General features: G+C 40.2%; 1 protein-coding gene across 13 annotated transcripts; it reads left to right on the top strand.

Moving 5' to 3' along the window:
- Positions 1 to 12,036: 12,036 nt before the first annotated feature.
- Zfp442 (zinc finger protein 442) lies at positions 12,037 to 35,416 on the top strand. 13 transcript variants are annotated; one of them, XR_010064951.1, is made up of 6 exons: positions 12,037 to 14,264; positions 27,182 to 27,308; positions 27,636 to 27,696; positions 29,043 to 31,918; positions 32,874 to 33,015; positions 34,869 to 35,416. XR_010064951.1 is itself a non-coding variant. In XM_063285042.1 (5 exons), exons 1-5 carry the CDS (start codon positions 14,262 to 14,264, stop codon positions 34,894 to 34,896), a joined length of 315 nt encoding a protein of 104 aa, XP_063141112.1. In that variant the 5' UTR covers positions 12,037 to 14,261; the 3' UTR covers positions 34,897 to 35,416. The 13 variants fall into 13 exon arrangements, 4 of the variants coding, with proteins under 4 accessions (XP_063141112.1, XP_063141111.1, XP_017447734.2 ...); XR_010064958.1 differs by adding an exon at positions 24,819 to 25,029 and having other exon boundaries at positions 31,806 to 31,918; positions 32,874 to 35,416; XR_010064954.1 differs by adding an exon at positions 24,819 to 25,029 and having other exon boundaries at positions 31,823 to 35,416.
- The last annotated feature ends 25,532 nt before the right edge of the window (positions 35,417 to 60,948 follow it).

The following is a 60,948-nucleotide window of genomic DNA, read 5'->3' as shown; positions in this document are numbered from 1 at the left end:
AAAAATATTTCTTAGTTTTCAAATGTCCTGAAAAATTGACTGAGACCAAATTAAAAACCAATGGGATGATTTCTTTGACAAAATGTTGATTCTGTTGTTTGGCTCTTACTGATTCATTAAGGTCCTCAGAGAAAAGGAGCAACAAGTAGGACAAAAATAATGATACGACTGTAATTTGTAGAAAAAACAGCACTAGATGGTTTTAGGTGACAGTCAATTGCTGAAACAGATAGGAATTTTCAAGGGGATTATTAGCATTAAAGAAAAGGATCTTGGCCAGAGAGATGGATCAGAGGTTAAGAGCCCTGAATGCTCTTCCAGAAGACTTGAGTTCAATTCCTAGCAACCACGTGGTGGCACATGACCATCTGTAATGGCATCTGATGCTCTCTTCTGGTTTGTCAGAAGTGTTGTCAGTGTACACACATAAAATAAATAAATAATTCTTAAAAAAATAAGATTGAAAAGGCCCCTGCTCTGCATTGGAAGCTTAGGAAGACACTCTAAAAATAAGATGCCATCCAGTTAAGACTTCACCTTTTGGAAAGAGTATGCAAAGTAATTTCTAAGCCCAGGAAACAACTTCCTATAGAACCTGCTACAAATGCGGTCCACCCTGTCAGTTTTCATGCCAATTTAGAAGCCAAACTTGAAACAAGAAAGGTATAAATTACAGATCATAGATTCTTCTTTTTTGTTTCAGTTCAGCACCGTTACACCCATTCATATTTGGCAGAGTCAGAGTCGCAGTGGGGACTGTGGGTTCAATAAGATTAGGCACAAACATTAATGACTAGGCTGAAAGAGGCAAGCTGGTGGGAGGAAAATACCAAGAGCAGGTATGAGAGTCTGAGACACCTCCCAATTTCACTGCTATGAGTCCCACAATAACACCAAGCTACTTAACCATAACATATATGGAGAGGACCTAGTCCACACTCCCGAAAGCTTTGTGGTTGTCACTTCAGTATCCGTGAGCCCCTAGGTGCCTTGTTTAGTTGATTTTATGGGCCATGTTCTCCTGGTTAATCAAACTCTTGGGCTCCCATATGCTTACTTACTCCCTGTTCTTGGTAAGTTCTTCAAGCTCTGCCCAGTGTTTGGCTGTGAGTCCCTGCATTCATACCTATTAGCTGCTGGAGGATGCCTCTTTGATGAAAACTGGGCTAGGCTCTAATCTATGAGTATTGCAGAATATCGTTAGGAAACATTTCGTTTACTTTTTTTTTTCTTTTCTTTTTTTCGGAGCTGGGGACCGAACCCAGGGCCTTACGCTTGCTAGGCAAGTGTTCTACTGCTGAGCTAAATCCCCAACCCCTCGTTTACTTTTTTGACCAGTTGTGTTTGATTCTATTCTGGGTCCCTGAGCTATCCAACTTCTGATTGCAGCCCATCCAAACAGTGTTGTTGTGCATGAGCATGGGCTCTCACCAAGGCTTTGTGCCCCAATCCCACTACTGGAAGGATTGCCTGGTTACAGAAGATGCCTGGTTCTGGCTCTATATCCTCCATTACTTTGGATTTTCACTAGGATCGCCCTCAGAGGTTCCACAAAGTTCTACTCCATGAGGTTTAAACATTGCCCCTCATATGACCCCAAATTTTAGTTCATTCTCCATACTATTGCCCTCTGTCCCTACGTCTCCTTCCTGATCCACCCTGTTCCCATTCCCACCTACCACCTGTCCACCAGCAAAATCTATTTCCCCTTCTCTGGGAGATCCATGAGTCCCCCACCTACTTGATCCCTTCTAGTTACTTGGTCTCTCTGGGTGTGTTGATGATAGCATCATTATTCCTTACTTCATAACTAATATCCACTTAGAAATGATTACATATCATTTGTGCCTATATGGGTCTGAGTTACCTCGATCTGATTGATTTACTTTTCTGCTTCCATGCCTGCAAGATTCATGATGTCATTTGTTTAAACAGCTGAGTATTAATCCATTATTTAAATGTCCTACATTTCCTTTGTCCATTCTTCAGCTGCGGGTTATCTGAGTTGTCTCTTGTTTGTGGATATAGTAAAATAAGTGTGAACATCGTGGAACAAAGATCCATGTGGTAGGATAGAGCATCCCTCCAAGATCATCCTTTTCATTTTTTATTTGCTGTAAAATAAATACACTATGGAAAGAATACTCTAACAGCATTCCTTTCTGCATTTTTTTATATATTTTGTTCTTTCTGTATAATATATTCTTGGATCCATGGAGATTTAAGCTAATATATAATAAAGTATACTATTAACTTTTCTAACCCAGGCAGCCAGACTTGTAGACAGCTGTCTGTAAGATGGGCAGTTGAGTCTGAGTGCCATCATGCTTGACTACTCTCTAGAGTGAGAAGTGTAACTGGGATTAACAGATTATACATGTAAAGAATATGTTTAAGGGATTGTTTAAAAACATTAGAGTTTATCCCACAAGACAGCCAAAATTCTTGCAAGCCAAAAGTCATTAAGAATTTACTATTTTCTTTAGCATGTGAGTTTCAATATGGACATTCCAGAAGATTTGCTGTATGAAGATCCTGGACAGACAAGCTAAAATCAGACACACAAAATTTAAAGGTCACATGTATTCCTGAGTCAAATGTTTAGGAATGGAGAATTCATACAGGCTATGTCTTCTGGTTCATTAATGAAGAATAGGAGGATGTGGGTATCCAGGTATAAATCAGTAAACCAGATAACATGAGAAGTAAATACTTTTATTTATGTCTTACGGTTTTATTGCTGTGAAGAGACACCATGACTAAGCCAACCTTCATGAAGGAAATCATGTAACTGGTGCTGGGTTACCATTTCAGTGGTTTACTCTATTATCATCATGGCAAAAAACATGGTGGCAGGCAGATATGGTGTGGGGAGAGGAACTGAGAGTTCTACAACTTAATCCACAGGCACCAGAAGGAGATTGCTATACTCAGCTTAGTTTGAGCATGTGAGTGAGACCTCAAAGCCCACCTCCACAGTAGCATCCTTCCTCTAACAAGGCCACACCTACTCCAACAAAACCATCTTCCTAATAATGCCACTCTATGGGGCAAGCATTCAAACACATGAGACTATGGTGGCCATTCCTATTAAAAACACCACAGTAACCATGAGGGGAAAAAATACTAGCAAAGAACTCCACTGGGGATGTTCTGCAGAAGTAGGCAAAGAAGATCTAGATTTTTCAGGTTATTTTCAGTTTTCTTAAAAGATGAATAGGGTAGCTGTCAGTAAAGGCTCCCCTCAGTGTATATTTACCCTTTTGAATCTCTTCCAGCTCTCGGCCTTAAGAACAAAGTGTCAATAGTTTTTTGTGCACAGACCTGTCATGAATATAAATTGTGGGATAAAGGGTACCTCACACAGAAAAATGCCAGAGTATTGTATTTTTCTACAATTTGATCTTTTTAGAGAATGAGGATACAGACTAAATATTTCAGGTTGTCTGCATTTATTTGTAATGCATCTAAACTTTTTGCATTTATTGGTCACACCAAGTTTACCCAGGAATGTCCAGACTGGGTCTCTATAAATATCTCCAAAGACATCCTAAAGTTCATTATAGAATGTACATTCAGAAATTCTTGAAGATACCAGAGAAATTTCACCTCTGAGTGTGGCAACCTGCTTTGCAGAGCTATATTCAAAGATCATTGCACGGGGATTGTGAATGAGAAGGCTATGTCAAGGCACAGACTCTATCCCCCATGCTCTATGGAGCTCTGTTTGCTGGGCAAAGTCATTCACACGCTAGTGCCCTAACCCACGGAGTTGCAAGGATGACTCCTAGCCCAGCTGGATACTGTTTGTCCTTCAGTTTCCACCCAGAAATGTGGAGCATCCACCATACCTTCTTGAGCAGCTCAGCTGGCTGTTGCTTTCTATCTATTGAAAGCAGGTCTTAGCTTACCACGTGAGGTCTTCTGAGCTCAATGTAGTATACCCATAGCTCCTGTAAGTAGTTTCACAGTGCTGCAAAAACACCTACATGAGTGGTGTAGAAGGCCTACAACTTGGAGGTGGAAGAGTATCCAACCTTATAGGCTGGTGGGTCTAATTGGAGGCCCTGGTTGGCTGGTGAGCCCTCAGTGACAAGTGTAGATTTTTTAAGAAGGCAGGGTGCTGATTGGACATAACACCGTCTTTACTTGCTTTGGCTTCCACCCGGATACAGACTAGTCCCAGTTCTGTAGAGATTTGTAATTCAGAAGCATTCATGTCTGACCTCCAAAAGTCGTACCTCACTTAAACAAGAATCCAGTAGTTTTTCAGTCCTCTAGGCCAAATTTCTCAGCTAGTCTTCAGTACAAACAGGAAATCCAAGAAGTGGACTCTAATACCACTAAAGGAATGAACTTGCTAGAGAGAGCTAGGCTCATCCAGCTTTTTATATAGGCTGCCAAACAATATTCCCAAATTAAAGATGGATCTTGTCACCTCAGAGGCATCAGATTCATCATGTGTTTCCCATTTCACATGATGTAATTTTAAAAAAATCCTCATAAGTATACCCAACTGTGTAGATTTTAGATAATTTCAGACAGACTTAAGTTGACAACCAAGACTTGCCACACAAGAGCCAATTTAGAAAGAGCTGAGAAACATTTCTTACCCATACCATCAAGAAAAGCTTAGAATCTCTTCTGAGTCATAACTGCAAATCAAGTAAATGATATTGTAAAGGTAGGTTGCTTAGGAGGCAATAATACTGTTACTCCAGAAACAGATATGTCAATTATATTTTCACATATATATAGGACTGAGAACAGAAACAAAAAAAAAACCTTGAAGGAAAAGCCATCTATCTGCACTGTGCACACTATTCTTAGATGGACACCTTTGCTGAGTTCTTCTAACCTCAGAACAAGGCTGCTTTTGCCCCCTGAGCAGACTGCCTGAGAGAAAGACCACAGGTGTTTCCATGAAGGATCAGAAAGAAGAATTTTTAACTATCCCCTGGCCACTGTTAGTCTCAGAACTGTAACATCACTATAGATAATTTCATTCTTCTTTATATAGTATTTTTATTATATGTATACATGTGTTTGCCTGCACGTGTCTGTGTACAGTATCTGCAGAGGCCAGAAGACTGCATCAGATCGTCTGGGAATGGAGTTATACAGCAAATTGTTAGCTGATATGTGGATTGCTGAGAATGGAACCTGGATACTCTGGAACAGCATTCAGTGGTCTTAACCACCGAGCCATGAGTCTAGCCCTTCCTTTTTATTTACACTTTATTTTCATTCGTTTTTAATTAAAATATAATTGCATCACTTCTACTCTACCTTGCCATTCTTCCAATCCGCCTCAGTTTCTCTCCTACACTTTTTCTTGTTAATTATGTATATACGTATATGTATGTACAAGTATACATAAGCACGTGAAGATATCATACTCATTGTCTTGTTTCTGGGCTGACCCAAGTGTTTTCTACAAACAGTTAAGGAATCCATTCTTCACTGGGGCTAATTCTCCCACCTGAAGGAGAATTCCACTCATAAATAATGAAGAGGAGTCTGATTTTTTTAATCCCAACCCAGGGTATCTACCTCGGCTTTGACCCTTTAATTCCTAGATAAAAGACACACACAACGTATAAGCTATTAGAATCTACTTTCCTATCAATAACCCAAAATTATTACTTATTACTTACTATGTACTATGTTTCGTCTGGGCTGCTTTCAACTCTAATTGGCCACACCTCGAGAGCCTCACTTCTTTGTCTCACCTAACACAAGGCAGCTACACCTTCCCCCTCTACCATCTATCTTCTCCTCCTTGTGGTTCTCCTCGGACCCTAAGCTCAAGAAACCTGAACCCTACCTATGTCTCTTCTGCCTAGCTACCAGCTGTTGACATCGTTATTTACCAGTCAGGATTAACTTGGGGGTAGGGTCACTAATCTACGTGCAGACTCCAGGTCTTGGGGGCTCATACTTAGCATTACAATAGACAGCAAGACCAAACCTTAACAGACCTAGGCTGAGTCAGACAGGAAAAATTGTCAAGAATAAAACACTTTGGCTGAGCAGTCAGCATTCACTCGAGGAACACATATAGTGGCTAGAATCTATCCACATCCCCAGTTTGCAACAGTAGCAACAGAATTCAGTATGAATTTATTACTGTGAATATCATATAGGTCAACATATGCTATTACTAATAATAGAATTTTCAGTTTCTGTATAAATTAAACTGAATATACGTGTCTCAGTATTTAATGTTCACAAATACAACCCTTTAGATACTGTGAAAAAGTAGATAAAGCTGGAAGAGCTGTGTTATGCCATAAGTTAATTAAAAATTTATATACAGATACTCATAAATTGTGGCTATGACTTAAAACCTTTTTCATTATTATTTACTTCAAAGATTGTCTCTGACAAATGTCTAACTTCAAAAAAATAAAATTAACATGTTTTCGTAAGAGAGAGAGAGAGAAGCCAGATGTCCCTTCTCACCATGCAAGAATGAAATACAGAGACATAAAAAAGAGGCAAAACACCCAAACACATTAAATAATGAATGAAAAATTAAAAAGAAAAAGAAGAGGAAAGTTGCAGTACAAATCTCAAATTTTAAGGCTGGCATGTTAGTGTATACCTTCATCTCAGGATACAGAAGGCAGAGGCAGGAAGATCACTGTCAGTCTGAGGAAATCCAGTGTTTCACACACACACACTAAGAAAAGGAAAAACAGGAAAAGAATCCCTGGAGACTTCGGACAATGCCTCTTAAAATCACTTGTAATGCAGATTTCCAGTCATTCTAATGCTCATCCAGCCCTGTTCTTCCCCACACCCTACCCTGAAACCCTTACTCCCCTCCCAATCCCCATTCCCATCCAGTTCCCTCCCTCCATCTGCCTTCCATGACCATTCCACTCCACCTTCCAAGTAAGGCTCAAGCATCCTATCGTGTGTCCTCTTTACTGCCTAGCCTCCTTGGGTCTATGAAGTGTAGCATGGGCATTCTGTATTTTATAGCTATTATTCCCTTATAAGTAAATCTGTACATGGTTCCCTCACTCAGGATAATATTCTCAAGATATATCCATTTGCCAACAAAATACATTATGCCTTGTTCTTTCATAGCTGAATGGTGTTCCATCACATATTTTCTCTTTCTGTTCTTCAGTTGAAAGACATCTAAAGAGGGGGCAGTAAGTGGGATGTAAAGTGAATAAGGAAAAACATAAATAAATTAAAATGATTTAAGCCAAATTATTGTATTCTCAACAATTACTATTTTAATACTGAGAGAAATCACATGTTCAAATTCAGTTATGCTACTAAGGAAGTTATCTGTCCAACTTATCATTAAAGTAGCTGAGACAAGGAGAACTACACCCCAGCATCAGATTATTGACGACACAGACAGTGTCGTCAATAATTATTTGTTGAATGAATTAAAGACATTATCTTGGGCTACATAATTTCATTTCTGTAGAAATGGGTCGCAAATACCCCAGGGTAGGCACAAGCTCACTATGTAGAGACAAAGATAACTCCAAGCTTCTGATCACCCTGCCTCTACTGAAAGACCCACCCCATGAGTCTTAACTCAGAGTTGCAACAGGCTTGAACGAGCCCAGGCACGCCCAGATACCTAGGGCCAAGTCACCGTGAAAACTAACAGACCATAAAAGGAAAGGAATGCAGAACAGACCAGGAGTACCACTCACAGGCCACCTGGCAGGAAGAGATAAGCCCCCAGCCCCCGACATCCAGGACGCCCCAAACCTGCCAATGTGTGTAGCTATACCTTATTACCTCATCATGTGAAATAGCCAATCATATGTGAACATGTCTATGTGCCTCGTTTGAATCCACCAATCCCCGTAACTATGCATCTGCTTCTGTACGCCCGCTTCTGCTTCCCCAATCCCTATAAAAGCCCCATGCTGGAGCTGCTAGGCGTGCAAGTCCTCCGAAGAGACTGTGTGCCCGCAGGTACCTGTGTTTTCCAATAAACCCTCTTGCTGATTGCATCCGAGTGGACTCGGCTCGGTCATTGGGCGCTTGGGACTCCTCCCGAGGGAAAGGTCCTCTCTGGGGGTCTTTCATTACCTCCTGGAGCACTAAGGAAGTTCCTACTGATGCCCTCTGTTGTAATCCTAAACACTCAGAACATGCCACAACTCATTCAAAGCTTCGAATTCTGAGTCACTCCTAATTCACTCTGGCCTCCATTTATATTTTGAATTTATTTGCACAATCTTGGACTCATTCAAACTCCAAATTCAAGTCAATTTTTCTTCCCTTAATTGATTTAAATAACCTAGAAATATGGCAGCTAAGTGGTACATAGACCAATGTCCCCCAAAAATCACAATAAAGCATACCTTTGTATCTCCTGATGCCTACCAATCAGTCAGGAATACTGAATAAGCATTCGCTGCATGTGTATATTGTATAAGGTTCTAAGGATACAGGAAGAAATGCATCTTTGTGTTGATTAAGCTCACAGCAGCATGGGCAGTAAGGATTTTGTCAATCTGACAATGTAAACTCCTATGAAAATTTTCTAGGTACAAGGTATAATTTGAACAGCACTATTCAATTATAGCCTTCAATGTTCATAAAAGAAAAAAAAATCATTTGTGGTTTAGCCAATGCCACTTGTACAATCTATCATTTTGAAAAATAAGGATTGCCCAACACATTCTTAATGACAGCACCCGGAAAACAGACTCAGGTGATGATTTTGAGACCTTACCTGACTACACAGTTTCATAGTAAGACCCATGTCAAAAACAAACACAAAACATGAATATAATTTTTCCTTATTGTCTTTTTTTTGAGGCAGGATCTCATTAGCAATTACAGGTGAGCTTGATTCACTACATACAGTAAAATGTAATATATACAATAAACACAGGCATATAATTCTGTGCCTTTGGCTCTTAATTGCTAGCAGGATAGACTTCTACATACAGGAGGGACAGTTTCCAAAGATTGTTCTCAACATGGTTGCCTCTTCATAGCATTTTACTTGCAAATCTTGGATTCTCTCCTACCCTAAAAGGCATGGCACTTATGATATCTGTACTAGAGCCAAAGTTATAGCAAACTCCTCTCTGGTTTGGGTAGTTGGAAAAGGAGCTGTTTTCAACCTTCTGGTCTCCCACAGGGCATGTCTGTATTACTTAACACTCTATTGTTCTGAAAACAGCATAATCATGGTGACTTGTAAATAAAAGCGTTGCATTACACAATCTTCCTGCGCTGTCACCATGGTGTGCATGAATGTCTTGGCCAATGCTCTCAGGAGCATCAGCAGTGATGAGAAAAGAGGCAAATGCTGGGTCCAGATTAGATGTGCAACTCAAAAACCTAGGAAAATGTCAGAACAATCTGCTCTCATCTTGTCAGTTTGGTTTCATTTTATTCTTAACCTCAGCTGTCATGGACAATGAAGAAACAAGATGGAAACACACAGGAGGGAAAATCCTGGGATTCTTTTTCTAGAGATGTAAAACATAAATAACCTTCAAAACAACGACAACAACAACAACAACAACAACAACAACAACAACAACAACAACAAAAATTTGTGGTGTTGGCCAGTGACACTTTGTGGACTGTGAAAAAGATAGATAAAGGAAAGCATCAAAGTAGCTTGATGGTTTAAGAGGATTGGGGTTGATGACATCTGAGTAAATTTAATGGAGCAAGAACAGCTAAGAGCTTATATCCCAAACTACAGCAGGGAGTTAGAGAACAAACAGGGGATGGTGGGAGACTTTGGAATCCTCAAAACCCACTCCTGTAACATGGCTCCTTCAAATAGAACATATTTCTAATGCCTCGTAAATGATCCAACAAATGTGAAACAAGTTTTCAAACAGGGGATTCTATGGGAGCTCTTCTGATTCAAACTCTACATGTTTTTGTTCAGTGTTCTACACTGACAACTACTTTTCATCTGACCATTTTCTACTGTATCCATATGTGAGCCTGTCATGTTTCTAACATACAATACCTCAGAATAAACATTCCTATTCCATTAGGAAGGGATCAGAGTACAGTGAGGAGTAAACATGCCAAACTAAGACCTAATTCCATCAGCACAAACTCCAAATCTTGCAGCTCCATGTACAGCATCTTGACCTAATGGGGAAATTACCTGGACTACAGAGGGTTTAGTTAGTCCCACCCCTCCAGCTCTGTCACCTTAAGCATGCATAAGCTTTTTTCTGGCCAGTTCCATGACTGTCTGTAGCTTTCCCCAAAGGATGTCCCATGGTCCTCCTATCTGCTGTCCCCTATATACATTATCCTCTAACATTATTGAAAGTGCATTAGAGAGGACTAAGAGATCACCTAGTGGATAAGAACATTATCTTCTCCTCCAGAGGACCCAGGATAAGTTATCTTCATCCACATGTCAGCTCACAACTAGCTGTAACTACCGTCTCATGAGAACCATAAAGCTAAATAGTTGGGTATACATACATTGTTATCTGGCACCAATTTCAATGACTGGCACCAGTGAGAGAGGTTCTTCTGTGAGTCCCAGTTATGAATGCCTAGCATGAAAGACGAATTTCTCCCAGGTGTCTCTTTCACTTCTGCTTCCAGATTCCTTCTCTATTTTAGTCCCTACCATGCTGTCCCCAATAGGGACTGTAATATGAAAATGTAAGTTAAATCAACCCTCTCCTCCCTTAGGTGCTTTTCATCATGGTCATTATTACAGTAATAGATATCAAACGATGATAATAGTTGATACCAGCATCAGGGGTCTTGCTGGGTCAAGTCTTATACTGGTTTTTTTTTTTTTTTTTGGTTCTTTTTTTCGGAGCTGGGGACCGAACCCAGGGCCTTGCGCTTCCTAGGCAAGCGCTCTACCACTGAGCTAAATCCCCAAGCCCCTTATACTGTTGATTATGTAAAGATTCTGGAAACCTTCCTTTCCCAGTTGAATCCCTTTGATCTCCTTTATTTGTGCTAATTGTTCTACCTAGAACTTCAAGTACTGTGTTGAACAGACAGGGAGAAAGTACAGATCCTTTTCTTCTCTCTGCTTTTAGTGGAATTGTTTTAGTTTCACTCCACTTAATTTGATGTTAGCTATTGGCTTGCTTTATATTGCTTTTATTATGTTAAGGCATGCACCTTGTTTTCCTAAACATTTAAACATGAAAGGGTGTTTAATTTTTGACAAAGGCTATTTCAGCATCTAATAAGATGATAACATGACTTGTTTTAGTCAGTTTATATAGTAGATTCCATGGATAGATTTCATATACTGAATCATCCCTATATCCCTGGAAGGAAGCCTATTTGAACATAGTGGACAATGTTTTTGGTGTGTTTGTGAATGTTTTATTGAGTATTTTTACATCAGTGTTCATAAGTAAAATAGAAAAAAAAGAAATTCTCTTTCCTTTCTGAATCATTGGGTTACCAAGGTATCAGGGAGACTCTTCGATGGATTCAGTTTTCATATCTGGCTACAGGATTTCTTTTTTAAATTTTTTTTGTTATTTTGTTTATTTTCATTTCAAATATAATCCCTCTTCCCAGCTTCCCCTCCAAAAACCTCCCATCCCAACCCACCCTTGCCTCCACAAGTGTGCTCTCCCACCCACCTACCCACTCCCACCTCACTACCCTTGCATTCCCCTACACTGGGGTATTGAGCCTTCAAAGGACCAAAGGCCTCTCCTCCCATTGATTCCAGATAAGGCCATCATCATGGCCTTATCTCATCATCGTCGTCGTCGTCGTCGTCGTCGTCGTCGTCGTCGTCGTCGTCGTCGTCATCATCATCATCATCATCATTTGCTTTCTGATTTTAATAACCGAATAATTACTTTTAGAAGTTTTCTTTTTGGCTTGACCAGTAGATCCAATTGGCCAGTAGATCCAAGAATTCTTATAGAAAACCCGTGAACTATCCAGCGAACTTTTAGAATTTAAAAAGAAAATTAGAATTATTTGTTATATGTATACAAGTACACTGTAGCTGTCTTCAGACACATCAGATCTCATTACAGATGGTTGTAAGCCACCATGTGGTTGCTGGGATTGGAACTCAGGACCTCTGGAAGAGCAGTCAGTGCTCTTAACCACTGAGCCATCTCTCCAGCCTTAGGACTCTTAACTAGCAGGGAGAGAGCTTTCTCAAGCAGAAAGCTACCTATCTCAACAAGAGAGTTTTTCGAATAGCAAGAAAAAGCTAGAGCAGAGCAGAACTACCCCTGCATGCATGCTCGCACACACACACGAGAGAGAGAGAGAGAGACAGAGAGAGAGAGAGAGACAGAGAGACAGAGAGACAGAGAGACAGACAGAGACAAAGACAGAAAAAGAGAGACACAGAAAGAGACAGAGACAGAGAGAGACAGAGAGAGACAGAGAGAGACAGAGAGAACTAGCTAGAAGTCTGAAGAGCTATTTCATGTGGAAAGCCAACTCAGCAGAGCGTAAGCCACCAGCTTGGACCCATGATTTGACTTCAAGTTGTTGTTTGTTTCCCTGCTGCTCTCAAACACCCCTTCTCTTAGGAACCCAGACCTATTCGAATTTAGTCTTTGGCATCTGTGTTTTTTTTTTCTTTCTATATGTGAGAATTGTGACATCGATACATTGATTGGTTAGATCACAGGTAATGATTAGCAGGTAGCATTGGCTCCTGAGCAATCTACCTTCACAGTGTCATCTTGATCTTCAGCTAAGACCTTGTAGTACAAGACGAACATCCCAGAGGCATTCCTGTCCATCGTTTTAATATTTTACATGTTTCTGCCTCACTTTGAGCTAAGCATGCCCTTAGAAAAAAATCTCTGCTTTTACCTTGTGACCCAGTTCAGAAGAAGACTTAACTTAGCATGCTGAGGAGTAGGCAAACCTCTGTGTGAGCGTATCCATATTCCCTGGTAAAGCCTCAATGCTTCCTTTTATAGAGGAAAATTATTGTTTTGGAAATGGCTCCCGTGCTCTCCTTGCCTGACACAGGGGGGAAAAAGATTCTTAGCTCTCCTAACTAGATAGTTGTACTGGCTATCCTTGGTAGTTAATTTAAATATATCTGCAATTAGCTGAAACTTAAGTAGTTGGCTATTGTGGGGGATTTTCATAAATCAAAGCTTTTGAAATAGAAAAATCCTTATAAAATCTGAATCTTCTGAGTTGATAAGATCCATCTTTAAACAGGGACACAGATTACATATATAAAGGACACTGAAGATGATAGATACCTCTCTTTCTCTTTGTTTGTCTTGCCTCTGGCTAGCTAGTTCATTTTAAAAAAACAAACAAAACTGGTGTTAGAGCTTATTTCTTTCTTCAGAATTCGGATGTATACTGAAGACCAGCTGAGGCATGCAGTCACATGGGCTAAACCATTACTGGATTCTCCAACTTTCCACATGTAGACAGCCACTGTTGGCCTAGTAGAATGACACGGCTCTTGAGGCGTTCTAATAAATCTGTTTCCAACATGATAGAGAGATGGAGTCTGTCGGTTCTGTATATCTAGAGAATCTTTACTAATGCAGCTGTGGGTTTTGTTGTTCTTTGTTTGCTTTACCAACCCACTGAGGAAGATATGCTGGTTAACAACAGTGCTCCAGGGTTTGTCACGTCTGAACCCCGAAGAAAACACAAAACAAAAGTCTCGTTTCCTAATATCTCTCTTTAATTGTTAATATTCTGGGCACCTTTCCACTTGTGGGACAGACTGATAACTGCACTGGCTATGCCAGTTATGTACCTTGATTGTAGAAGGAAGAAGGGGAAGTGCCTACTGAGTGCTGTAATTGGAGCTCAGGCCAGCTCCAAAGTTGCAACAAGGTAGCACAGCGTCACTTCTCAGAAAGGAAAGAGCAGTGCATCCAGAAGCTGAGCATCCAGAAGCTGGAGTTGTGGATCCTCCCCGGACTTGGGTGGGAAAACAGACGCAAGTTGTACTAAAATGCAAAGCTCTGGAGATCTGCAAAACGTCTAGCCTCTGACTGGAAGCCTGTGCCTAGAATTACTCCTCCACTTTTGTCCCTTCAGCACACTCTAACCTTAAGGGTGGTGCTTATGTCACTCAAGACTCATTAGCCAATCAGCACATCTACGCGGCCCTACCAATCAGAGGAGAAGGCGGGCTTTTCCGGGAGCATTCCAGCGAGTTCCCGTCGGGAGCTTTCTTGCAAGTTTCCCTCTGAAGCCGAACAGTCAGGAGTATTTCCGTTTGACGTGTTCTGTCTGCTGCTGCTGGGTGCTGTGAGGAGAGCTCCGGCAAGCTCAGAAGTCCCGACATGGTACGTGCAGGGCCATCTTCCACGAAGGGATGGAGCAAGCGGCTGAGCAGAGGGACCTGGTGTGGTGGGTCATCCCGGGGGCTCGGTGGTAAACAGCAGCTAGACAGAAGCAGCGACTTCTGAGTTCCCTGTGGTCCTATTCTCTCCACGGACCCGAAGTGGCCTCTGAATAACTACACGAGGATGGCTTTATCTGCACAAAGCATTTGGGGAAAGGGCTTCTATGTAGAAACATCCTTAGCAAGATGCCAGACTCGGAGAGCCCTAGTTTCTCTGGTATCTTCAGTAAGTTCTGGCCTTAGCATTTAGCTCTTTAATATGTAGGTGTAAGATCCATTTGGAGTTAATTCTGTGGAAGCTGCAAAAGGCATCTCGTGTGTTGAATATGTAGCACTCCAATATTTAGCTGTGGTGTAGAAGAGTAAAATTGATCATGTAAAGGATTTATCAAAACTTATAGTGACACCAAGTAGAATGTAACTGAGGGAGGACTGTCTCTAAAACTCCCCACAGATACACGGTATGCTAACCAGGCCTATTAGAGAGTAGACTGTTAGAATACATGCGTTTCTTTCCCAGGATCGCCCAAACATTTGTCTACAAACCATAACTAAGGAGACAACTCTGGTTTACAATCACGAACAAGGTCCAATCAAAGAACAGAACTCTAACAAGTGGCTCAAGGTGACAATATAGGGTCACAGACAACATTAAGGCCTGGAGTTCCTTAAAGGACCAGTTTTCTTCTTGAGAAAAGCATAGTTTTGCCACATGGGCAAGACTACACTGGGTGACAAGTCTTTGAAAAGGAAAAACACTGTTGTGCTGAGGACTGGCCTGATCAAGCAAGATCTTTATGTATGGAGAATGTCACAGCTCTGTACCCCATTTTTAATAGGGTTATTTTATTCTGTGGACTTTACCTTCTTGATTTTCTTGTATATATTGGATATTATCCCTCTATCAGATGTAGGTTTGGTAAAGATCATTTCCCGATCTGTTGATTGCCGTTTTGTCCTAGTGACCTGTCCTTTACCTTACAGAAGCTTTGCAATTTTATGAGGTTCCATTTGTCAATTCTTGATCTTAGAGCGTAAGCCACTGGTGTTCTGTTCAGGAAATTTGCCCACATGTTCGAGGCTTCCTGCTTTTTCTTCGATTAGTTTGAGTGTATCTGGTTTTATGTGTAGGTCCTTGATGCATTTGGACTTGAGCTTTGTACAGGGCCATAAGAATGGATCAATTTGCATTCCTCTACATGCTTACCTCCAGTTGAACCCAGTACCATTTGTTGAAAATGCTTTTTTCCATTGGATGGTTTTAGTTCCTTTGTCAAAGATTCAGTGAACGTAGCTGTGTGGGTTCATTTGTGGGTCTTAAAATTTTATTCCACTGATCTGTCTACCTGTCTCTGTACCAATACCATACAGTTTTTATCACTATTGTTCTGTAATACAGCAGGATGTGAGGGATGGCTATTCCCCCAGAAGTTTTTTTATTGATGAAGATAGATTTATCTATCCTTTTTTTTTGTTATTCCAAATGAATTTGCAAATTGCTCTTTCTAACTCTATGAAGAATTGAGTTGGAATTTTGATGGGGATTGCATTGAATCTGTAGATTGCTTTCAGCAAGATAGCCATTTTTACAATATTAATCCTGCCAATCCATGAGCATGGGAGATCTTTCCATCTTCTGAGATCTCCTTCATTTTCTTTCTTCAGAGGCTTGAAGTTCTTGCCATACAGATGTTTCACTTGCCTGGTTAGAGTCACACCGAGGTATTTTATGTTATTTGTGTTTATTGTGAAGGGTGTCGTTTCCCAAATGCCTTTCCCAGACTATTTGTTCTTTGAGTAGAGGAAGGCTACTGATTTGTTTGAGTTAATCTTATGTTCAGCCCCTTTGCTGAAGTTGTTTATAAGGCTTAGTAGTTCTCTGGTGGAACTTTTGGGGTCACTTAAGTGTACTATCATCTGCACTAGTGATATTTTGACTTCTTTCTTTCCAATTTGTATCTGTTTGATTGACCTCCTTTCGTTGTTTGATTGCTCTAGCTAGGCTAATATTGGTATGTAGGGAGAGGGTAGGCAGCCTTGTCTAGTCCCTGATTTTAGTGGGAGTGCTTCAAGTTTCTCTCTATTTTGTTCGATGTTGGCTACTGGTTTGCTGTAAATTGCTTTTACTGTGTTTAGGTATGGGCCTTGAATTTCTGATCTTTACAGGACTTTTATCATGAAGAGGTGTTGAATTTTGCCAAATGCTTTTTCAGCATCTAATGAGATGATCATGTGGTATTTTCCTTGAGCTTGTTTACACAGTGGATCACCTTGATGGATTTCCATATATTAAACCATTCTTGCATCCCTGGGATGAAGCCTACTTGATCATGATGGATGATCATTTTGATGTGTTCTTGGATTTGGTTTGCAAGAATTTTATTGAGTATTTTGGTGTCCATATTCATAAGGGATATTGGTCTGAAGTTCTCTTTCTTTGTGGGGTTTTTATGTGGTTTAGGTATAAGCACAATTGTAGCTTTATAGAAGGAATTGGGTAGCGCTCCATCTGTTTTTATTTTGTGGAATAGTTTGGATAGTATTGGTATGAGGTCTTCTATGAAAGTCTGATAGAATTTCCACTAAACCCATCTGGTCCTGGGCTTTTTCTGGTTGCGAGACTTTTAATAATTACTTCTATTTCTTAAGGAGTCATAGGACTGTTAAGATGGTTTATTTGATCCTGATTTAACTTTGATACCTGGTATCTGTTTAAAAAATTGTCCATTTCGTCCAGGATGGATTTTGTAGTAGGATCTGATGACTTTTTTGAATTTCCTAGTATTCAGTTGTTTTGTCTCCCTTTTCATTTCTAATTTTGTTAATTTGGATCCTCTCTCTGTGCCCTCTGGTTAGTCTGGCTTAGGGTTTATCTATCTTGTTGATTTTCTCAAAGAACCAGCTCCTGGTTTTGTTGATTCTTTGTTTCTGCTTGGTTGATTTCAGCACTGAGTTTATTTCTTGCTGTCTCCTCCTCTTGGGTTTATTTGCTTCTTTTTGTCCTAGAGCTTTTAGGTGTGCTGTGAAGCTGCTAGTGCATGCTCTCTGAAGTTTCTTTTTGGAGGCACTCAGAGCTATCAGTTTTCCTCTTAGCACTGCTTTCATTGTGTCCCATAAGTTTGGGTGTGTTGTGCCTTCATTTTCATTGAATTCTATAAAGTCTTTACTTCTTCTTTATTTCTTTCTTGACCAAGTTATCATTGAGTAGAGCGTAGTTCAACTTCCATGTGTATGTGGGCTTTCTGTTGTTTTTGTTGTTATTGAAGACCAGCCTAAATCCGTGGTGATCTGATAGGATGCATGGGATTATTTCAGTCTTTTTGTATCTGTTGAGGCTTGTTTTGTGACTGATTATATGGTCAGTTTTGGAGAAGGTACCATGAGGTGCTGAGAAGAAGGTATATATTCTTTTGTTTTAGGATGAAATGTTGTGTAGATATCAGTTAAATCCATTTGGTTCATAACTTCTCATAGTTTTTCTTTGTCTCTGTTTAATTTCTGTTTCCCTGATCTGTCCATCAATGAGAGTGGGGCGTGGAAATCTCCCACTCTTATTGTGTGAGGTACAATGTGTGCTTTGAGGTTTAATACGGTTTCTTTTATGAATGTTGCATTTGGAGCATAGATATTCAGGATTGAGAGTTTATCTTGGTGGGTTCTTCCTTTGATGAATATGAAGTGTCCTTCCTTATCTTTTTTGATTTTCAACTTTTGGTTGAAATTTGATGTTATTAGATATTAGAATTGCTACCCCAGCTTGTTCCTTGGGACTGTTTGCTTAGAAAATTGTTTTCCAGCCTTTTTCTCTGAGGTAGTGTCTGCCTTTTTCAGTGAGGTTTATTTCCTGAATGCAGCAAAATGCTGGGTCCTCTTTATGTATCCGGTCTGTTAGTCTATGTCTTTTTATTAGGGAATTGAGTCCATTGATGTTAAGAGATATTAAGGAATAGTGATTGTTGTTTCCTGTTATTTTTGTTGTTAGAGGTAGGATTATGTGTGTGGGTCTCTCTTCTTTTGGGTTTGTTGCAGGAAGATTACTTTCTTGCTTTTTGTAAAATGTAGTTTTTCTCCTTGTGTTGGAGTTTTCCATCTATTATCCTTTGTAGAACTGGATTTGTGGAAAGATATTGTATAAATTTGGTTTTTGTCATGGAATATCTTGGTTTCTCCATCTATGTTAATTGAGAGTTTTGCTGGATACAGTAGCTTGGGCTGTTTTTGTGTTCTCTTAGGGTCTGTATGACATCTGTCCAGGATCTTCTGGCTTTCATGGTCTCTGGTGAGAAGTCTGATGATAGGTCTGTCTTTATATGTTACTTGACCTTTTTCCCTTATTGCTTTTAATATACTTTCTGACTTTTAAAATTTTTTTTTAAATTTTTTTTTTTTTTTTTTGCATTTGGTGTTTTGATTGTTATGTGACAGGAGAAATTTCTTTTCTGGTGCAATGTATTTGGAGTTGTGTAGGCTTCTTGTATGTTTATGTGCATCTCTTTCTTTAGGTTAGGGAAGTTTTCTTTTGTACTTTTTATGTATGTGAGTACACTATAGCTGTCTTTTTTTTTTTTCTTTTCCTTCTTTTTTTCGGAGCTGGGGACCAAACCCAGGGCCTTGCACTTGCTAGGCAAGCGCTCTACCACTGAGCTAAATCCCCAACTCCACTCTTCTGTACTTTTGTTGAAGATATTTACTGGCCCTTTAAGTTGGGAATCTTTGCTCTCTTCTATACCTTTTATCCTTAGCTTTGGTCTTCTCATTGTATCCTGGATTTCCTGGATGTTTTGGATTAGGAGCTTTTTGTGTTTTACAGTATCTTTGACAGTTGTGTCAGTGTTTTCTCTGGTATCTTCTGCTCCTGAGAGTCTCTCTTCTATCTCTTGTATTCTGTTGCTGATGCTTGCATCCATGACTCCTGATCTCTTTCATAGGTTTTCTATCTCCAGGGTTGTCTTCCTTTGTGATTTCTTTATCATTTCTATTTCCATTTTTAGATCCTGGATGGTTTTGTTCAATTCCTTCACCTGTTTGGTTGTGTTTTCCTATAATTCTTTAAGGGATTTTTGTGTAAAGGGCTTCTACTTGTTTACCTGTGTTGTCCTGTATTTCTTTAAGGAGTTATTTATGTCCTTCTTAAAGTCCTCTATCATCATCGGGAGATATGATTTTAAATCCAAATCTTGCCTTTCCGGTGTTTTGGGATATCCAATATTTGCTTTGGTGGGAGAATTGGGCGCTGAGGATGCTAAGTAGCCTTGGTTTCTGTTGCTTAGGTTCCTGTGTTTGCCTCTCACCATCTGGTTGTCTCTAGTGTTAGCTGGTCTTGCTGTCTCTGACATTGGCTTGACCCTCCTGTAAGCCTGTCTAAACATTGTCCTCTGTGATACCTAGAAGCATGTCTTTCCTTTTTTTATTTCTTTTCTTTCTTCTTTTTTTCATTTACCTCCCATTAACTGCTTCTTGCTTTAAAATCCACGACCATGTTTTGCTTTAATTATTATTACTACTCAAATTTGACTGAAGTTAGGCTTCAGGACTTCCTAACTATGAAGTAGAGATGGCTGGGTTGGACATTGTGTGTGTAATGGAATATGCAAACAGAGGACCCAGTGTCTTGGAAGAGGAGAAGAAGTGCTCTAAGAGACTAGAAAATTCCATTAAATACAATCTTCCCAGACTAGGGCTCTGTCTGCACCTAGGCTGGAAAGGCAGACTTAGGAAGGCTTCAGCTGTTTGAGGCATTTGCTCTCTGATCCCTCAGGAGAGGAGTTGCTACCGTCATGAGGTCCAGCTGGGTTTTCCAAGCTTATGAGGGACATTGGCAGGCTTAGCAATCAGGATCACCAGTGGAAGGTAGTGTGCAGATCTTTTACAGGATTCTCCTCAGATGCAGGTGTAGCACGCTGTGAGGAGGACTGGAAGCCGTGCCATGTTTATTGTGTGGGAGCTGCCAAGGTTCCAGATTAGTTGAGACTGGTGTCCCCAGTCCAGGAGGAGTGAGACTGCTGAGCCTTCAGCGTCTGATCTGCTGTGACTGAGACGGATTGTGAGTCAGACTGTGGTTCCGTTGGTCAGCGCGGTGATCTGAGCAGAGGCTCTTGTCCTGTGGCCCTCCCTGAGTGTGGATTTCCTGGGACGGGGAGGTTAAGGTGAACACTGGCAGTGCAAAGCTGGGGTGCTCATGATATCACTATCCAGGTGTACCCCAAGGCAGTGTGCTTGCTGCACAGTAGGGAGACACTGGGGAACTGAAGGTCCGGTTTCCGTAAGTACTGACCCTCGCGTTCCACACTCAGTTCTGTCTGAGAAGTTTTATAAGTGGTTTAGAAATTGGGAGAAGGGAGGTGATAGGGATAATCCTTCAGCCATATTTGATTAGCATCTTTTACTTTTCCCTTACTTCCAGTCACAATGGCATGATTCATGGAAATTCAAGTCAGGGTACAAAAGGAGTTTCTGAGACGCAGGCGTTTCTCAGGTGTGCGTGGTGGTGGGTAGGTGGATCGGACAAATTGCACATCTTGTGACATAATCCGTGGCATGAAGCAAACAGTAAATTGTTCTTCAGCATTATTTTGTGTGGGCTTCAGAAGGGCTGTGTCTGCATGAAACTACAAGGGGTCATGAGTGGTTGCAGGGTCATAGCCCACCTTTCTGATCACCTCCATTTACAGAGAAAGCTGTAGAGCATTGAGCCTTTGGAAGACAGATCAATAAACAGAAGCTGGAAGGTGAAAAATGTAACAGTTTAGGGAATACTTTGAGTTATGTGTATAGGAGTCATGAAGTCTGTGTTTATTTAATTTGTATATACATACTGTCATAGGTAACATAGGTCAAGTTCGAACTATTGATAGTGTAGTTTCCTTAGGTATTTTGATGAAAACTCCATCCCATCACTTTCACAAATCTTCTTGATTATTGTGTCTTTATTGTAAGAACAGAAGTCACACTGTGCCAGTGTGTGTACTATTTCTTAATAATCCTATTGTGAATTCTGAGTTTTCTCATGACACAGCTTTGGAATCAATGATCATGTTATAAACGTATGAATTCTTAGATGGAACTCTTTCTGTCCTGTGTATCCATTCCTTCTATTGTACCTTCAATGCCTGAGATTCTCTCCTCTATCTCTGTTCCATGGGTGAACCTTGCCTCTGAAGTTCCTCTTTGCAGTTCAAAAGTTTCCTTGCCAGGATTCCCTCAGTTTGTGCTTCCTTTATTTTCATTTTTAAGTCATGAACAGTTGTTTTCTTCAATTGTTTGCTTTATTTTTCTTCCCTTTATATATGGAATTTGGTTTTTTTTTCCAGTTGTTTGATTGTGTTTTGATTTTAGAAAGAGATTTATCCATTCCTTTTTAAGGATGTCTATCTCTTCACGTAATTTGTTTTAAGGTCTTTTTTTTTTTTTTTTTTTTTTGGACTTTCACCTATGTTGGAATATGCAGGACTTGCTGTGGGAGGATAGTTTTGTTCCTTTGGTGACATATTTTTCTGGTTGTTACTAGGTTCCTAAGCTTGGTGTCTAGGCATCTAGGTTTGATGTGATTATAGGTGCTGATTTCTGGATATGTTCTTAGGGTGGATGTTTTTTCCCGGATTTCTGCTTGTTCTCTGTATTTTCAGAGAGTGTGTTGTCTCATTTACTGTTCTGGTCTTTTTTGCAGGGGGTGTTCAAGGACTCATGTTTGCTGATTTTGAAGGTTGGGGGAGGAGGAATCAAGTGAAAGATGATCTTAGTGATCCATAGGACATTTGACAGAAGAGAGGGGAAATTGCCTCTTATGTTCTGGTCCAGTACAGGGGAAACTGAAAACTGCATCCAAGGTACTAGGTAGTGTGTTAGTTCTGTGGACAGCCTGCCTGGTTTTCTGGCAAGAGTGGCATGTGGTTGAGAAGAGATGTGTGCCCATGTCAGGGCAGGGACACAGTTGAGGTGGGAAAAGAAAGGCAGTTGTGGATGGTCTGTGATCTTCACAGGAAGTGTGAACGCAGAGGAGGAGTCATCCTCTGAGAATTGTGTTGCAGTGCTAAGGGCAACTGTGAGAATTGCGTGTGGGGTAACAGATACTAGGGTAGGTCTTTGGACAGACTACCTTGTCTTCTGACAGGAATGGCCTGTGGTTGAGCAGGGGGTGTCTACTGATACTTGGGGGCTCACTCGCAGAGATGGGGCATGAAGAAAAGGGAAGGTGGGAATGGTCTATTGAATCTCCAGGAGGCCTGGATAGAGGAGAGGAAGCTGCTGCACCAGGGGCAACCTGGATTATTTGGACAACAGAAAGTTGGGAAGGTCTGGTGGCATTCTACCTGGTCCGGTAACTAACATTTTAATAAGGAGGCACCAGGTTCCCAGGAATCATTTATTTACTTAGGTTTTCATGTTGTTCGTCTGTGAAGGATTATTTGCTTATTGGATAAAAAGCACTATGTGGGCTGGGCAGAATAGAGAGTATCTACTCTTTTGGGGTTGACCTGAGTTCATATACAAACATCCAACCCAAGTTCAGATGCTCCTGCTCCTCCATATCCAGGGGCTCTGACATCCTCTTCCCCTGTGTGTCACCTGTACTTACATGGAAGATATTCATTCTCACACACAAACCAAACATAAACATAAAAATGGGAATAGATATGTTTTCAAATGTGCTTATGACTTATAAAGCAGTTACTGCAAAAGAATCTATTTTAGAGTACTGTTTTTGAAATGTCTTCTTTCTTGCACTTGGTTTTTAAAAGTTTGCATTTCCTCCCACTGGTGTGGATTTGTATGCAGTCATTAATCGTAGAAAACAAAATGATTTCTAAGTGATCCTAACAGGCATCCTTTTCTTTATCATGAAAAAGGAGATACTTTTTAGTAGGCAATATTATTTTCTCCAATGTTGAAACGTTTGCATGCTTTAGGCATATCTCTCCAATTGGAACAGCCTCCTGATCCATTTTCTATTTTTGGCAAAGGAGAGTAGAGCCCACAGGATGAATTCCGGTCAGTGACTTCTTTGATTTTGATTTTGACCATAATCCCATATTTCTTATTTGAAGGTCTGTCACATATTTATTGGTCTGTCTTTGTCTGTACTTTAATCAGTGTTGTCAACTATTTTGTCCTCTGAAAATTTAATATATTATGTTATGAAGTTTTGTTGGATGGCCTGTGGTCTGTGGAGAATCAGTTTTTTTAGTTGTCTCCTCTTGATCCTCTAAAGACTCACCTCTGTGCATTTATTGGCAACCTATGATTTCCAGTTGTTCTAATTATCAATGTTTGGGGCTTTGCTAAAGTGATTGGTATTGGTGACACATTGGTTTAAAACCTTCTCATGTATTATCATGTATTTCTCATGTATTACACATATATCTGTGTGTCATAATCAGCTTCAGTTCTCAACATTTCAGAGCATCTGTTCCCTCAAATGAGGGTGTGCCCAATCAGAATGGCTGGTTGGTGTGTCTGTGAGAGGTAGTTCAAAGCCACTTCCACTGAGGTGGCAATATCCCTAAAGCAAGTGTGTCTGGGTTGGATAAGAGACTAGCCAAGCTTGAGATAGTGACCAAACAAGAGAGCAAGCCAGGAAACAATGTTTCCCCATAGTTGGGCCTGTATTTTCTAGCTTCAGTTTCTGTCTTAAACTCTTAAAATGATGGACTGTGATTTGACAGACAGAAGCATCAAGGTTCATTACCTGAGAAGCAAGTTAGAACAAAAAAATGGTACACAATAATTGATTTCAATTCTGGACAGAGCCTGGGAATGCTCTCTTTTGGAGGAATGTGGAAAGCATAAGGACTGGGATGGCAAAGGCACAGAAAGCTGCACACGGATCTTCATCTGCTGTTCTTGTGGGACCTGACAGACCACACTGTAGACTAATACAGGCACAGGAAGTTGAGGTCATAGGATTTCAGGAGGAAAGCGATGTCATGAAAATTTTAGCTAGAGGTCATAGGTGATATTTTGGTCCCAAATGTTCCTTATTCTGCCCATGCCCTGCAAAATTGAGTAAGGCAGAGTTCAAAGATAAGGGACTGATTCTTAGTTTAGTTAGAATATCGAGTCTGTTGAATGGTATTTACCTGTCACACAAAGAGAAAAAAAAGAAACAAGTGATGTAGAAGGAAATGCAAAGTCTGTGGTTTGTAGAGAAAAAGAACACTAGATAGCTTCAGATGCAGTCAGTGCTGAAACAGGCAGGAATTTTCAAGGACACTATCACCATTAAAGAGAAAGCCCTTGCTCTGTATTGGAAGCCTAAGAGAGTGACCTGAGAGTAAGACTCCCTTCTGCTAAGTTTTTAATTAATGGAAGGAGTAGGCAAAATGATTTCTAGTCCCAGGAAGGAACTTTGTATAAAACGTGCTCTGACTATGGTCCACATGTGGCAGGCTCCATCCAATTTAGAAGCCAAACTTAACAGACTCACCCATATTGTGCTGTTTCTGGAAACAGGGAAGACACAAAATTATGGTCATGGATTCTTCTTCTCTGGTTTCAGTCCAACACTACTTCAGCCATCTGTTTTTGGCAGAAGAGTCAGAGCCCCAGTAAGGACTCTGTGAGAGTTCATTGGATGATGCCTGAGTTGCATTTTGAGACCACACGATGTTGAGATACCTGTGGTATGAGAGTCTGCCATGGAGAGATGCACATAGGGAGTGAAAGAACTAGAACTGAGAGATAATGAGAAGTTGCAGGGACAGAGCCAGGTAAGCACTTTGAACCTGAAGCCCCAAGTGTCTGAGACAGAGCTACAGAATTTCCTGTTTGCCCTCTTGGGTTTCTTGCCTTGTTCCCATGTACACATTTCTCACTATTGAAATAGGAATGGGCATTCTGTGCCTCCGTATACTGGAAAGACACAAAAATGTTATCTTATATCACAGTACGTGGCAGTGGAGAGATTGCCGAGAGGGTAAAAGAAATCTTTGGACATTCAAACAGTGTAGGGACTGCTGCAGACCATTAAGATCATTGAAATTAGACAACATATATTTTCATGAAAGGATGACCATGAGCCTATAGTGACCAGAGTCACAATAGTGTTGACTGAATCCAAAAAGCTCCTACATAGGATGTCTTTGAACACTTGTCTCTCCTTTATGGCTTCTTTTGAGGAGCTTATAGAAGGTTTTGTAGAAGAACCTTTCTCGATTACAAAATGGGGATGGGATTTAAGTATTCATCTACTCATACCATTTCCTTTTCTTTGTGTCTACTCTGTTGTGGTTGAAACTGATGAGTTAGCTTCCTCCTGCTGTCACGTCCTCACCATTAAAAACACTATCCCTGTGTCACATAAGAAATAGTAGAAGCACTTGCTATTCAATGCTAAGCTGCTTTGCTAGCATATATTTATATTTTTAATTTTTGTTTTTGTTTTTAAAGATTTATTTATTTTGTGTATGAGGGTACATTGTCACTGTCTTCAGACACACTAGAAGAGGGCATTGGATCCCATGACAGATGGTTGTGAGCAACCATGTGGTTGCTGGGAATTGAACTCAGGACCTCTGGAAGAGCAGTCAGTGCTCTTAACCACTGAGCCATTTCTCCAGCCCTCATTTTTGTTTTTGATATTGAAGACAAAGTATCTCTATGTAACCTTGGCTGTCCTGAAAGTAGTTATATAGACCAGGTAGGCCTTGAATTTAATAACCCATATAACTCTGACTCCAGAGTGCTAGGAATAGATGTGGCCCCAAATGACTGGCTTGTTTTGTTTTTATATTATTTACTGATGGACCTGGAATGTAGGTTTTTGTACAGGGAAGCATATGCTATGGTGCTGACCTTCATGTACACTTGGAATTTTAAAATTTAGCAGACAATATATTAAATTTCTCAGGATGTCATTTATTTATGGCATTAAATCTACCTAGGTGTTCCATTGGCTTGCAAGTTTTGACATTATTACTACCTGTTTTTGTTTTGAATTTTTGAATAAATATGAGTATTTTCCCTCTATGCATGAATAAGTACATCATATGTGCCTCATTTGGACAGTATTCAGAATATGACCTCAGAACTCTTGAACTTGGGATAATGGGTAATTGTGAGCCTCCATGTAAATACTGGCAATTAACCCTAGTTATTTGCAAGATTGGCCATAGATCTAGTGAGCCCCCTCTCCTGGTCTATGTTGCTATTCATGGGCAACATTTATACTGCTGTTATTTTCATCTGTCCATTTATAACTGTTTAATCATGCGTTCCCTTTTAGTAAGATCTTATTAATGTTACAGTTTAAACTGGCACTCTTCAGTTGTTTGGATTATGAATACCCAACGGAATGGATATACAATTCTTTACCTGAACTCCAGTAAAGAGCTCTAAGGTTTTTTTTTTATTTAAACCATTTTTGTCTTTTTGAATGATTGATTATTGCAGAGCAATCAGGGTCTTAATATGTATCTCTTGCTGTCCTGAAACTCATTGCATAGACCAGGCTGGCATCCACCTCAAAGAGATATACACTTGTGTCTGTCTTTTGACTGCTGGGATTAAAGGCATGAATAATACACCCAATCTGTTCATCATTTTATAGTTAGTAATTCTTCATACAATTTATCTGATGTGTGCTCAGTACTGTTGATCTGTTTGCTTGTCGGTCCTTACGGCTGTTAGCTTCCATTTCTCTTCTAACTCTTTATCCTATTCAGAGGGTACAGAAATGGCAGAGGTGAACCTCATTCATTACTGAGTTTCTTTCTAAAATGAATGTGGGATTACATAAGAACATTTGTTTCAGGAATTAACTGGAGGAAGCACCAGAATTACATGAATATTCTCAATGAAGTATAGATTTACAATGTTGTCAGTATCATGCCTTCTCATGTACACATGTATGGAATATTTCAGGGTGTTGTGACCTATGATGATGTGCATGTGAACTTCACTCAGGAAGAGTGGGCTTTGCTGGATCCTTCCCAGAAGAGTCTCTACAAAGATGTGATGCTGGAGACCTACAGGAATCTTGCTGCTGTAGGTAAGACTGTGAGTTTTTTTTGTTGTTTTTTTTTTCATTTTTTTTTTCTTTTCTTTTTTTTCGGAGCTGGGGACCGAACCCAGGGCCTTGTGCTTGCTAGGCAAGCACTCTACCACTGAGCTAAATCCCCAACCCCTTTTTTTCATTTTTTAAAATGTAAGGACAACTGTTTATTTTTTATTGGCATTTCTTTTTGTAATTTCTGTTGAGAATGATGAATAATGAGATGAATAAATCAAGCACGGTTCTAAGGTTCACTGAAGATAGTAACTTCAATTTTGCCTAATTTCCAATAATATAACATATGTTCTCTGGTATTATATTTAGGCAACAATTGGGAAGACCATAATATTGAAGAACATTTTCAAAGTTCTAGAAGACATGGAAGGTAATTTTCAAGTACAAACTGATAAAAATGTGTCTCTGAATACATTTTAATGTGTCCTGCAAATTTTAAAGGAAAGCAAAGGAAAAAAAAAGCACTGCTTTAAGTTATGCATGATTACTAAGTTTTCACGAAACCATGTATGTTAATATCAGGTATCTAATTTGTGCTTACACAGTATTCCTCTAACTACAAACACAAAGAAACAATGCCTTCACAGATATCACCATTTGAATCATAGCCCAATAGAGCTTATACTGTAGGACTGCCGGTTTGTTCAACCTACTACTATTCAGATATTGCAGAGGGTACACACAATGATTAGGTGATGAGCCTATGTCCAAAGCCTTCTAATAAGAAAATAGTCCACAGTAAAGTTAGTATTACTCATATATTTGTAATAATGTAGCTAAGTTTAGTGATATGGGCAGTTTATGAGAGTCAAGAATGTGGCATAGAGAAACCTTAATCCCTGTACCACATGTCTATAAGGAAAAAAGGTCAAACTGTTTGAATGTAATGTGAAAGCTTTTCATTTGCTATTCTTCTTTTGATATTGATATCATATATCACAATGGATACCAGCCGTATAATATAGAAATATTGAAAGTAGCAATGAACCTCGCTCTCAACCAGAACAATTAAATAGAAAATACATAGTAGTCTCCACTTTGAGGAGACTCTCTGAATGGGATACAGATATACAAATAATTCTTTATCAGGGCCATATACAAACTTACAGTGCAATCTATTGCTATGAATACAAACTGATAAAAATGTGTCTCTGAATACATTTTAATGTGTCCTGCAAATTTTAAAGGAAAGCAAAGGAAAAAAAAAGCACTGCTTTAAGTTATGCATGATTACTAAGTTTTCACGAAACCATGTATGTTAATATCAGGTATCTAATTTGTGCTTACACAGTATTCCTCTAACTACAAACACAAAGAAACAATGCCTTCACAGATAATGTGAAAATACTTGTGTTTGCTTTGGTTCACTTTGAAAATGTATTATGACTCACAGAATAGCAAAATTTATGAATACAGTCAGTGTGGTAAAGATCTGGGTTCTTCCAGTTTCTTCAAATATGTAGCAAACCTCTTATAGAAAAAGGATGCTATAAATGTGAGCCATTTAATCAATGCTCTCACATGACTTGTATCTTCAAACATGTAAAACAGCCCATAATGGCGGGGAACACTATGAATGAAAAATACTGATAATACCTTAATATCAGATTGCTCTTTATAATTAGGCCAAACTGTAAAACTAATTCACACAGATAAAAAGAGTCATCAGTATAATGCACGTGGGAAAGCTTGCATATGTGCCATTTATCTTTGCAGGCATGAAAAAAGTCCTATTGAAGAGAAATCCTCAGAATTTACTCAACATGGTAAAATCTTTGCTTATCACAGCCATTCTCAAAGACATCAACAAATTCATACCGGAGAGAAATCCTATGAAGGTATTCAATATTTTGAGTCCTTTGCATATCACAGTAGTATACAAATACATAAAAGAACACACGGCGGAGACAAACCCTCTAATTGTAACCAATGTGGTAAAGCCTTTACAGCTCACAGTTCTCTTAAAATGCATAAAAGAATTCATACAGGTGAGAAACCTGACGAAGGTAATCAACGTGGTAAAGACGTTCCACAACACAGTCATCTTCAGCAACATGCAGGAATTCATACTGTGAAATGTAGCCAAAGTGGTAAAGACTTTGCATGTTATACCGATCTACAAATACGTCAAAGAACACATACTGCAGAGAAAGCTTATGAATGCAATCTCTGTGGTAAGGCCTTTGTACAGCACAGTCATCTTGAAAGGCATGGAAGAAGTCATACTGGGGAGAAACCCTATAAATGTAATCAGTGCGGTAAAGCCTTTTCACAAAGCAGTAATCTCCAAGTGCATAAAAGAACACATACTGGAGAAAAACCCTTTGAGTGTAAGCAATGTGGGAAAGCCTTTGCAAGTCAGAGTGGTCTCCAACAGCATAAAAGAACACATACGGGAAAGAGACCCTTTGAATGTAAGCAGTGTGATAAAGCCTTTGCACGTCACAGTCATCTTCAAAGACATCAAAGAATTCATACTGTAGAGAAGCTCTATGAATGTAATCAATGTGGTAAATCCTTTGCACAAAACAATCATTTTATACAACATATACGAACACATACTGGAAAGAAACTCTATGAGTGTAAGCAATGTAATAAAGCCTTTGCATGTCAAAGTGGTCTCCAGTATCATAGAAGAACACATACTGGAGAGAAGCCCCATGGATGTAATGAATGTGGGAAAACATTCATATATCACAGTTATCTTCAGATACATCGAAGAACACATACTGGAGAGAAACCCTTTGAATGTGACCAATGTGGGAAAGCCTTTGCACGGAACAATAATCTCCAAGTGCATAAAACAATACATACTAGAGAGAAACTCTGTGAATGTAAGCAGTGTGGCAAAGCCATTTGTAAGTCACAGTAGTCTCCACGTGCATAAAAGAACACATGCTGAAGAGAAACCCTATGAATGTAAGCAGTGTAGCAAAGACTGCACAGCAAAGTGGTCTCCAGAAACATAAACAAATGCATAATGGAGAGAAACCCGATGAGGGTAATCAATGTGATCAAGCCTTTGCATGTCAAAATGGTCTCCTGTATCATAAAACAACACATCCTGGAGAGAAACCCTATGGATGTAATGAATATGGTAAAGTCTTTCACCTGGCAGTTATTTTCAAATATATAAAAGAATACACATACTGGAGAGAAACCCTTTGAATGTGACCAATGTGGTAAAGCCTTTGCGTGAAGCAGTCATCTCCTAACATATAAAAGAAGACATACTGGACAGAAACCCTATGAATGTAAGCAATGTGGCAAAACCTTTGTGTGTCAAAGTGGTCTCCAATATCATAAAAGAACCCATAACATATACAGCAAAGAAACCCTATGAAGGTCATCAATATGATCAAGCCTTTGCATGTGAAAGTGGTCTCCTGTATCATAAAACAACACATGCTGGAGAGAGACCCTATGGATGTAATAAATATGCTAAAGTCTTTGTACTTCACAGTTATCTTCGTATATATAAAATAATACATACTGGAGAGAAATTCTTTGAATATGACCAATGTGGTAAAGCCTTTGTGTGTCAAAGTCGTCTCCAGTATCATAAAAGAACCCATAACACACAGGAAAGAAACCCTGTGACTGTCATCAATGTGATATACCCTTTGCATGTCAGACATCTTCAAAGGCACTAAGGAAACTATAATGTAGAGAAACTCTGAGTATATTTAACATGATAAAGCCTTTGTACATTTCTGTAGTCTTCATCATCATGAAAGAAACCCATAGTGGAGAGAAACAATGAGTGTACTACATTGGGTCAAGCCTTTTCACATTTCACAAGTCTTCATCGTCTTGAAAGAATGCATACTAGGGCAAGGCTATATGGATATATTTAATATAGTGAAACATTTGAACATTTCTACAATCTTTATCATCATGAAAGAATTTCTACTGGAGAGAAACTATGACTATAAAGGATTTGGCAATATGTATAGCTGTCACATTTATATTCAGTCAAACAGGATTATTTTTCTGGACAAAAAAATGGGACAAGTGTCAACAATCTATTCAAACTTTATGGTTTGATGTCCCTCTTTATTTTGTTTGTACTTGTGAGCACAGAAATCCCTGTTTATTTTTGTTTGTACTTATAATCACATTTCTCTACAATTACATGAAATAGCTCATTCTGATATAAAACTTTCATAGTTTGAAATGTTTGGAGTAGGAATTGAAGTTTGCTGTATGTCTTACAAATCTATTTACAAAAGTGCTTTTTTTGTTGCTGTGATAAAACACAATGTCTAAGGCAGCTTATAAAAGAGATTAATTTGGCTTATGGTTCCAGAAAGGTATGGGATCACCATGACAGTCATGAAATGTCACACATGGCAGCTAAAGCAGGGTGATCAGAGCTCACATCCTCATCCTAAAGCATGAAGCAGAGAGTGTACACTAGAAATGGTGTATAGATGTAAATTCTCAAACCTACCCCAAGTGACATATTGCCTCCAACAGGACAGCATTTTTTTAAGTCTTCCAGAAGGATACTACCAGCTGAGGATTGTACTTCAACCGTACACACTTGCTTTCTGTTACATGAACCAATTTATGGTGAAGAAAAGCTTTAGGTAAGCCTTTAAATACCTCAAAACCTGAGTCACAGGAATGAATGCTTACACACTAAATACATTTATGAGTAAAACTTATTTGGTCAACCAGTTCTATTCCTTTTAATTATGTGATGTCAGTGTGTCCTTTTGTGTGTATGAACACGAGCATTGTTGGTTCTCAAGAAGATTAGAACTCTTGGATCTTCTCATAGCAGGAATTATAGGAAGTTATCAAAAACCTGACCTTTGTCCTGGGAATAAATTTGTCTTTACACAGCCATGTCTCTAGCCCTGTAAACATTTTCTTTTCTTTTTTTTTTTCGGAGCTGGGGACCGAACCCAGGGCCTTGTGCTTGCTAGGCAAGTGCTCTACCACTAAGGTAAATCCCCAACCCGCCCTGTAAACATTTTAAAGCCTTTATATATCATCTTGATGCCAGGAAATAGGAAAGAATTCATACAAGAGAAACATCTTATTCATGTAAATGACTTGATAAAGCCTTTACTGTGATTATATCACAGGTGTCTTCAGTTTCAGGGAAAAATACCATTCATTTCTTTTTCATCATAACCTTGCAGCAAGGAAATCATTTACCATGCTCACTCAAATGTAGTTGAAGAGATCACCGATTGTGGTTGTGGTTTCTATTTAGAACCATTTGGAGTAGGTATTGAAGTTTGCTGTATGTGTTACAAATCCATTTACAGAAGTTTATTGGACTGTTCTTATAGCTCTTCTGTGGCTCCTGTTCATCTTCTTTTGCATTGTCACTTGGTGATAGTTATCCTTCTGCCAAAATGTATAGAATGACATACCCCTCATCTTAAATGACCCATTGCTTATTTAAACTTCAGGCAGTATGTGATCACACTTTTTTAGTAGATGTACCTGTGAAAGGGTGGTGGGTGGTGGTTCCTTGTTTTGTTTTGAATTTTCACATATTCTCTTCACATATTGTGCTTTGTTATCTAGCCCAGCTCGAAGAGAATACGACAAGAGAATGTAGCATTAGATACTCATGTGTATTCAAAAGAGCATTTTCATGTATCTGCCAGAGATGTAATGAAGTAGGATAATCAGCAACCAACCGTCTATCAGCAGCATGACTTCATTGGTATGGATGTGTACTTACTATTACATATTCCATGCTTCTACATGGTCCCATTACTTACCATTTGGTACTTCTTCTTGAGTTCTGCCTTCTAAGAAAATCATCTCTATTATCTAGAGATGCCAGAAACTGTAACAGCAATATGATTTATTTTTCATAAAGCATTTCTGTATATGTGTAATGTGATGACGGTTTTTTAGGTGGAAACTAGGTGACACCGCTGTAGGATCTACTTTGGACATCTTTATCCAATGATCATGTTCAAGAGGCCAGCATTGCATAGTGTAGACATTTCCCACCGAGCCCATCCCACCGAGTAAAATTAGTTGAAACATTACATTAGTAAAATATTGCTTTTTCAGATTGTAAACAGCACGTCTTCCCCCCCCCCCCCACTATTTTTGTGAGACTAAACTTGCCTTGATGCTAAACTCTATTGAAATCATGACCTGACTACTCGTGCACTGATGCATGATGATGCACTGTTGACTATGCTATCCAGTTGATTGTATGACAGACTGAAACAGATGAATGAGCTTTCCTTACCATTCAGGAGTCGTGCATTACTCAATCACTGTGCATGTAGTAACCTCACTGGATGTAGTTTACATTTAGGTGTTATAAAGAACCTGCAGGTAAAGCCAGTTCCCGGGTCTATGCCCTTATGACTAGCTGCTCAGTGAACAGTGCTGATATGGGCCCAGGATTATGACTTCACAGCTGTTGTCTGCCTATTCTCTTCCTATTTATTCAATATAGTACTGCACTTGAAGTTTTAGCTAAGGCAGTAAGACAACAAAAGGCAATCAAGGGGATATGAATTGGAAAGGAAGAAGATATCACTATTTGAGGATGCTGTGATAATAAATACCTAAGTGACCTCAAAAATTCTACCTGAGAACTCCTAGAGCTATAAACAACTTCAGCAAAATGGCTGGATATAAGATTAACTCAAATCAGTAGCCTTCCTTTATACAAATGATAAGCAGGCTGAGAAAGAAATTAGAGAAACAACACCCTTTACAATAGCCACAAATAATATAAAATATCTTAGTGTAGCTCTAGCCATGCAAGTAAAAGATCTATATGACAAGAACTTCAAGTCCCTGAAAAAAGAAATCAAAAAGACCTCAGAAGAAAAATCTTCCATGCTCATGGAGTAGTAGGGTTATCATAGTGACAATCGCCGTGGGTAGAACCAGAAAATATCCTGAGGTAACCCAACCACAAAAGGACATGCACGGTATGTACTCACTGATAAGAGTATATTTGCCAAAAAGTACAGGATACCCATGATACACCCCACAGACAGTAAGAAGTTTATCAGAAAGGAAGGCCCAAATGAGGATGTTTCAATCTCACTTAGAAGGGGGAACAAAATAATCCCAGGAGGAAGAGGGAGGGAGGGACCTGGCAGGAGAAGGGGTAAAGAGGGGCAGGATTAGGTAGGTATAGGGGGAGAAAGGAGAGAAGCCCAGAGGGCCAGGAAAATGAAGAAAAACATTCGACTGAAAGGATTAGAAGGTGGGGATACATCTGAAAACCAGAGACCTGGGATGTGAGAATTTCCTAGGACTCAATGGTGGTGACCTTAGCCAAAATGCCCAACTGTGGAGACGAAGAACCTTTGTTGACCACCTCCAGTAGTTAAACAGGGTCCCCAGTGGAGGGATGGGGACACCAACCCACCTTCTGAATTTTAGGCCCAGAATTGCTCCTGTCTAATAGAAATTCAGAAACAAAAATGGAACAGAAACTGAAGGAAAGGGTATCAGGTAACAGGCCCAACTTAGGATCCATTACATCTCTGGGCACCAAACCCTGACACTATTACTGATGCTATGTTGTACTTGCAGAAAGGAGCCTAGCATGGCTGTCCTCTGAGAGGCTCTACTTGCAGCTGACTGAGACAGATGCAGATTCTTACAGCCAACCATTGGAATGAAGTCGGGGACCATGATGGAAAAGTTAGGGAAAAGATTGCTGGAACTGAAGGGGATGGCAACCCTATAGGAAGTCCAACAATGTCAACTAGCCTGGACCCCTGGGAGCTCCCAGAGACTAAGCCACCAACCGAAGAGGATACACAGGCTGGTCCAAAGGTCCCTGGCATGTATCTAGCAGGGGACTATCTTGTCTGGCCTCATTTGGAGGGGATGTGCCTAATTCTGTATAAACTTATGCCCCGGGGTAGTGGGATGTGGAAGGTGAGGGTAGATGGGGGTGGGCAGGTAAGGGGGGCAGGGTGAATGAGTGAGGGTGACATCGAGGTTGGGAGCACCCTCTCAGAAGCAAAGGGGAGGGGGATGTTGTGAAGAACTCTTGGAGGCAGAATTGGAAAGGGGGGGGGGAACATTTGGAATGTAAATAAAACATTTAATAAAAATAACAAAAAAGAAAAAAATAATTGTGTGGACATTTCTATGGGAATTGTGTTGAAATGCTTTGGGTAAGATGGCCAGTTTTACTGTTAATCCTTCTGATCCCTGAGCACATGAGTTCTTTCCATCTTCTGATATTGTCCTCAATTTCTTTCTTCAGATACTTGTCTTTTCCTTGCTCGAGTACAGGTTCACCATAATATTTTACATTATTTGTGGAGATTGTGAAGGGTGGTGTTTTCTTAATTTCTTTCTAGGGCAATTTATCACTTGTATAAAGAAGGGCTACTGAATTTGTATACAGCCACTTTCCCGAAAGTGTTCATCAACAATTTTCTAGTAGAATTTTCTGGGTCACTTATGTACACCATCATTATCAGCCATGAATAGTGATCCTTTGACTTCTCCCTTCCGAATTTGTATCCCGCAGATCTCCTTTAGCTATCTTATTGCTCTAGCTAGAAATTCCAATACTGTGTTGAATAGATAAGGAGAGAATGGGCAGCCTTGTATTATAATTAATTTTAGTGGAATTGATTTAAGTTTCTCCATTTAATTTGACATTGGGTATTGGTTTGCTGCATATTATTTTTGTTATGTTGACCTATGCACCTGTTATCTTTGTTCTCTCTTAGTCTTTTAACATGAAGGGGTGTTTGATTTTGTTTGACAAAGGCTTTTCAACATCTAATGATAGAATCATGTGGGGTTTTTTTTCAGTTAATTTATATGGTGGATTGTATTGATAGATTTTCATATATTGAACCATCCCTGTATCCCTGAGATAAAGCCTACTTTTCATAGTGGATTATGTTTTTCTTGCATTATTAGATTTTTTTTTGCCAGGACATATTTAGACTTTAATGGGAAATCATTAAACCAGTTCATTTCCATTACTTACATGAAGCTGTGTGGAATGATCAGTAGTATCCCGGGGGAACAAGTTTCAAAAGCAAAATTCTTTGATTATTTGATTTGGAGCTGTCCAGCAGCTCTATCTGTCATCTTATTTTTTTTTTCCCTTCCATTCTCTTTATATGTGGGCAAGCAGAAAAAAGTGCCATACATATTACAAGTACAGCTTCCCATTTCAGTTAATATAAACAATGAAATCCTTCCCAGGCATACCCAGAAGATGATCTAGTCCAGGCAAGCAATCACAGGTATGACCATAAGCTTGTTTTGTGGAGAATCCTAGAGCCTGTCAGGTTTACAGCCAATATTAACCTTATAAATGTCTATTTTAAGATTTCACAGCAGACAAAGTCAAAGGTCAGAGTTAAGGCTCTAAATGTTGGCTACGCTTTTCTTTGCCTGTACATTAGTGCCCGTGTCAGGCTACAAGACACTGCACTTCCTCCTATCAAAATCAGAGTGGAATGAGGCCATTAGTTATTTCCAGGAAACCTTGAATGAGTCCCATTAGCCATAGCACAGAATCTTGGGGGCATGTCTTAGAAACTCTTTCTGGGAACTTTTCTGTGCAATTAGAGACTTTGTTGCTTTTATCAATGCACTGTAAGCTAGCATTTAGGGAATACAGAAGCCTGCTGATATGCCATGGGAGCCAACAAGCATTTTTCTCACTCAGAAGCAGGAAACCAGGCAACCATAGCTTTTACAGTATCTTGGAGAGCCAGGAACAGGTCAGCCAGGAACCCACCTGCCTGTTTTCTGTCCCATGTAAAGACTGAAGTTACAAGCAGAAAGTGAAGGCTTCCAGAGGCCCTTAAGTCCTTTCCTTATTATCTTAAACAATATGTAATGTTTTTTTTCCATCTTTATTAACTTGAGTATTTCTTATTTACATTTTGATTATTATTCCCCATCCCGGTTTCCAGGCCAACATCCCCCTAACCCCTCCCCCTCCCCTTCTCTATGGGTGTTCCCCTCCCCATCCTCCCCCCATTACCGCCCTCCCCCCAACAATCACATTCACTGGGGGTTCAGTCTTGGCAGGACCAAGGGCTTCCCCTTCCACTCGTGCTCTTACTAGGCTATTCATTGCTACCTATGAGGTCAGAGTCCAGGGTCAGTCCATGTATAGTCTTTAGGTAGTGGCTTAGTCCCTGGAAGCTCTGGTTGCTTGGCATTGTTGTTCATATGGGGTCTCAAGCCCCTTCAAGCTCTTTCAGTCCTTTCTAAGATTCCTTCAACCGGGGTCCTGTTCTCAGTTCAGTGGTTTAATGATGACATTCGCCTATGTATTTGCTGTATTCTGGCTGTGTCTCTCAGGAGAGATCTACATCCCGTTCCTGTCAGCCTGAACTTCTTTGCTTCATCGATCTTATCTAGTTTGGTGGCTGTGTATGTATGGGCCACATGTGGGGCAGGCTCTGAATGGGTGTTCCTTCTGCCTCTGTTCTAAACTTTGCCTCCCTATTCCCTGCCAAGGGTATTCTTGTTCCCCTTTTAAAGAAGGAGTGAAGCATTCACATTTTGGTCATCTCTCTTAAGTTTCATGTGTTCTGTGCATCTAGGGTAATTCAAGCATTTGGGCTAATAGCCACTTATCAATGAGTACATACCATGTGTATTTTTCTGTGATTGGGTTACCTCATTCAGGATATTTTCCAGTTCCATCCATTTGCCTATGAATTTCATAAAGTCATCGTTTTTGATAGCTGAGTAATATTCCATTGTGTAGATGTACCACAATTTCTGTATCCATTCTTCTGTTGAAGGGCATCTGGGTTCTTTCCAGCTTCTGGCTATTATAAATAAGGCTGCAATGAACATAGTGGAGCTTGTGTCTTTGTTGTATGTTGGAGCATCTTTTGGGTATATGCCCAAGAGAGGTATAGCTGGGTCCTCAGGTAGTTCAATGTCCAAGTTTCTGAGGAACCTCCAGACTGATTTCCAGAATGGTTTTACCAGTCTGCAATCCCACCAACAATGGAGGAGTGTTCCTCTTTCTCCACATCCTTGCCAGCATTTGCTGTCACCTGAGTTTTTGTTTTTGTTTTTGTTTTGTTTTTATTATTATTAACTTGAGTATTTCTTATATACATTTCGAGTGTTATTCCCTTTCCCAGTTTCCGGGCAAACATCCCCCTCCCCCCTCCCCTTTCTTATCGGTGTTCCCCTCCCCACCCTCCCCCCATTGTCCCCCTCCCCCCAACAGTCTAGTTCACTGGGGGTTCAGTCTTAGCAGGACCCAGGGCTTCCCCTTCCACTGGTGCTCTTACTAGGATATTCATTGCTACCTATGAGGTCAGAGTCCAGGGTCAGTCCATGTATAGTCTTTAGGTAGTGGCTTAGTCCCTGGAAGCTCTGGTTGCTTGGCATTGTTGTACATATGGGGTCTCGAGCCCCTTCAAGCTCTTCCAGTTCTTTCTCTGATTCCTTCAACGGGGGTCCTATTCTCAGTTCAGTGGTTTGCTGCTGGTATTCGCCTCTGTATTTGCTGTATTCTGGCTGTGTCTCTCAGGAGCGATCTACATCCGGCTCCTGTCGGTCTGCACTTCTTTGCTTCATCCATCTTGTCTAATTGGATGGCTGTATATGCATGGGCCACATGTGGGGCAGACTCTGAATGGGTGTTCCTTCAGTCTCTGTTTTAATCTTTGCCTCTCTCTTCCCTGCCAAGGGTATTCTTGTTCCCCTTTTAAAGAAGGAGTGAACCATTCACATTTTGATCATCTGTCTTGAGTTTCATTTGTTCTAGGCATTTAGGGTAATTCAAGCATTTGGGTTAATAGCCACTTATCAGTGAGTGCATACCATGTATGTCTTTCTGTGTTTGGGTTAGCTCACTCAGGATGATATTTTCCAGTTCCAGGCATTTGCCTACGAATTTCATAAAGTCGTTGTTTTTGATAGCTGAGTAATATTCCATTGTGTAGATGTACCACATTTTCTGTATCCATTCCTCTGTTGAAGGGCATCTGGGTTCTTTCCAGCTTCTGGCTATTATAAATAAGGCTGCGATGAACATAGTGGAGCACGTGTCTTTTTTATATGTTGGGGCATCTTTTGGGTAATGCCCAAGAGAGGTATAGCTGGATCCTCAGGCAGTTCAATGTCCAATTTTCTGAGGAACCTCCAGACTGCTTTCCAGATGGTTGTACCAGTCTGCAATCCCACCAACAATGGAGGAGTGTTCCTCTTTCCCTGCATCCTCGCCAGCATCTGCTGTCACGTGAGTTTTTGATCTTAGCCATTCTCACTGGCGTGAGGTGAAATCTCAGGGTTGTTTTGATTTGCATTTCCCTTATGACTAAAGATGTTGAACTTTCTTTAGGTGTTTCTCAGCCATTCGGCATTCCTCAGCTGTGAATTCTTTGTTTAGCTCTGAACCCCATTTTTAATAGGGTTATTTGTTTCCCTGCGGTCTAACTTCTTGAGCTCTTTGTGTATTTTGGATATAAGCCCTCTATCTGTTGTAGGATTGGTAAAGATCTTTTCCCAATCTGTTGGTTGCCATTTATTGGGGATTGAGTCCACTGATTTAAGGAATACGAATGAGCAATCATTGTTAGTTCCTGGTTTTTTCATCGTTTGTTTGCTTGTTTGTTTGTTTTTGATGAGTGTGGTGGTTCTCTCTCTCTCTCTCTCTCTCTGTGTGTGTGTTTGTGTGTGTGTGTGTGTGTGTGTGTGTGTGTGCTTACACTTTTTGTCAGAGTTTTCATCTAGTATTCTTGTAGGGCTGGATTAATGAAACATTATTTAAATTTGGTTTTGTCATGCAATCTTAATTTCTCCATTTAAGGTGACTGCAAGTTTTGCTGGGTATAGTTGTCTGGGCTGATATCTGTAGTCTTTTAGAGTATGGAAGATACCTGCCCAGGCCTTTCTGGCTTTTAGTCTCTGTTGAGAGCCTAGGAGTACTTCTGATAGGTTCACCTGTATATGTTAAATGGCCCTTTTTCCTCGAAGCTTTTAATCTTCTTTCTTTATTCTGTATGTTCAGTGCTTTGATTATTATTTGTCTGGAGGACTTTCCATTCTAGTCCAGTCTATTTGGTATCCTGTGAGCTCGTACATTTATAGCCATCTCTTGGTTTAGGTTAGGGAACTTTTATGAACTTTTTTGGAGATATTTTCATTTTCCTTTTTTTTGTAGATATAAAAATGATTTTATTCACTACATTGTGATAGAGAAGTAAAGCATACATTTCATCTTTGCATATATTGTTATACCTACTACATATTTTCTCCTTTGCCTGCCTACAATCTACTTTTCCTAGTTTCTGTTAAGTACTTTCATGTCAGCATAATTAGTTTCATTATACCAGAAAAGCATCTATTATTTGTCCTCTAGTATCTGGTTAATTTCACCAAACATGACATACTCTATTTTTGTGCATGTCATCCCAAATGACTAGAGTTCATTTAGCTTTGTGGGTGATAAACCTGTAATATACATATATTCCTTTTTCTTTTTGTCTTTTTGATTTAACAAGCAGTATCTTTTTTCTCTTTTTTCTTTTCTTTTATTGGATATTTTCTTTATTTACATTTCAAATGTTATCCCCTTTTACAGTTTCCCCTCCAGAAAACCTCCATCCCATTGCCCCACCCCCTACCATCATGAGGGTGCCCCCCTACCAACCCACCCAATCCCTCCCTGCCCTGGTATTCCCCTACACTGGGGCACTGAGCCTTGACAGAACCAAGGGCCTCTCCCATTGGTGCCCAACAAGGCCATCCACTGCTACATATGCAGCTAGAGCCATGAATCCGTCCATATGTACTCTTTGGAAGATAGTTTAGTCCCTGGGATCTTTGGTTGGTTGGTATTGTTGTTCTTAAGGGGTTGCAAACCCCTTCAGCTCCTTCAATCCCTTCTCTAACTCCTCCAATGAGGACCCCATTCTCAGTTCAATGGTTTGATTCGAGCATTCGCCTCTGTATTTGTCAGGCTCTGCAGAGCCTCTCAGGAGACAGCTATATCAGGCTCCTGTCAGCATGCACTTCTTGGCATGAGCAATAGTGTCTGGGTTTGGTGGCTATGTTTATATGGGCTAGAACCCAGGTGGGGCATTCTCTGGATGGCCATTTCTTTAGTATCTGCTCCAAACTTTGTCTCCATATCTCTTCCTATGAATATTTTTTCCCCTTTCTAAGACTGAAGCTCTGCACTTTGGTTGTCCTTCTTCTTGAGCTTCACAGTGAGTGCATACACTATGTGAGTTTGTGTGTGTGTGTGTGTGTGTGTGTGTGTGTGTGTGTGAGAGAGAGAGAGAGAGAGAGAGAGAGAGAGAGAGAGAGAGAGAGAGAGGGTTAATATTTTCTAGTTCCATCTCTTGTCTAAGAATTTCATGAAGTCATTGCTTTTAATAGCTGAGTAGTAATCCATTGTGTAAATGTACCCCATTTCCTGTATCCATTCTTCTGTTGAGGGACATCTTGAGTACTTTCCATCTTCTGACTATTAAAACTAAGGAACATAGTAGACCATGTGTCTTTGTTATATGTTGGAGCATCTTTTGGGTATATGCCTAGGAGTGGAATAACTGGGTCCTCAAGTAGTCCTATGTCAAATTTTCTGAGGAACCTCCAGACTGATTTCCAGAGTGGTTGTACCAGCTTGCAATCCCACCAACAGTGGAGGAGTTTTCCACTTTCTCCACATCCTCACCAGCATCTACTATCATCTAAGTTTCTTATTTTAAACATTCTGAATGGTGTGAGGAGGTATCTCAGGGTATGATTTGCATTTCCCTGATGACTAAGGATGTTGAATATTTCTTTAGGTGCCTCTCAGCCATTCGATATTCCTCAGTTGGGAATTCTTTGTTTAGCTCTATACCCCAATTTTTATTTTATTTTTTATTAGATATATTTCTTTACTTACATTTCAAATGTTATTCCCTTTCCTTGTTTCCTGTCCATAAGCCCCCAACTCCTACCCTTCCCCCATGTCCCCCATTTTTAATAGGGTTATTTGATTCTCTGAAGTCTAAGTTCTTGAGTTCTTTGTATACATTGGATATTAGCCCTCTATAGGATATACAAGTTGTAAAGATCTTTTCCCAATCAGTTGGTTGCCATTTTCTTTTTTGCCTTACAGAAGCTTTTCAGTTTTATGAGGTCCCATTTGTCCATTCTTGATCTTAGAACATAAGCCATTGGTGTTATTTTTAGGAAATTTTCGCCTGTGCCCATGTGTTCCAGGCTCTTCCCTATGTTTTCTTTTATTGCATTGAGTGTATCTGGTTTTATGTGGAGGTCCTTGATCCACTTGGACTTGAGCTTTGTACAGGGCAATAAGAATAGATTGATTTTCATTCTTCTACATGCTTACCTCCAGTTGAACCAGCACCATTTGTTGAAAATGCTGTCTTGTTTTCACTGGATGGTTTTAGTCCTTTTGCAAAGATCATGTGACCATAGGTGTGTGGGTTCATTTCTGGGTCTTCAATTCTATTCCATTGATCTACCTGCCTATCTGTGTACCAATACCATACAGATTTTATCACTATTGCTCTGTAATACTACCTGAGGTCAGGGATGATGATTCTCCCAGAAGTTCTTTTATTGTTGAGGATATTTTTCACTATCCTGAGTTTTTTGTTATTCCAAATGAGTTTGCAAATTGCTATTTCTAACTCTGTGAAGAATTGAATTGGAATTTTGATGGGAATTGCGTTGAATCTGTAGATTTCTTTTGCCAAATGGCTATTTTTACAATAGTAATCCTGCCAATCCATAAACATGGGAGGTCTTACCATCTTCTGAGATCTTCAAATTCTTTCTTCCGAGACTTGAAGTTCTTGTCACACAGATCTTTCACTTGCTTGGTTAGAGTCACCCAAAGGTAGTTTATATTATTTGTGACTATTGTGAATGATGTTGTTTCCCTAATATCTTTCTTAGTCTGCTTATCCTTTGACAAGAGGAAAACTACTGATATGTTTGAGTTAATTTTATATCCAGCCACTTGCTGAAGTTGTTTATCAGGTTTAGTAGTTCTCTGGTGGACTGTTTATGGTCAATTAAGTATACTATCATGTCATCTGCAAATAGTGATATTTTGACTTCTTCCTTTTCAATTTTTATCCCTTTCACCTCCTTTTGTTGTCTGATTGCTCTGTCTAGGACAACGAGTACTATTTTGAATAAGTAGGAAGAGAGTGGGCAGCCTTGTCTAGTCCCTGATTTTAATGGGATTGCTTCAAGTTTCTCTCCATTTAGTTTGATGTTGGCTATTGGTTTGTTGTATATTGCTTTTACTGTGCTTTGGGCCTAGAATTCCTGATCTTTCCAAGACTTTTAACATGAAGGGGTATTGAATTTTTCAGCATCTAATTTAATGATTATGTAGGTTTTTTTTTTATTGAGTTTGTTTATATAGTGGATTACATTGATGGATCTCCATATATTGAACTATCCCTGAATCCCTGGGATTAAACCTACTTGATCATGATCATTTTGATGTGCTCCTGGATTCAGTTTGCTAGAATTTTATTGAGTACTTTTGCATCACTATTCCTAAGGGAAATTGGTCTGAAGTTCTCTTTCTTTGTTGGGTCTTTGTGTAGTTTATGTATAAGTGTAATTGTGGCTTCACTTTAGGAATTGGGTAGTGTTCCTTCTGTTTCTATTTTGTGGAATAGTTTGGACAGCATTGGTATTAGGTCTTCTATGAAGGGTCTGATAGAATTTGGCATTAAATCCATCTGGTCCTGGGCTTTTTTAGTTTGGGACACTTTTAATGACTGTTTCTATTTCCTTAGGAATTATGGGACTAAGTTTAGAAGGTTTATCTGATCTTGATTTAACTTTGGTACCCGGTATATATCTAGAAAATTGTCCATTTCATCCAGATTTTCCAGTTTTGTTGAGTATATGCTTTTGTAGTAGGATTTGATGATTTTTTTTTTAATTTCCTCAGTTTCTGTTGCTATGTCCCACCCCACCCCCACTTTTTTTTTCTTGATTTTGTTCATTTGGATTCTTTCTCTGTGCCCTCTGGTTAGTCTAGCTAAGGGTTATCTCTCTTGATTTTCTCAAAGAACCAGCTCCTTATTTTGTTGATCCTTTGTATTGTTCTTCTTGTTTCTATTGGTTGATTTCAGCCCTGAATTTGATTATTTCCTGACATCCACTTCTCTTTGATGCATTTGCTTCTTTTCATTCTAGAGCTTTTAAGTGTGCTGTCAAGCTGCTACTGCATGCTCTCTCCAGTTCCTTTTTTGGAGGCACTCAGATGAGTTTTCCTCTTAACACTGCTTTTATTGTGTCCCATAAGTTTGGATATGTTGTGCCTTCATTTTCATTAAATTCAAAAGTGTTTAATTCCTTTCTTTATTTCTTCCTTGACCAAGTTATCAGTGAGTAGATCGTTTTTCAACTTCCATATGTATCATTCAGTAGATTGTTATTCAGTTTCCATGTGTATGTGGGCTTTCTGTCCTTTTTGATATTGAGGACCAGCCTTAGTCTGTTGTGATCTGATAGGATGCTTGGGATTATTTCAGTCCTCTTGTATATGTTGAACCCTGTTTTCTTTTTCTTTTTTTTTCCCGGGGCTGGGGATTGAACCCAGGACCTTGCGCTTCTTAGGCAAGCGCTCTACCACTGAGACAAATCCCCAACCCCCGAACCCTGTTTTCTTATGTATTATATTGCCAATTTTGGAGAAGGTACCATGAGGTGCTGAGATGTTATATTATTTTGTTTTAGGATGAAATGTTCTATAGATACTTGTTATATCTATTTGATTCATAACTTCTGTAGGTCTCTCTATGTCTCTGTTTAGTTTCTGTTTCCATGGTCTGTCCATTGATGAGAGTGGGATGTTGAAGTCTCCCACTATTATTGTGTGAGGTACAATATGTTCTTTGAACTTTAGTAAGGTTTCTTTTATGAATGTAGGTGCCCTTACATTTGGAGCATAGCTATTGAGGATTGAGTTCATCTTGGTGGATTTTTCCTTTGATGAATATTAAGTGACATTCTTTGTCTTTTTTGATAACTTTTGGTTGAAAGTCAATTTCATTCAATATTAGAATGGTTATTTCAGATTGTTTCTTAGGACCATTTCCTTGGAAAATTATTTTAAAGCCTTTTACTCTGAAGTAGTGTCTGTCTCTGTCATAGTTGTGTTTCCTGTTTGTAGCAGAATGCTGGATCCTGTTTTCGTATACAGTCAGTCTATGTCTTTTTATTAGGGAATTGAGTCCATTGATGTTAAGAGATATTAAGGAAATTGATTGTTGCTTTCTGTTATTTTTGTTGTTAGAGGTGGATTTTTTTTGTATAGCTATCTTCTTTTGGATTTGTTGAAAGAAGATTACTTTCTTGCTTTTTGTAGGGTGTAGTTTTTCTCCTTGTGTTGGAGTTTTCCATCTATTATCCTTTGTAGGGCTACATTGTATGAAGATATTGTATAAATTTGGTTTTGTCATGGAATATCTTGGTTTCTGCATCTACTTTAATATTGAGTTTTGCTGGATACAGTAACCTGGGCTGGCATTTGTGTTCTCTTTTGGGTCTGTATGACATCTGCCCAGGATCTTCTGGCTTTCATACTCTCTGGTGAGAAGTCTCATGTAATTCTGATAGGTCTGCCTTTATATGTTAATTGACCTCTTTTTCCTTACTGCTTTTAATATTCTTTCTTTGATTTTTGCATTTGATATTTTGATTTGACAGAAGGAATTTCTTTTCAGGTCCACTCTATTTGGAGTTCTGTAGGCTTTTCGTATGTTCATGTTCTTTTAGATTAGGAAAGTTTTCTTTTATAATTTTGTTGAAGATATTTACTGGCCCTTTAAGTTGGGAGTCTTCACTCTCTTCTATATCTATTATCTTTAGGTTTGGTCTTATCATTGTGTCCTGGATTTCCGTTGGATATTTTTGCATTTTGCATTTTCTTTGACTATTGTGTCGATGTTTTCTATGGTGTCTTCTGCCCCTCAGATTCTCTCTTCTTTCTCTTGTATTCTGTTGGGGATATTTGCATCTATGACTCCTGATCTCTTTTCTAGGTTTTCTATCTCCAAGGTCATCTCCATTTTTTATTTTATTTTTTATTGCTTCTATTTCCACTTTTAGATCCTGGATGGTTTTGTTCCATTCCTTCACTCGTTTGGTTGTTTTCCTGTAATTCCTTAAGGGATTTTTGTGTTTCCTCCTTAAGGGCTTCTACCTGTTTATCTGTGTTCTGTATTTCTTTAGGGGAGTTATTTATGTCCTTCCTAAAGTCCTCTATCATTATCATGAGATGTGATTTTTAAATCCAAATCTTGCTTTTCCAGTGTGATGGGGTATCCAGGACTTGCTGTAGTGGGAGAAATGGGTTCTGATTTTTCCAAGTAACCTTGGTTTCTGTTGCTTATATTCTTGCACTTGTCTCTTGTCATCTTGTTATCTCCAGTGTCACCTGCCCTTGCTGTCTCTGACTGCAGCCTGTCCCTCCTGTGATCCTGGTTATGTCAGAACTCCAGCTGTCTCTCTGACCCTATGATTCTGTGATCATGTAATCCTATGATCCTGAGATCCTGGCTGTGTCTGATTTCCTGGGAGTCGTGCTTCCTCTGTGATTCTGTGCATTTCAGAGCACCTCTGATCCTGGGCAAGTTAGTGCACCTGGGAGTCCGGCTTCCTCTGGGTGTTGTGGTACTTGGTGTGGAGCCAGTACCACAAGGAACCTGTGCCCCTAGCTGGGTGGGGGTTCCTTGGTTCTTAGATCCTGGGGATCCAGTTACCCTGGGTATTGGTGCAAACGTTCTGGCCTCTCCTGTGATCGTGGGTGGTTCAGAGCACCTGGGAGTCGGGCTCCCTCTGCGTGTTCTAAAACGGGGTATAGAGCCAGCATCCACGGTCTGCTAGGGCACTGGTTCAGACAGGAAGGAACCCATGCCACTGGCTGAGTGGGGGTTCCTGCATCCCTATGCCCTGGGGGACCTAGTTACTCTGGGTGTTGGGGCAGATGTGTCCTCATCACCTGTTGTCCTGCATGTATTAGAGCACCTTGGAGTCGGGCTTCTGTGGGTGTTGCTGGAATGGGTGCGGAGCCAGTGGCCATGGTCTGCTCAGGGCACTGGTTCAGAGTGGAAGGGACCGATTTGGAAGTTTCTTTGACAGATGCATTTTCTTTTATTGTATCTTTTGTGCGTGAGCTCTCTCTTTCATCTCTCCTATTCTGTTGGTGATGCTTGCACCTCTGTAGTTTCTCTTTCCTGGATTTTCTCTTCCCAAGATTACCTCAGATTGTGTTTTTACTTTATAGCATCTATTTCCATTTTCATGTCTTGATTAATTTTATTCATTTACCTTCTCTGTTTCATTGCATTTTCCTGTATTTTTGCAAGGAATTTATTAGTTTCCTATTTAAAGACCTCTATCATCTTCATAAGAATAGATTTAAGGTTAGGGTATCCAGGTCTGGCAATAGTGGGTTCTGGTATTAACATATTGCTCTGGCTTTTGTTGACTGTGTCCTTACACTGACATTTAGCCATCTTTTTGTAGCTGGTGTGGGCAGGACTTGCATTGGACTGCAGGTAAAGCTGGTTTTCCCAGGAGGCAGCAGACCTCCAGAAATTCAGGCAGAGTTGGTGGTCCCTGATGGTTGCAAGCATCCGGGATTGCAGGTAAAGGTGTGGATTGGAAGTAGAAGCCCAGAGTGGACAGGACAGAGCTCACAGCTCCTTGGATTGCTGGGGGTCCCAGCTGACAGTGGATTGAGGCGTGGGGACTTTACTTAGTTGTCTTGGGTGAGAGCAAGCCTCCTGGGATGCAGGCAGAGCTGTGGTCTGGAAATATAGACCAAGTCTGGGATTGCAGGTAGAAGTGTGCCATGTAAAGGGCAGCCTGGGCCCCTTGTGTCTGTCCCAATCTGGGAAGCACAGACATCTGTGTAAATCAGTAGGCAAGCCATTGCTGAAAACCCCTCTGGGTAAAGCAGTTGATGGGCTTTTCTGTAGCTTGGCCACAGAAGCATGTGGATGGGACTCAGCAGGTGGGCACTGAGGTAAGAAATAGCTAAATACAGCAAAGGTCTAAAACACTTAATCCTTTCCTTCTTGGGCCGGAGAGATGGCTCAGTGGTTAAGAGCACTGACTGCTCTTCCAGAGGTCCTGAGTTCAGCAACAACATGGTGGTTCACAACCACCTGTAATGAGATCTGATGCCCTCTTCTGATGTTACAATGTACTTAATTATATAATAAATAAACCTTTAAAAAGTTATTTCCTTCTTAATACAAGTGATCATTGCATGACTCTTTAAGTTTTATATGTACCTGAACTTCACACCTATGTTATATTGACTTAAAAAAAAACTTATATTACACATTGTAGGTAGATAAGAACTATTTACCTCTACTGCCTCCAATTCCAGCAGGGTATGATGTATGTATTGCTGTTATGACCCACAGTTTCCAAGAGAGTATTTCATTGTTATGAAATAACAGCAATTTGCATGAAATAGCATTACATTATCTTTTGTCACTTACTGGGCAGTTAAATACATTTTGTCATCGAAACACTGAATCTTTTATAAAGCTGTAAATACAGCTGTAGAAAACTAAAATGTTTTAACAGTTCTCCAGGATTTTTACAGATTTGTTCATAATCATGTAGTAGAGACGGTATATGCAAGTTGTAGCCAATATCTTGGAAATTTTATTCTCAGTATTTTTTTCTTTTCTCAAATACATTTGAGAACTGTTTCCCCGGCTCCATTCTCTTGGTGTATGTGAGTCTTTGTGGGTTGTGGTGTGTGCATACAAGTTTTTGAGTGTGTATGTGTGGGTACTCGTGTGTCTATATTTACTTGCTTGTCTATGGAACTGGTTTTGCAATCATTATCTTAATCTTATGTATGATACTTTCCTACTAGTTAACGTTCTGGATCACGATCCTAGCATATGGCCGGTTATGGTTGTGCATGCCTTGCATTTGTATGCTTGAGAGTAATAGGCGGGGCTATGATCAAATGGCCACGGGTTGATGTTCAGTCAGGACTACAAAATGAGTCCTTGTCTCAAGATACAATTCCTAATAAATGATCACATGTAGAAATTTGTTAAAACCACATTGTATCTAGAACCACTGTATGTACTCATTAGAAATTGCGCCTAGACTAATTGAGAAATGATCATTTTCAGAACGTATTTAAATGACTAATAACATGACTAATTGAGTTCCTTCATGGAACTTGAGACTATTATTCTGAGTGAGGTAACCCAGTCCCAAAAGGACATGCATGATATGAACTCACTTATAGGTGGATATTATCCATAAAATACAGGTACCGTGCTACACTCCACAAGCTCAAAGAAGCTAAACAAGAAGGAAGGCCTAAGTGAGGAACCTTGAATCTCACTTAGAAGGGGGAATAAAATGGTCATAAGCAGCAGATGGAGGGAGAGAGGGGGAGAGGGAAGGCAATGAGAGTGAATGGGGGGTTCAGCATCAGGTGTAGGGAAGGGCAGGAGAGATGGATAGATGGCTGTAAATTGAATGGAAATCTGCAACTCATAGGGGAGAGGAGGAAGGGGACATCTCTAGGAAGAAACAAAAACATGGGATAAGGGAGGTACCCAAGAATTAGTGGGAGTGAACCCTAGCTGTGACTCATAACACTGGGGACATGGAACCTGAGTAGGCCACCTCCTGGAGCCAGGCAGGAACTCCAGTGGAGCAATAGAGACACCAAGTCATCCTCAAAATTTGCAAGCCTAAAATTACCCTGTTTACAAGAAATGCAGGCAAGGGGGATGGACCAGACTGGGGGAATGTCCAAACAGTTAACCGTGGGGTTAGAGAGGGTCCACTGTAAGGGAAGACACACCAAAAATTTGGGTGACACCCTACATGGGATTAGGTCCCTTGCTGAATAAAAGGAACTGAAGTTAAGGGAAGCGCATCATCAAGATTCTTTGGTGAGTTTTAAACATTTTAATATTTATCCCGTTTCCTTCTTTTCATCTTTTCTATCTTTGCTCCATCATTACCTGTTTCCACCTTTACTTCCATTCCTTATTTATTTATTTATTTATTTATTTATTTATTTATTTATTTATTTATTTTCTTCATTTACTTTTGGTTTGGTCTCCAGCATCCCAGATCCCAGTCTGCACTGTAGCTAAGGATGACCTTGAACATAGGACCTTCTCCTCCCTCCCTGCTCTTAGGATGACAGGCATGTGCAATTTGTTTCTTGCCAGCTGTTTACTCACAGCAACAATAAAGTAACATACACAGCTGTGCTGAGCTGTGCTCTTAGTATTCCTTCCATGTTTGTTGCAGATCCTCAGGTAATTGAAACTAGACATATGCTTTAAAGCCTGGATCTTCTACACCTGGTTCTGCTCAGTTCTCTGCTGCTTCTAACCAGAGCAGAATCAGCCACCTTCCTGGGTTTTTATCTTCCATTATATCTCTTCTGGGAGTTTTGTTGTGTAATGTAACTCTGTGGCATTCCTTGGTTCTGGATACTGTTAGGAGCAGAGCTGTAACACCATCTGGAGTAAAGCTGTAACACCTTCACTGGGAAAACCTTCCCAGGCAGGAGCAGCGCTGTAACATTTTCTCCAGAAAAACTTTACCCTTGCCACAACAGAGCTGTAACAAGTTCTCTGGGAAATCATCCCCAAGCAGAGCAGAACTGTTATAATTGTATTGGGGAAACTTTCCTTGCAGCTGGGCAGAACTTGTGTAGGGGAAGCTGGACCCTTCAGAGCTGCAATACTTTGTATGTCCTGTCTTTCTGAGAGCTCACATATAGTCTGTTGTTCTTGTATTTCAGTATGAAGATTTTTGGAATTGTATCTATGCGCCCTTTTAGTATTTTGTGAACATTGTGGCATCCAATACTTCTTAATTGTAAAAGAATTGTAGCTTTATTGACCTGACAAATATATCCTCTCCTCCATTTCCCATCATCTGGCTACTGACATTGACACCATCCTGCTGCTAAGCTAACCTTTCTCCTTCCTTTATTCCCAGCAAGGAGTTTCTCTGTGTCTCTTAGAACATATCATTACATCAGCAGTGTTTCCTTCATCTGTTTGAAAGAATTTACAGTTGACTTAAAGATTCATGCAATTCATAATAACTGATAATCCCTCTATCATTTCAATTAAAATTTTACCTACTTTCTCTTTGTACAAATACACTTACATAAAAATAGCATATATCCTATTGATAAACATGCAAACACCTGAAAGCCAAATAATATGGAATAGAAATCATTTGTAAAAGTCACATATCTGTGTTAAAATTCCAATATTATGTTTACCATTCGTAGTTGGCATGTGACTAACTTCTCTGAATGTGTTTTAATCGCATATTGTCCCATCCAGCAGGACAGTCAACAAGGGTCCCAAGGGTACCTGGAAGAGAATGGGGGACAAGAGAAGGATGCCAAGACAGGAGTCTGATCTAGGCGACAATTTTATTCTTTGCAACCTCTGGTTATATACTATAGCAAGACTAGGGGAAGAGGAAATCTTCAGGGGGCTGAAAGACCTTGATGTACTAGCCAATAAGGTAGTTGGCTCACACCTGCAGGATGTTGGCCTAGGTCTTGTAGGAAGCTGGCTCTTTGCAAAGGCCACAAGCATCCACTTGGCAAGCCTGTAACTAAGCAATGCTGACCACCAGATTTGTATTGGCACTTCTGTAAGCTTAGTTAAAACATTGGTTTTTTTTTCCACTGAGTTTGTCCTTTAGATGAACTTTCATATGTTCTTTTTCCCTCCTAATTAGCTCAATGTTGGGGTCTCAGGCAAGTCGGCTCCCCACAACATATAAGGTGGGAATACAGACATGGGCATATTTTACCTTACAATTGGTGGGTCTTTTACAATTAGGGGTTATCATGTGAAATTCAAATAAACTGATAGAATTTTTATTTTTTATGAAACGTGTATCTCAAAAAATTTTAAAGTACAATTAGAGAATGCAGAAAGGCTTTTTTTGATATATTCTGATCTGATTGCTAACATATTAGAACAATAAAAATTGTATATACATTTAATTAGATGGTCTGAGCAGGTAAAGTCACCTGCCACCAAGCCTGGTAATCTGAGTTCAGTTTCTGGAACCCACTTGATGGAAGCAAAGAAGCGATTCCTACAAATTGTCCTCTGACCTCTACATGCTAACGGTGGCATTCAGAAACCCAATACAAATATACATTATGATGGTTTGTATATGCTTGGCCTAGGAATGACACTATTTGGAGGTGTGGCCTTGTTGGAGTAAGTGTGTCATTGTGGGCGTGGTTTTTAATACCCTCCTAGTAGCTGCCTGGAAGCCACTTTTCTCCTAGCAGCTTTCAGATGAAGTTGTAGAACGCTCAGGTCCTCCTGCACCACACTTGCCTGGACATTGCCATATGATAACAGACTGAACCTCTGAACCTGTAAGCCAGCACCAATTAAATGTTGTCTGTATAATAGTTGCCTTGGTCATGATATCTGTTCACAGCAGTAAAACCCTAAGACACATATACATAAATAAAGAATAAAAGTAACATGAAAAATTAATTACAATAAGCCATTTTTGTTCCTTAGTTAATAAATCCCAGTGGTCTTTTTCTGAACCACTCAATTAATTCACAAGGAACGGTACAAATTTTTGTATACAATTCAGAATCAAAGTAAAGAGCAAATGAGACCATCCAATCCCCTAGTACCAAATAGGTAAATGTAGATAATTGACTTAATTAAAAGAACTAGTTGATTCTCTTCTGGCATCTACATAGAGAAACATGGTACCAAATTTGTTCAGCAAAGATATTACACCAGTGGTCCCCATATTTGGTCCCTCAGAGGAACTCACTGTGTCATGCTGCCATGTCCTTTGTAGGATACTAAGGAAGTATAGGCGTAGAAGAGGACCAAGCTCCTGAAGATGTTGAGACACCAGCTGGCTCCCATGTTGGGGGATTTTCCTAAGTAGCAGCAAGAGGGGTGTTTTTGCTAGCATGATATAGGAGACTCAGAAGCCTAGTACTACCTGGGTTGAGATTGCTTCCAGGGGAATGTGGATGGGGGCTTCCGAAGCTGCTTCCAGGGGAATGTGGATGGGGGCTTCCGAAGCAAGGATGACTGGGAAAGTCCAGCCTCAGCATGAGGAGGCTCCTGAAAAGGGCGGGAATGGAAGCAGTGCCAACTCAATAATGACTCAGAGTCGACAGTGAATGCAAGCTGGTACTCTCTGTTCCTGAGGATTCTCATCCTTCCTTCTCCTTTCTGACCAGAGAGCCTGAACCCAGGCTTTTACTTAATAAAATTGCATCATCAAGGCTTTGATCATTGTTAATAGTTTTTATATCAATTATATGAGTCCAGGATCAATAGTCGCCATCTTTACTTCCTTAAAGCGGAAACTAAACACAAAGCAAAACCACACTCCCTTATAGGTTTTACTCAGCCTGATCTTCACAAGCAGCTGGGCATAGCCCTTGTGGTTTCCTGATACAGTAGACAGCAGTTTTTAATAACTATTTTCATGTAAAAAAGAAAGATAATATATTAATATATTAAAATTAATTCTTACAAACTTTTTTTTTCCCATTGAAATCTTATTGGGTATATATTTTTTTAATCTTTATTAACTTGAGTATTTCTTATTTACATTTCGATTATTATTCCCCTTCCTGGTTTCTGGGCCAACATCCCCCTAACCTCTCCCCCTCCCCTTCTATATGGACTTCCCCTCCCCATCCTCACCCCATTACCACCCCCCAACAACCACGTTCACTGGGGGTTCAGTCTTGGCAAGACCAAGGGCTTCCCCTTCCACTGGTGCTCTTACTAGGCTATTCATTGCTACCTATGAGGTTGGAGCCCTGGGTCAGTCCATGTATAGTCTTTGGGTAGTGGCTTAGTCCCTGGAAGCTCTGGTTGGTGGGCATTGTTGTTCATATGGGGTCTCAAGCCCCTTCAAGCTCTTCCAGTCCTTTCTCAGATTTCTTAACGGGGGTCCCGATCTCAGTTCAGTGGATTGCTGCTGGCATTCGCCTATGTATTTGCTGTCTTACAAACTTTTAAAATGTATGTAACAAACACACTTAGCTCTCTTTACTATTCCTCCAGGTATTTTCTTCTCCAATTCTTCAAGTAGCCAGGAGAACAAAGGGCTAACTTTTTATATGCTTATACATCATCTTTTAATTCTCTAATCTTTATTTTCTCATCCTTGCGGTTCTGTAGCCTCATGTAGCTTCCTCTAATACTATTTGTTTCTAGATCATCTGTCTTCTATAAAAGAAACCCACTTATCATTATCAATTGCCATTTTCAATTCACTTGTAGTTTATTGATTCCTTTCTATCCATGCCTTTTCTTCTTGAGACCACTTTACCTCTTTATCCTTGATGCCCCAAGTTCACTGCGGCTAATTAAAGCAGCAATCATTGGATCAGAGGGTACATGTATCTCTTTATAATTCCAAGTTCAAGGTCAGGTCTGGCAATCAACCACCTCTACAAAGAACCATGTAGGTTTTTACAACCATTGTGGTTATGTGGTCTAGATCCTTTGCCATGGCCCTAAAGGCCAAGAGGAAGGCAGTTCCTGATTCCAGAGAACTGCATCTGTTTTATTTATAGTGTGATTAGCTCTGTGTAATGGGGGAAGTGTATTCCTCAGAAAGAAACATTGAAAGTAAAATAGTAAAGACATCGGATTAGCTTCAGGGCAACAGCAACCATCAGCACACATGGGGATCATGGGAGTCAATGGCCTGGTGATATTCCAGGGATAGGAAGTGTCACGCCTCCCCTTATGCAACCATGCCGGCCCAGGCAAACAGATGAGGATACAGGGGTATTCTTTCAGAAACATAAGACATGGAATTTTTAGGCCAAGCATTATTGCAACATATGTGAAATGTTCACTTTGGTAAGTCATTTGGAAAGAATCCGGTGCCAAGAGTTTACTGGTGTATTGTCACATTGGTGTCCTCTACATATCATATGTCATCTAGATAACTAGATACTAGAGATATACAGAGGCAGGTGTTTAGCATAAACCACATACATTTGCATATTTCCACTAAAACTTGATGACCCTGTTATCTCCAGCTGATTTGACTGAGAGAGCTGTCATTTTACCTGCCAAGTAGAAAGAGGGGATTAAAATCAAGGCCACTACAGAGCACAACACAGGGATTTTGACTCAGGTGTTGTGGGTCATAGTTGGAGGAAAATGGAGAGTGAAAACCTGTCTGTACCACACTCTGCTTGGGTTACAGGGGCAGCCATTAGCAGGAAGGCAAGTGGGTAACAGAAAGGAGGTCTATCTGGCCACACAGAGACACCACAGACCCTGCAACATGTAGAGACCAGAATAAATCCCAACTTTTATCTTCCATGTACAAGGGCAAGCCTCTGGATTCTGTTGTTCTCTGATGACTCAAGTTCTCCATTTGTGTTGCTGGAAATGACAGAATATCCTTCTTACTTTGGGGATATTCTTCTTCACTGTGTAAAATGTCACACTTTTTACTGCATTTACCATGTAAGTTGAGCACACATCTTGACTTATGGTAGTGATGCTGAGAAAAATGCAGATATCTCCTTAAGGACCACTGGAAATTCCTGTGGACAGAACCCTGTAATACAAGAGCTGGCTGGTACGATCTCCACTTCTCTTTTGTTCAAGAGATGTGCTGCTTCAAACACAGCTATGTTATGTTAGTGCAGCATGGGGAAGGGAGCATACGGTCACTGTACCTACCAGCTGCAAGAAAAACTGACCATTGAGACATAGGATGGCCAACATTCAAGACAATGCTGATGTCTTCTTAGGCCTTTGCAAAAGAGAAAAACTGTCCTTAGTTTCTCCAAGCTGCCTCAGATAGTTTTCTCAACACTTGTTCACAACAACGGGTCAGATTAAGGTAGTGGGTGTTGCTGGGATTAGAACACATTTTCCTTTTCTATTCTTTAGTCTAACTGTTAGTATGGCTGGCTCAGGCCCTACTTCTGTGTCAGTCAGCAGGAGCTCGTCCATCAAGCAGACCTGAATAGAGAGGGTTTGGGAAGGATTATAAAGAGTCCAGGTGTTCATCACCCTGTAACTGACCACCTATGCTGGACTGCCTATGCCAAGAAGCATCACTGGGGTGCCTCAGTTCCACCATGGGTGTCTGTGCTCAGAAAGAAGACTAAGCACAGGTTGACACCTGCAGTACTACTTATTAAAGAGAAATGAGTTGTAGTCTCATGAAGCAAAGAGATGTGAGCACAAAGGGACTTCTCTTACAGAGTCACACAAGATACACTGAATTTCTCTGTCAGTTCATTGTCACAAACATGTGAAATGTTTGCTAAAAAACATACAGAAATTTGATGACAGTGTTTACTCTTGGTTTGTCACATGACAAACAAAGCCCAACTTCCCAGACTCCCAGAGACGTAGGTGTTCAGCATAAATGACATAGATTTCGTACCTTTCCGATATTTTATACACTCTTCATGACATTGTTATGATTGTAGACAGTGGCATGCTGTCCTCTGAGAGGCTCCACCCACCAGCTGACTCAGACAGATGCATGTACCCACAACCAAACAGTGGGTGGGATTTGGGGACTCTTAAAGAAAAATAGAAGGAAGAACTATGGGCCCCCAAGGGTATAGGACCAACAGAGGAAGACCAAGAGAGTCAACTGACCTAGACTCTGGGGGCTCTCAGAACATAACGAACCAACCAAAGAACACATTCCTGCTAGACCTAGACCTCCCTGCACATATGCAGCTTGGCCTTCATGTGGGTCTCCAACAACTGGAATGGAGACTATCTCAAAAGCTGTTGTTTGTATGTAGGATATGTTCTACTAGCTGCGCTGCCCTGTCTGGACTCAGTGGGAGAGGAAGCACCTAGTCTTGAAGAGACTTGAAGCGCAGGGGAAACCCAGAGGGCCCAAACACACTCAGAAGAGAAGGGGAGGGGGAAAGGGGACAGGACTGTTTGGAGGGTGGCCAGATGGGGGGCAGTGAGCACAATGTAATGCAAATAAGTAAAAAATTAAATTATATTGAAAAAGATATTTTATATACATATTACTAAAAGGTAGGAATTTTCCTGACAGCTAGTTTTACATTTCCCAGGCTGGGTACATTTGTCAAACATTGAGAGAAGCTGCTATTAGTGCTTCAAGCATCCATGCACAGAGAGGAGAGAGTCTCAGAACATGTCTCAATTGCTACAGAAGGGGTTCAAGGACTACTGTTGATGTCTTCTTCGTGGTCTTTAGTCATGGTCAAAGGTGGAAGTTAGTGTTTAAGATTTACTAGGAGCCAGTCGGACTTGTAAAATTTCATGGCAAAAATAATTTTACTTTCAGAGATTATGTTAAAGACAATTATTTTACTTAATTTTTGGTGAGCCTAATAAGTTAATTGGGCTTGACTATAGAACATGGATGAGATTTATTGATAGACGCATAGGTGTTCCCCAAAGAGCAACGTAACTGCAAATCCATACACCATCATGAATAGTGACATCTTGAAAGCAGTATCTTTGAGTCCCTTTTACATTAACATTCTACTTTTTATACAGTATATCATCTCCCTAGATCACTCTCAGCTATGTGAGGGGGAATTATGTAAGATTCCAGGTGACATGTTATTGACCCTCCTTAAAAGAATATCAAGACTTCATTGCATTGACTACCACTGTTTTGTTCTACTCTAGTTGTCGTGGTTATGAGGGAAAAGTCCAGGATGGCTTCTATTTTTCCTGGAAGAAAAAGCATGACATCATGCTTGTTTGGGGCTGTAAATATTTCTGTGAGCAAAATTTTCTTATGGCAGCCTAGATAAAGAACACAGAAGAAAGAAGTTTTGCTCTTTTCCTGCTGGCCCCCATTCTCACTTCCTGGGTGTAAGAGCCTATCTCTTCAGGATTCAGATGTACACTGGAATGCACAGTCTTGTGGACTGGACAACTACTGAACTTTGGACTTTCTTTTTAGAGAGAGTCATTGTTGGACTAAATTGATCACAGAGTGTAAGCCAACTGGCTAATCCTCCTTTGTGTTCCCTGGGTATCACAAGTAATACACTGTTATGTTTACAGAGAGAAGCCTGGCATAACTGTCCTCTAAGAGGCTACACCCAGCAGCCAATGGAAGGAAGTGTAGAGACCCACAGTGAAACATTAGATGGAGCCTGGGGACTCTTACTGAAGAGCTGGGAAAAGGATTGAAGGACCAGAAAAGGACAGGGATTCCACAAGAAAACCAAGAGAGACAAGATACTGAATACACCTGGGCTCCCAGAGACTGCATTACCAAAGAGTGAGCGCCTGCTGGACCTAGGTACCTACACACAGGTAGCAGATAAGCAATTTGGTCTTTATATGGATACCCAAACAACTGGAATGGAAGCTGATCCTGAATCCGTTTCGTGCCTGCCTATAGATCCAGTTCCCCTAACCAGACCAGGTCATCTGGCCTCAGCAGGTGAGAATGTATCTAATCTTGCAATGACTTCATGGGTCAGGGTTACGATGGGGATGGAGTGGGTGACTCCCTCTTCTCAAATGAGAAAGGGAGGAAAGGGTGGAAGATATATGTGAAGTGGTACTGGAAAGAGAGGGGGTACTGATGCTGTGATGTAGGGTGAATAAATTCAAAATTATCTTAAACTAGGGACATACTTTACTTATTTTTTACTTTTATATAGAATATTTCTTCTGCTAGGAAAAAAAAGCAACTGTGGATGTAGCAGTAGAAATGGAGAAACATCAATATTAAACCTGGAATGGAAAGACTTAAGTCTATCCATAAGTATATGTAATAGGGATGTAAAGAAATTAAATTGAAAAGGGTTATGCTAAACCCAGAAGTCAGTCCATATATTAGAATGAATTTCCAGCCCTGAATTCCACTGTGTTAAGAAATACAGATGTGGCATTCCAGTTGTTAATCCCTACTAGAATTCCTATCTTAATATTTACTGAAGGTATTTCTGTAATCTTGTGTCTACTTTAATAAAAATCAGTTCTATACAATTATGACTTTATTTCTTCATATAGTTTTTTTTAAATCATTGAACACCCCACCACCCTACTGTCATGGCCCTTCCAATACCCGCTAAACCTCCAATTCTTCTCAATGAGTTGCCTGTTTTTAGGTCATTGTTTTTTGTGCTTCATGAACTGGGTTTAAGTAGGGTTGTTTATGTGATTGTTAATGGAGTTTATTTACAAGGATGTGCAAACACCACTCCAGCAGAACATGACATTTCTTCTCTTGACAAACACTAGATGTTAAATACTCCTTGGTATACAATGTTGGCAAGTGACGCCTTACCTGAATTACAGGTGCATTTATGAGTGTAATAGCCAAGTAATCAGTGTGCCACAGCATTTCATCCCATCACCTGCCTCTTGCACACTTTCCAACCCTCTTCCACGGGGCTTTCTTAGCATTACAGGGAAGATACCCCTGTTCTACTTAGTGCTGGGCCCTCAATGGTTGCATACTCCCAGCACTTTAATCAGGCATGAATCTGGCAGAGGTTTACTGTTTGCTACCTATTTCCTTTCCCTGAAACACAACAATCACCCATGTGAAGGGGAAAGGGAAGGTGTGAGAAATCATTCCACCCATCTCCAGGGTTCTCCTCACAGAGACCTCTCAGAAGCCTTTTGGCATTGGTGGGACCACAAAACCCAATTAACAGATCCCTCCCAAGTGACCCAGCATGAGCTGTGGCAGAGTCCCCAGCATCCCTCTAAAGGGGACTCCATTCTGACTGTAGCCCTTAGTTGATTTAGCCTTTAGTTGAACTCTCACATTGAGTGTCTAATTCTATTCATTTACACATCTCCAATCTGCTTCACAGCGACTTTGAGTTATGGTGTTACTTCCTGTGAATCTAATAAGAGAACTCTGGGAGTGGGGGTGGATGTGGGGGAGGGTGATGCGTCCAGTCCTTCTGCCTCTTAAATACATGCTTGCCAAAATGAACCTATGCTTTTTATCAGTCTGAAGGCTAGCAGTCCCTTCACCGATTCCTAGGACTTACCGGGTTCCTTTGTGCTCCTGAAGCCTTTGTCCTGGCATGCTGGTAAGACAAGTTCCCTATAGACTAATAGGTCTTCTGGCAACATGTGAGGTTAGCACTCCTGGCATTCTGGGGTTTGACAATCTTGCAACAGGGAAGGTGAAACTACTCTGAATCTCAGATAGGAACCTTCCAAAATTAGGTGGGATCCGCATACAGGGACAGGATGCTGAGGCTTTCAGCCAGAAAACACGGTTCACCAGTACTAGCATTGACCAGCGGATTCACAGCTAAACTGATAAAGCTGCTTTGGAGCCATAACTTCTTATATTGTTACTGAAGACCTTCCCCTTTGCCCTAGTCTTCCAGTTAGTTGCCCAAGTCAAAGTCAGTTCCAGGTTTCCTTGCATATCTCACCGTCCTTAAGTGTGACATCTCCATGAGTAAAGCTGCGGTTATGTAAATGGTTTGGGCAAGAATTAATTCTTTCAAGACAGTATTAACCAGTTCTGCTGCAGACACTCAAACTTCACAACACTTATCAGCTCTTCCTCAGTGGTATGTTCCACAATGACATATATGTCATGCTAAGTGTCACTGACCAGGATGGATTGTATAATATTTGTGTCT

Source organism: Rattus norvegicus, chromosome 3 (genome assembly GCF_036323735.1).
Source record: "Rattus norvegicus strain BN/NHsdMcwi chromosome 3, GRCr8, whole genome shotgun sequence".
Lineage (NCBI taxonomy): Eukaryota > Metazoa > Chordata > Mammalia > Rodentia > Muridae > Rattus > Rattus norvegicus.
Note: the sequence above shows the minus strand (reverse complement) of the source record. Positions and strands in the feature narration are given on the sequence as shown.

Bases quoted from the DNA above. Each gene is read 5' to 3' on its own strand.
- Zfp442 (XM_017592245.3), top strand. The intron at 27,309-27,635 runs GTAAGACTGTGA...TATTATATTTAG, and splicing joins CAGGAATCTTGCTGCTGTAG to GCAACAATTGGGAAGACCAT. The intron at 27,697-29,042 runs GTAATTTTCAAG...TTATCTTTGCAG, and splicing joins AGTTCTAGAAGACATGGAAG to GCATGAAAAAAGTCCTATTG.